The sequence below is a fragment of the Centroberyx affinis genome, unplaced genomic scaffold (genome assembly GCF_046629955.1).
Source record: "Centroberyx affinis isolate AG114_WGS23_722 - 3 ecotype Tasmania unplaced genomic scaffold, CSIRO-AGI_Caff_v1 ptg002030l_1, whole genome shotgun sequence".
Classification (NCBI taxonomy): Eukaryota; Metazoa; Chordata; class Actinopteri; order Beryciformes; family Berycidae; genus Centroberyx; species Centroberyx affinis.
This window is the reverse complement of record NW_027280367.1, coordinates 367,003-439,091: the sequence shown is the minus strand read 5'-3', so window position 1 is coordinate 439,091 and position 72,089 is coordinate 367,003. Positions and strand designations below refer to the sequence as shown.

Here is a 72,089-nt window from a genome sequence, read left to right as displayed (position 1 = left end):
AAAGAAAGAAAAAAAGAAAAGAGGGACAATGAGAGAAATAGATTGTACGTAATGCTTTTATGTGAATGAAACACACTTTTATTCTTCTATTCAAAAAATGCCTCCTGCTTAGAGCCATTCATACATGCTAAGGGCAACAGCAATGGTTTACAGCTGAGGAATTCAAGTAATAGTAATATGTATCAAGAGACCCAGGAGATTTCCCCCCCATTGCTTTATCTTCCTGTGTGTCCCAGGGTTTGGGATGACCACTCCTGCCACCATTGGAGGGAAAGTCTTCCTGATGTTCTACGGCCTCCTCGGCTGTGCCGCCACCATCCTCTTCTTCAACCTCTTCCTGGAGCGAGTCATCACCGTCATCGCCGTCGTCCTCAAGTCCTGCCATGAACGTCGCCAAAACAAGGCCGTACTTCCACAAAATGGCCGCCGTATCTCTGAGGGAAGTGGAGGAGGTGGAGCTGGGGGAGGTGCAGGAGGCAAAGGCGAGGGTCTCGCTGGCTGGAAACCCTCTGTCTACTGCGTCATGCTGATCCTCGGTGTGGCGGCCATCTTGGTGTCCTGCTGTGCCTCGGTCATGTACTCGGCAGCTGAGGGTTGGGGCTACCTGGATTCGCTCTACTTCTGCTTTGTGGCCTTCAGCACCATTGGCTTCGGAGATATGGTGAGCAGCCAGCGGGCTGCCTATGAGGGCCACGCCACGGCCGCCTATCGGCTGGGCAACTTCTTCTTCATCCTGACCGGCGTCTGTTGCATCTACTCCCTCTTCAATGTCATCTCCATCGTCATCAAGCAGGTTCTCAACTGGCTGCTGAGGAGACTGGAGGCCCCCTGCCGCTGTTGTTTCCCCGGAAGGGGGGGTCACCACCCGCACCGACACCCCCGACGGAACGTAGTAGCACCGGGCCACCTGCGTGCTCGCCGAGACCCCTCCATCGAGACGGACGCCGTCAACGAGAGTGAGACTGACACTGGGCGCAGGATGTCTGGGGAGATGATCTCCATGAGGGACTTCCTGGCAGCCAACAAGGTGAGTGCTATGGGCTGTCAGCCGAATTTCAATATTTGAATTTCAGTCGAATGTCAAAAAATCATAAATTTGAACCCCAACCTGCCCATCGAATATCAAAAAACACATTTTCATCTAATTATTCTCTGCCGCTCTCACGATTTCTTCTAGTAGCCGGTTAGTTTGTTTTTAGCACACACATGCTTGCTAGCAGCATGATGGCAGAAAACTCCTAACTACTTCTTCAAGCGATGCTTTGAAGATATGTGGATTCCCCTCAGTAAAAGGCAAGATTCAGCAGAACACCAAATTAAATCTAAAAAAAGGCTGCATGCTGTGAATCAACTCCGGGTAGAATCTCCATCAGTTTAGAGGGCATTGTCCGTTCACTGCATCCTGCTTTCATAAGTCAATATTATGTAAATTTTACCATCAATATTCTAATTTCAGTCGAAACTGACAGCCCTTCAGTGCTGCAGGGTGAGAGCACGATGTGGTCCACAGCTTGTGTGACATTCCATGTCTCTGTGCTGTAGTGTTATACCCCTTTCTCTGTAGTCCTTTCTACTTTTTCATTGGCTGTGTTTACAGGAAAAATCAAATGTGTGATTACACACAAACAATAATCAATTATTTCCCTGACTAAGAATAATTTGATTAAAATTGCTCATGAGTAGTGGAAAGAATATGTTCTGTCAATATTTCTGTTTTCATGTAATATCACATACTGCAATCATTGATTTAATATGTCATTCACCCTCTCTTGTATAAGCTACATGCCACAGCAGTCATCTTCCTCTGTATAAGCTGCAGTCAAATTGCCATGTGGAATATTGACTGATCCATTGCATCTATTCTGCACGTCTGTCAATGTTGAAACTCCTCAGAGTGTCAGAGTGACAGCTGGATTTGAATAAAGAGCTGTGAACATAACATAATATAACATTAATAATGGTACGCTAAACCTACCAATAATCATAATTGTATTTAGAATAGAGTCTTGGCGTGTGTCTAAATAATATGGAAAAATACACAAGGCAGATGGGCTGCCTGCCGTCCTTTAAATCTATTATCTAGTCAAAGTTTGTAGACTACCAAGTCTGATGTGATCAGTGATAGTTTAAATCAGAATCAGTGTGATGTATTCAAAGATGAGTAGGTGATGGAGGATAAACAAAAGCATCAAACATTTAGTCATACTTTTTATGATTAAATGTTTGATAAGGTTCGCTATATACATGTTATCTGTAAAAAAAAAGCTTGAACACCAATTGTTATGCCCCATCCTGGGGAAGCCAGGGCACCACATGAAAGGTGGAAGCCTCCCTTCAGCTCGCAAAACCAACCCGGGACACAGGACGGAAATACCAAAATATGAGTATTTATTTACAAAAGAATCAAAAGGAGAAACAATAAAAAAAAAAATAGGAAGCAAAGTCATTAGGTGCGAGCCACAGCCAAAATAATAAGCAAACTATCTTGGAGAAGAATCCATGTAAAAGAAAAGAAACCAAAATAGGTACATAAGTCTAGTTTACCTCCCTAACTAGAGAAAAAAACTGGAGAACAAGAGAAAGAGGATCCCAAACAGGAGAAAAAGAATCAGCACAAATGGCAGCTCGCACCTACAGCTTCCAAACAAAGACATATATCAACTTACATGTCCGAGTGGTCAATAAGTAACAACCTAAGAACGTAAAGAAATACTGATCCACAAGAGTGGAACAAACTATCTCTGAGTACTAGCAGGGACAAAACCAGTCAAATGGGTTGGGAGTTCTGCTCCGATCTGCAGGTCCACTGGCACCGCTTTTACATTCCAATCTGTCACTGTAGAGCCAATCACCTGCCGGCACACCTCCACCCGTCTCCCACGGCCCAGTGACCTGTCAATGACTGGCGTGCAACTCAGACACACGCGCACTAAACAGACGCTCAGGAAGAGAGAAAGAACGCAGAAGAAAATGTTTGATAAGGAACACATCAACAGGCAAGGAACTAGAACCAAGATAAACTTCAACATTCTGCAAGAAACAATGCAAGGGCTTCCTTCTCGATGGTGTTGTAGTTTAGCTTGTGTTTGTTAAACTTTGCAGAGAAGTAGCAGATATTAGGATCAATACCCCACTTGTCTTCTTGCAGCAACACCGCATCTACACCGCATGCATTTGCATCCACCTCCAACTTCAAAGGATGCGCAAAGTCTGGGGTAGCGAGGACAGGTGTGTGCCTTGGCAGAATCAAGTGGCCTGACAAGCAGGAGACTAAACAAAGTCCTTAGAAGGACTGACCAAGCTCGTGAGAGGAGCAGCTACATCAGCAAAGTTTTTACAAAACCCTCGATAATAACGCTCACCCGGAGAATATAGCGGAGTGCCCGTTTTGTCTGTGGGATGGGAAATCTACACATGGCCACGCCCCTAGCTGAAATCATTTACTAACGTGCCAGGACCAGAGGTAATTGTGTGGTGGAACAGAGCACAAGAACACGGATGGTTCCACCAGGCAATCTAAGCCCTGAATTTCTGAAACTTCTGACATAACCTGAGCAAAAACCTTGGACATAAAATTTGTACCTTGATCCCCCTTTGATCCCTTGATAGTTTTTGGTAAATCAGAGGTGGAAAAGAATTAGGTTAAAGCCTTCACAACAGTCCTGGCGTAAAGCGTGCATAATGGTATGGCTGTGGGGAACATGTAGCAGTGCACATGATTGTCAGGATGTACTGTTGACCAGGTTTAGATTTAGGTAATGGGCAGACACGATCTAGCAATATGTGCTCAAAGGGTTCCCCCGATGACAGGGCTAAGGTGCAATAGTGCAGGCGAAACAATCTGGTTGGGCTTAGCAACTACTTGGCAAGTATGACATTAACGACAGTACTTCATTGACATCAGCCTTTAAACTGGGCCAAATGAATTAAGGGAGGACACAGTGTTACGTTTTTTTAACACCTAAATGACCAGCAGGACTGTGATCGTAGCGAGACTCAGAACTTGGTAATGGTCTTTTGGTACCACCACTTGATGAAAAGAATTCCATTCACCAGAGTTAGGAGTCCACTTATGCATCAACACACCATTGTCAAAGAAAAAAACATTAGGTTGAGTACTATTTTTCTGTGCTACAGCAGATGACATACATACACATAACCAAGAAACAGTCGCTCTATGGCACACTGATAAATGTACATCAAACGACAAGTCTGCATTATCAGGCAACATCTCAACAGTTACAGTCCCAGATTTATGTACTGAGCCTAGCTGAGAATCTTAACAGTCCTCAGGCAAAATCCTAAAAGAGTCTGATGGATCTCCTATATGCCCAAATTTTCAGGCTTGCATACATGACAACTTGTGGGCATGGGCATGGCAGTTTTAGTGCCGTTTCTAAACTTTTGTCTGTAGGCCTCTGGCACAAGTTCATATGCACATGAAACAGTAGCTTAATTCTTAAGGCTCTGGTCAAAAACTTCAAGAAGCTTGAACAAGCTTTTCCCACAAGTCTACATTGCAGTAACCAGAGACCAGACTTCTTTGGGCCACTGCAGGATAGCAGTGATTCGTTCAAAAGCATTAAAATATGAATCTCTTTCAGACTCTTGAAAAGGTGGAAAAGGTGAGTGTCTGTGGGAGAGTACATGTCTGGTTCATGTTGTTAACAATTCTTCAATGTTTGTCTTGTTTGTTCACTTAAAAAGACACACCAAAAAAAAGCTAGAATGCCATCTGGTAGCTTTGCATCTCATCTGGTAAAGCAGGTGTGCCTACTGCCAATGCACTGTATAAATCCTTGTCTCTCATGGATTCACAGGATCAGGTAGCACTACCAAAAACAGACTACTTTAAATATTAAGTCGTCTACTGATTTCTTCATCTCTGCCCTCCTACAGGTGAATCTGGCCATAATGCAGAAGCAGCTATCGGAGATGGCCAACGGACACCCACGCCAATCCAGTTCCAGTTCACGCCAGAATGGTTTCTCTGGAGGGGTGGGCGCCCTTGGCATCATGAATAACCGGCTGGCAGAAACTAGCGTGGACAGATAGAGGAAACAGACTTAATCCATTTCAAAAGATGCAAAGGCCAAGAGGGAAAGACTAGTATGGACAAACAAAACCAAAAAGGTTATTATGGCTGAGAACTACCTTCCTTGGAAATGAGATCTCGGTGGTATATAAGACTGAATACATGACATAGCTTTTCCATCACCTGATATTGACAAGCAGGCTGACCCCCATGGACTATATGTTAGAATCAAACCATCGCAGCCTGCTTTCTTGAGAAGAACACAGATACATGAATGATGCATGATAGTCCACTGGAGTCCAACATCTGGATCAGGCCCAATGTGCCGGTATGTTCCCCATCTGATATTCAGTTTCCATGGTGACAGAAAAGCCTGTCTAAAGACCTTGTATCTAAGCTTTAAAGACCTGATGCAGCACATAGTACTTCACACCTGACCAAAACTTCAGCTCATCTAAGGTACTCTATAATTGTCCCTTGCTGCCTTCATACCTGTCACTAAAGAGGACATTAATAAGAAAAACAGCTTTAATAATAGGCTAACAGTCATCATGCAGTAGTCATTATATACAACAGATCATCATTTAGAAAATGAAACTGGCAATTCTCTAGCACAGATCAAGAGAAGTAGAATTCATGCATTGTTGAATGTTCACCTTCAAGTCAATACAGAATACATCAATTTACAAGCAGACTATCAACGATACTCTGTGATTCACACAGTGCAGGACTTAGCTGAATGTCAATGACAATTTCAGTCTGTGAGTATTGTCCTCTTTAAATGAATGAGTAGAGGCACACATCTATATTATATCCTGCATACTGAATTATTCACTCTCTATCTATGGCACTACTTTTATTCTTTATCACACCAGACAAAAACCCACAAAGAACCTCATTACAAACCAAACAGACCTATCTCTGGCTGAAGAGGTAGTACTCTGTTTCAGAACAGAAACCTATTATGTGAGACTGCTGTTTGCTATTTGGTTCGCTGCACATTATTCAAGCAACACAATGTAGCACGGATGCAACCAACAGTGGACATTTTCACACCCTGACCTTGTCTAGACTATCATTCCAGGCCTGTCTGCAGCTGATATTTATATTAATGCAGTGAAACAAGTTGCACTAGGCTATTTTATGGGATTTTAGCTCAATGTTTCAATGGCGGTGTTAGGCTTATGTTTTTGTTCTATTCTGGATCCATAGCAAGTGCAATACATGAAAATGACAATAGGCAGAGAGACAAGTCTGTGAAAAAAAAAGCATGCAGGCTTGGGGGTGGTGACTTGTGTGAAAGCTGCAAGCAGCACAGAGGGAGAAAGACTTGGGGATACTACATTATGCATGGTTGGAGATGATATAGACCTGTTCATGCTCTTTGTAGATGCGCCTGAGAAGATGCTGAAATTACAGGGTGAGACTCCTTCAGACCCCAGCTCTGATGTCACTAGCTAAGCTTCAGTGTATTTCACTTAAGTGTGTCTGGTTTCCAGAGAATAGAAGCAGAAAACCAACCTTCTTCCCTGTTATCTCAGTTACCCTAAAATGGTAGCAACAACCAGCAACGAAAAAATGTGCTACAATATTTTTGTATGATTTGCTATGATCATTTCCATTGGTTGTAGAATACTATATCTGTGAGTCATCTGAATGTTGCAATATCCTTTTCAGTTCACAATACAAACTGAGAACATGGTGGTGAGATCCAGATGGCTCACAATGTTAGCAAAACATATGCTGAACAAGGTATGTATTAGTTTGTAAAAAGAAAGAAACAAAATATGATTGCCGCAGCTTTAATTCATCCATTTCAAACAAACTCTATGTGACTGTATTTAAATATTCTACTGTTGAGAACCCGTTTCAACAATTTGTAGAGTAATGCAAACATTGTCCAAATAAATCAAACTCCACTTTGTCTTGTTGAGTTTGTGTGTTCACATAAGTATTAACATTTCCTGAATGCTATTAACCACCCACTATTAACCATAACTTGTGGTTATTTCCATGGTCTCATGCCACAACAATGATAAAAACAATCAAGCATAATTTGTATGACATATGGCCTTTTAAAATTTGAAATGTCACTACAGTGTCTACTTTTGGCCAAATTGCATGAAATTTGTTACACGTTTGAAATGCCTTCTCAGACAAGGCTGCCAAGTTTGATAATGATTTTGCAACTGCACTTTGATCTGCAAGCTGTTTTATGCACTCTAAGATTCTTAAGGGCTAGATCACACATCATGACTAAACTTTCAGTTTTGACTAGTACATGTCCTTAAGCCTTTAAACCAAATTTCATTCAATTGCAGTGACTGGATTAATATTTACTGTTACATTTTACATTCTCTATGGGTTGTTTTCAGAATGCCATTGCAGTATTTCTTGCTTAACCTCTCTTGAACATGTTTACCAAGATTTGTGTTGATTGTACGAATGGTCATTGAGTTATAGCCAGTTTTGTGTTAGGCCACATCCCATTGTCAAGTTCATTAGTTGATGGCGGCCATATTGTTTATCCGAATGGACCCGTTTATAGATCACTTGAGTACTTTGGTCTCTTCTGCATGTGTACCAACATTAGTGTTGATAGGTCTTTAATTGAAAAAGCCTAAGGAAAAAGCTGTTGCTAATGCTAATAAGCAAAAAATCCAATTGACTTTGGGCCATATTTGAAGAGCAAGGACAGCTGGAAATGTGTACCAAGATTCTTGTTAATCAGACTTACAATGTAGGAGTTATGGCCTTTCAAAATTTTAAATTCTGAACTTTAATTATAGTGCCCCCATCTGGCCGATAGGGGTAGTATTTGTTTGGGGGGGCACTTGCGCACAGTTTAAACCAAGGCTTGGATCTACTAACAGCATCACAATTCCAGGCACAATGCAAAAGCGATTGCGGGTGCAATTGGTCCCACCTGTGCAAGGTACACTACATTGCCAAAAGATTTTACACCTTTTATCGAACATCTCACTCCTAAATCACAGGCATTAATATGAAGTTGGTCCCCCTGTTGCTTCTATAACAGCCTCTATTCTTCTGGGAAGATGTTGGTGCATTGCTGCAGGGATTTGCTTCCATTCAGCCACAAGAGCATTAGTGAGGTTGGGCACTGATGTCGGGCGTTTAGGCCTGGCTCGCAGTTGGTGTTCCAATTCATCCCAAAGGTGTTCGATTTAGGTCAGCGCTCTGTGTAGGCCAGTCAAGTTCCACACCGATCGCGACAAACCATTTCTGTATGGACCTCACTTTGTGCACGGCAGCATCATCATGCTGAAACAGGAAAGGGCCTTCCCCAAACTGTTGCCACAAAGTTTGAAGCACATAATCATCTAGAATGACATTGTATGCTGTAAGATTACCCTTCACTGGAACTAAGGAGCCTAGCCCGAACCACGAAAACAGCCCCACACCATTATTCCTCCTCCACGTTCTCCTGGCATCTGCCAAACCCAGATTCGGCTGTTGAACTGCCAGATGGTGAAGCATGATTCATTACTCCAGAGAACGCGTTTCCACTGCTCCAGAGTTCAATGGTAGCTAGCTTTACACCACTCCAGCCAAGGTTTGGCATTGCAGATGGTGATCTTAGGCTTGTGTTTGAATGTTTGGCCATTGAAACCCATTTCATGAAGCTCCCAACGAACAGTTCTTGTGCTGATGTTGCTTCAAGAGGCAGTTTGGAACTCAGTAGTGAGTGTTGCAGCCGAGGACAGACGATTTGTACAAGCTACGCACTTCAGCACTCGCTGATGGTCCCATTCTGTGCGCTTGTGTGTCCTACCGCTTGCTACCTGAACTGTTCCTCCTCCTAGATGTTTCCACTTCACAATAACATTACTTACAGATGACGGGGCCAGCTCTAGCAGGGCAGCAATTTGACGAACTGACTTGTTGGAAAGGTGGCATCCTTTGACAGTGCAATGTTGAATGTCACGAGATCTTCAGCACGGCCCATTCTGCTGCCAATGCTTGTCTAGGGAGATTGCATGGCTGCGTGCTTGAGGAGATATAAAAAGGCAGTCTGGGATGACATAACAAATAAAATGAATGCAGTTGGGCACCAGAAGCATGATTTGGCGGAGGTAAAAAAAAAAGTGCTAGTATAATATGAGGAGGCAAACCAAAGCCAAGCTTGCCACAAATAAAGCCTCTGTGCGAGCTGCCGGTGGTGGCCTCTCTGAAGAAGTAACTCCCTCAGAGGAGCAAGTGCAGGAGACTCTGACTGAGACGCAGGTGACAGGTGTGGGTGGGATGGATACTTTGGACACTTGTGAAGGTATGGTTAAATATAGCTGGAGAAGTCGCACACACCTCTCCATTGTCATGACAATTATTAAGCACAAATATTTCAGCTGCATTGTTTTCATCAAGGCAATGTCACTGAGACATTGCTTAATTTATGTCAGAAAACTGAGAGAAATGCATGCAACTTTTCCTTTTTGTATATTTAGGTCTAGTGAGTAGACATAATGGCCCTCATTTACCAAACGAACGTACGACAGAAAACTGGGCGTACGGTCATTTCCACGCAAAGCTCGGCATTTATCAATTTGGACGTGAGCGGAGGCTACGATCAAATCTCACGTCAAGTCTCAACTTGTGTATGCAAATTTTGGAGTCAGCGTGGACTTGCGGTGCAGCAGAGTAAATCTGGCTGAGTCAGAGAACTGTTAGGATTAGACCATATAGTATTCTGACTGGCATCTAAGCATATGCAGCCACATATTCATCACTTAAAAATATGTAGCCTATGGCAAAATATTATATTTTGTAAAGGCCTACATCGACTATGTGTCATATAGCCCATCCCTAACAATAATAGGTATTTTCAAATTGTTTGCAATTAACGGGGTTAACAGTTTTCTGGTGTAAGATTAATTTCTCTTTCATTTTGAGATAGCCTACTTGTTTGAGGTCTGACCATTTTTTCTTCACCTAAATGTAAAGAATTGCGATACAAGCTATTATATTAGGCTACTATTATATATATATAGACTATACATATCACGGATGTATAAATTAAATATTCAAACCTCAGCTGGAATGTTGACGGCAACGCTGTTGACCGCAGCAGTGATTTCTTTCCATGCTGCATTTTTCCGACTTCCTTTGATGCCACTTTTCAGGCTGCCAAATAGAACTAATTGGTTCAATTGGACTTTAGATGTTAGAGTTTCTATTTCGAGGTCGGAGAAGTTTCTCTTCTTGGACGTATTACGCCTCTCCATGTCGTAAACTCTGGGGGCGAGGCCTCTAAACTGAGAATATTTAGGGGCGTGATATTTAAATGACGATTGTTTTCAGCCTCCACATTTATCAACGCCCGATCATTCTTACGCTGTGATTGGCGAGATACGAACGTTTCATGAATCACACGTGAACCCTGTTGTAAGATGATTTCTGCGCTCGGATCTGCGCTGGTTTCTACGTTAGATTGATAAATGAGGGCCAATGAGTGCACTTTCTGCTACTCTTGACAGTGAGGCTTAAATGGTGGATTTTTAAGTTAGCATACTCATTTAAACATAATTATAATAGAGATGCAATCTAGTGAGTGCATGTTATGTTCTGTAGATGACTGTGTCACCTTGATCTTGGAGCCAGTACCAGAGATGGATTCGGGGCCAGGGCCAACCTCGGTGGAGCCACCCTGTGTGCAAAGTAATTACACATGCTTTACCTAAGTCTGCTGCCAATATATATAACGACTTTCCTTTATTTTGCGCCTCAGCCTTGGAACACACACTAATGCATATGCAATTAGGCCAAAGTGCAAAAAACAGCATACCCAGATCAACCCACGATTTCAAGTCCAAACCCCCTGTGCACTGTCTTAACACATCAGATAAGGTTTTTGCATCCACAATTCATTGTTCAGTCCCTCTAGTGAATATATCTACCAAGTTTGGTGATGATGAAGGGTTGACAGGTTATGGCCAATTATGCATTAGGTCACACCCTTTGTGAAGTTCATTGGTTAACAGCGGCCATAAGTTTTATCTGAATGGATCCATTTATAGATCATTTGTGTATTTAGGTCCATCTGCATGCATGTACCAAATTAGGTGTTAATTGGTCAAAAACTGAAAAAGCCTTAGGGAAAAAACAGTTTTTCAAAAAATGCTCTCTTTTAAATCTATTATGCAGGGAAAGATTGCAGACTACCAACTTAAGTCTGATGTGGTCAGTGATAGTTTATATTAGAATCAGTGTGATGTATTCAAAAATGAGTAGGCATATTCACTGAGAGAGAGGATAAACAAAGGTTAAAAAGTATGATTAAAGGTTAAAAAGTATGATTAAATGTTTGATAACGTTATCTTGTCTATACAAGCATGGACTCTATTTATGCTCCCCTTTTTGTTGGCTGCATACATGTTATCTGTAAAATTAGCCTGAATACCAATGGTCTTACTCCATTGCTGTCACCCCTTCAACAGTCCTTCTAGCCACTGAGAGGTGTAATTGTCCATACATTTACATAACTGCTACCCTACTTTTCAAACAAGAGGAATGAGCTGTGGGCTGTTGAATGCCAAAATCATGCTCTCTCACCCAGGGATTTTTTTTTAACCCGACCACATACAAAACCTGAATTTTTCCACTTGATGATCATTCTAAATTAAAGAGCATGTTTTGCATGATGTCTTTGTCAGCCCAAGAATATTTTGACAGAGAAAATGGGATGATTCCACATTACAATGTTAAAAAAAACAAAAGAAATGAGTGTGTGTGGGAGAGTAGATGTCTGATTCCTATTTTTAACAATTCTTCAATGTTTGTCCCGTTTGTTCACTTAAACAGACACACAAAAAAGAAACAAAATGCCATCTGTTGTCTTTGTATCACATCTGGTAAATCGGGTGTGCCTACCACCAACGCACTGTATAAATCCTCATCTTGTGGATTCACAGGATCAGGTAGTACCAAAAGCAGACAGCAAATATTGAGTCGTCTACTGATTTCTTCATCTCTGCCCTCCTACAGGTGAATCTGGCCATTATGCAGAAGCAGCTTTTGGAGATGGCCAACAAACACCCACGGCAATCCAGTTCCAGTTCATGCCAGAATGGTTTCTCTGGAGGGGTGGGCGCCCTTGGCATCATGAATAACCGGCTGGCAGAAACTAGCGTGGACAGATAAGAGGAAACAGACTTGATCCAAGGATGCAAAGGCCAAGAGGGCAAGACTAGTATGGACAAACAAAACAATAAAGGTTATCAAGACTGAGGACTAGCTTCCTTGGAAACGAGATCTCGGTCGTACATAAGACTGAATATATGAATAGATAATATTGCTTTTCCATCACCTGATATTGACGGGCAGGCTGACCCCCATGAACTATATGTTAGAATGAAACCATCACAGCCTGCTTTCTTGAAAAGAACACAGATACATGAATGATGCATGATAGTCCGCTAGAGTCTAACATCTGGTTCAGGCCCAATGTGCTGGTATGTTCGCCATCTGATATTCAGTTTCCATGGTGACAGAAAAGCCTGTCTAAAGACCTTGTATCTAAGCTTTAAAGACCTGATGCAGCACATAGTACTTCACACCTGACCAAACCTTCAGCTCATCCAAGGTACATCTAAGGTACTTTCATACCTGTCGCTAAAAAGGACATTAATAATAAAAAATAGCTTTAATAATAAGCTGAGACGGGGTTTCTCAGTTTTGTGCTGAAAAGTAGTTATTATATAAAACAGATCATCATTTAGAAAATGAAACAATCAATTCTCTATAGCACAGATCAAGACTAGTATTTATGCATTGTTGAATGTTCAAGTCAATACAGAATACTATTTTTATTCTTTATCACACCAGACAAAAACCCACAAAGAACCTCATTACAAACCAAATAGATGTATCTCTGGTTGAAGAGGTAGTACTCTGTTTCACAGCAGAAACCTATTATGTGAGACTGCTGTTTGCTTCGATACACATTATTCAAGCAACACAATGTAGCACGGATGCAACCAACAGTGGACATTTTCACACCCTGACCTTGTCTAGACTATCATTCCAGGCCTGTTTGCAACTGATATTTATATTAATGCAGTGAAGCAAGTTGCACTAGGCTATTTCATGGGCTATGTCATAGGCTTCTGTTCTTTTACTATTCTGGATCCACAGCAAGTGCAGTACACGAAAATGACAATAGGCAGAGAGACAAGTCTGTGGAAAAAAAAGCATGCGGGCTTGTGGGGTGGTGACTTGTGTGAAAGCTGCAAGCAGCACAGAGGGAGAAAGACTTTGGGATACTACATTATGCATGGTTGGAGTTGATATAGACCTCTTCATGCTCTTTGTATACGTGTCTGAGAAGATGCTGAAATTACAGGGTGAGACTCCTTCAGGCCCCAGCTCTGACATCACTAGCTTGCTGCACTGTCTTGCTGCACTGTCTCGTAGCACCTTTGTCCTGTTGGACCAGAACTTAGCTCTATAGCACTTACTCTCGTTGTTCTCTCCTATCTAGAAACTTGCTTGTGTTGTATGCAAATCTCATGTGTATGTCGCTTTGGATAAAAGCGTCTGCCAAATGTGAAATTGTAAATTGTAAATTGTAGCTAAGCTTTAGTGTATTTCACTTAAGTGTGTCTGGTTTCCAGAGAATAGAAGTAGAAAACCAACCTTCTTCTCTGTTATCTCAGTTACCCTAAAATGATAATCTAAATAACCAGCAAAGAACATTTTGTATGATTTGCTATGATCATTTCCAATGGTGGTAGAATACTATATCTGTGAGTCATTTGAATGTTGCAATATCCTTTTCAGTTCACAATACAAACTGAGAACATGGTGGTGAGATCCAGATGGCTCACAATGTTAGCAAAACATATGCTGAGCAAAGTTTGTATTAGTTTGTAAAAAGAAAACAAACAAAATATGTTTGCTGCAGCTTTAATTCATCCATTTCAAACAAACTCTATGTGACTGTATTTAAATATTCTACTGTTGAGAACCCATTTCAACAACTTGTGAAGTACTGAGAACATTGTCCAAATAAATCAAAGTCTACTAGTGTTGTCCGACAATGACAATGACAGACCACTGATGACATATTCAGTAAGTGCATTCATAACAGTTGAAAATGAGACAAATAACACTGAAATGAATCCTTCAACACTATAATAGCAATTAAAACTGAACTTTAATCAAGCACTACCCGCCCTTAACAAATATATGTTGTTGCTATGGAGAAAATCACACCTTCAAACAGAAATATATGATGCACGGACTGCAAGAGAGTAGCTCGCCAATGCTCTCTCTTTTCACTGTAACACACAGATACACACACACACACACACACACACACACACACACGCCCACATAATAGCCTGATGGAGTAGCAGAGAATATGTGCCTACATAGATAATAATAGCTGTTAAAAGACGCTACCCAGCCACTGTGTATGTGTGTGTGTGTGTGTGTGTGTGTGTGTGTGTGTGTGTGTATGCGTGTCTTTGTGTGCATGTTGTGTGTACATGCATGTATGAATGCATGTGTGTGTGTTATTGGGAAGTCTCAGACACATGCAGCCATACAAAGACTCTTTGTTGAAGCTCCTCGCTGAGTCACGACAACTCCCAGAGAGTTACTGACACCGCTGCCACATCCGCCGCATTGGATACAATACCAAGTACACTCTGAGGGACCAGTGATGTGGGATTTGACAATGTGGGTACTTCTACACTGCTGAGGAGGTGGGCACAGTGTTAACTCACCATTCATGTGTCAGTGGCAATCAGGCTAATGGGTGGATATTACTATTATATCCACAAAAAGGTGTGAAAACTGTTTTATTAGCACACATATGACATACTAGTCCTGTTTGGTGGAAAATTAGCAGTGCTTTACATCTCCATCATCCCCCTTATTAAACTGAACAAATCAGCAAGTGAGTAGTACATTATAAGCTACAGAGACAGTAAGCAAACTGATATTGGCTTTGCATCCAGGTCAAAAGTCAGTGGCTGAAACAGCCTGAATGCATCAATGCCTCTGCACATATACAGACATATCTGACCAGGGGGATTAGCTACACAAACACTGCCAGGCCTGCCTAATTATTTAATTACCTTAATGCACTAATGTGGATGGGTGGAACGTGCTTATTTGACTAATCATTGAGTCATTATCATTGGGAGTGAGCAGGCTAAATAACGAGAAAGCCAAATTAATGTGACAACTTGAGGTGTTACCTTCATGATTTACAGTCGAACTCACCTTGTGTCTTGTTGACATTGTAGGAACTCAGTTGGCAGTTTGATTGTTGACATACTCAGTGAAAACACATTACCAATTCATTATCAGCCAAATTAAGACATTATTAGTTGATAAGACGTGAACCTGCATGGCCTGTAAGAGTGAATTCTAATTAATGACACTGCAGTTTCTTGGCTTTAACCATATACCGTTTTACTGGCGCAACTGTGAAAGTATCTTCACGTGTGATGTGTGTCCTACTGAGTTGCCGTACGCTCTGACGTCATTCCAGAGCGACAAGCAACAATGGTAAGTGAGCAAGCAATTTTCTGTTGGGCTCATATTTTCGTTTCACTAAAAACAATTCTTCGCCGAAAATACGTTGAATATTGTACTTAAAACTTTAAGTTTCATACTGTCACATTGTTTCAAGTGTTTGATATCTTGGATGCGAGTGAACGGCAGAAATAAAAGCATATTATAGCTTGCTAGGTGATCGCTAGCTAACGTTAGCTTTTTGCCCGGTTGGCAGCAATCAGTGTCCCATCTCGGTCACATAAGCCAAATCATTCATTCGTTGTTGTGACAACTTTCTCCCTCTTTTGTAAAATGTTTATACTTGGAAGCCGTTATCCATGTTGCCACTGAGAAAGTATGCCATAGCATTAATAAACGAGCTAACTGCCAGGCTATGACAGTTAGCGAGACGGCATGAGCTAAGTTGCTGTAACAGTTCTGTCATTGTAACGTTAGCCAGCGCTAACTGGCTAGGTATTTGGCATGGGGAATCAGTTTAGATACATGATGTACTAGTACTTAGGTCTTAGCCTACATATGTACATATGTGTCTCCTGAATGTCGATGTATGTTTTCTCAGGGTCAAAGCCAGAGTGGAGGCCACGGTCCAGGAGGAGGCAAGAAGGATGACAAGGTGAGAATGACACAGCTTCTGCTAGCAAACGTTAAAGCTATCTGGTCCTGTTTGTTTTGGTAGCCAAACCATGAACTTTTCAGTGGCCTGTGGACTGTATACATTTGTTTAATTATCACACTGAACATCACGACAGACAGAATTATATTTGCAATTATATTTGATATTTAGAGAAGTTTTAGTGGCTAAGTTGCTAGTTGGATGGGTTTCACATCTGAATTTGGGCAGCACACTGTGAAGAACACTGCAGTCACCACCTCGTATTTCATTGCTATAAAGTCAAAAGCATCTTCTCAGTAAATTATGGCACTACACACACAGACAGGGAGGTTTTCCAGCGCAATAAGTTGGCCTCCTTATCAATGCAAACACACATACATACACACTGTCTAAATACCTGTTCAGAGTAGCCTCACGGGTCGCTTGTAGGGTCACTCTATCTTTTTCAGATGGCCTTGTGTACATCCTATTTTTGTGCTGAAAAACTGCAGTTGTGTCCTCAGTGTCGGTTTCTAGTCCACTCTTTAGTTTTTGGCAGGTGTAGAAGGGGGAAGGGGTTCTGGGATGGCAGGCATTTGTCTTGAGTCTTGTAGAGGTGTCGTAGGCCTAATTCGACAAAAAATCTGTGATTGAAGGTGCCCACTTAATAACCCCAATGACACCTGTTCCCACCCTTCTGTCCTTCGAACATCCAAGCTAGGTTTCTACATAGGTGCTCACCCTAAATAGCATAAGGGATGGTTGCATCATATCCTGTGTATTGGTAAATGTAATAGTTTGATATTTACCACCAATAAAGTTAGATAGAGAATTGTTTCATTTTCAGGCAGTCTGATACCTAGCTCAATGGGAGAGACGAGGAGCATAGAATGATACACTCACCGAGCACTTTATTAGGAACACCTATGCACCTTCATATTCATGCAATTATCCAATCAGACAATCATGTGGCAGCAGTGCAATGCATAAGATCACGCAGATACAGGTCAGCAGCTTCAGTTAATGTTCACATCAAACATCAGAATGGGGAAAAAATGTGATCTCAGTGACTTTGACCGTGGCATGGCTGTTGGTGCCAGACGGGCTGCTTTGAATATTTCTGAAACTGCTGATCTCCTGGGATTTTCACGCACAGCAGTCTCTAGAGTTTACACAGAATGGTGTGAAAAACAAAACTTCCAGTGAGCGACAGTTCTGCGGACGCAAACGCCTTGTTGATGAGAGAGGTCAGAGGAGAATGGCCAGACTGGTTGGAGCTGACAGAAAGGCTCCAGTAACTCAGATAACCTCTTTAAAACTGTGGTGAGCAGAAAAGCATCTCAGAATGCACAACACATCGAACCTTGAGGCGGATGTCACTTTGGTAGCCGGTTTACATTGAGCTAAAAGCTGATACCTACCCAGTATTAGTAAGGTGTTCCTAATAAAGTGCTCGGTGAGTGTATGTTTGTAGATATGTAGGTCATAGCTTACCAGTATCACAACAACTCGAACCGTCTAGGCAATGGTCCATTTGTTTATTATAACTTGCTGAAGCATTCAAATGTCAATGGAACAATACGGCTTTAATGTTTTCGAACTGTTGTGCTTCAACAAAGCCTTTCCTTAACTTTGTGCTGTTTTTTTATCTTTGTCTTTATGCATTGTCTATTATCTTTTCCTTTTTGATCAGGCCTTTTTCTTTTGTGTGGCTTTTAATGATCTTTGCTGTTGGTTCATTCTTATCGGTTTTTATGCTCCTGTTTTTTTTTCTTTTACTCTGTAGCACTTTGAGATTTGCTTCTAACGAAAAGTGCATTACAAATTGAATGTATTATTATTATTATTATTATTATTATTATTATTATTAACTCCTTTTCTCTCACTCAACCAGCCACATATACAGTCTGTTAAATGCTTGCTCTTATGATTGGCTTCTGTTTAGGCCTCATTCAGAAGGGTTTTGTAAAGAGTAGATGCAAAATAAATGACGTTCAGGGGTTTGGATATTTCATATTTCCCTTTTAAGGTTATCAAAAAATAATGTGTGTGGGTCAGCTAAAAGGTAAAGACTGCACTTGATGCTTTTTTTTGCCTACTCTGACCCGTGTCATCCCATTATGCTCACGACAGGACAAGAAAAAGAAGTATGAGCCTCCAATCCCCACCAGAGTTGGCAAGAAGAAGAAGAAGACCAAGGGACCAGATGCTGCCAGCAAGCTCCCATTAGGTAAGGAACTGAAAAGGCAAAGAATTCTGGAGATGTATTCTCTCTCTTTCTCTCTCTCTCTCTTACATCTTTCTTTTCTACTGAAGTTTGTCTCAGGCTTTGACTTGTAATGTCACTCTGTTTCCATGACGGCGTACAGTAGCTTATTGGATGGCTCTGGCCAGAATAGATGCCTCCTTTTGTAAGATTGTACCAGGCAAATATGCACAAGGCATGGAACAGCAAATGATGTGAAGCTCACACTGCTTGCCATTTTCCCCTGCCATTCCTGCTAGAGAGACTGAGGTAGTCTCTCCCAACTACTCCTAACAATGTGTTATTCAAGGAAAAGAGAATGAATATATATACAGTATATATATATATATAACACAGTCTGAGAAAGCAAGCAAGAAAAGTTCTGATATATAGAATGGCTGTGATTGGATCCAATTTGTGTTTATCCAACATTCTTAATGACTGTGTTAACATGTGCTTACCTGTGTCTGTCTGGCTGTGTGTCTTTCAGTCACCCCTCACACCCAGTGCCGTCTGAAGCTGCTGAAGCAGGAGCGGATCAAGGACTACCTGCTGATGGAGGAGGAGTTCATCAGGAACCAGGAGCAGATGAAGCCCCTGGAGGAGAAACAGGAGGTCAGCTTCTGCAACCTCACTACCACACTAGCATTTTCTCTGCGCATCTGGGCAAAAGAGAGGCAAAATCCATTTTTAATAGTTAAAAAAAAAACAAGGAGGTCTTGACTTGTCCTGCAGGCATTGTCTCTGCTTTTCAGTCTGTCTAAGGGAACACTCAAACGTTTTTGGCCACCAAGCTCTTTGCTCACACAGTTCCCCCTGTGTGTCCAGTATTTTTTGTTGTTGGTTATGGACACATTTTCTGTGTCTAGCTGACATTTGGCAAGAAAACTTGCAGTACGCGCCAACGTTATGATGAGCAAACATCCTTGCTATTCATAGTATTCTGTAACATCACCACACGATCATCTTGGTAGGAAAATAACAGGTGATTGTAATAAATTAACAGGTGATTACAATCAAATGACAAACACAGCGAATGAGCTGTGTGTATTGTAAAGTTCCATATTGGTAGGAAATGCATGTGACATTATGGGAATACTATGAATATCACCATCATCGCAGGTCAGCTGTTGGCAAAGTTGTGCATGCGACATAATGCACCTATTCCTTCAAGCTGTTCATATCTTCCCGCATAATCTGTTTCCCCGTTTTCCAGGAGGAGAGGTCAAAGGTGGACGACCTGCGGGGGACCCCCATGTCAGTGGGCACCCTGGAGGAGATCATTGATGACAATCACGCCATCGTTTCCACCTCAGTGGGCTCAGAGCATTATGTCAGCATCCTGTCCTTCGTGGACAAGGACCTCCTGGAGCCAGGCTGCTCTGTCCTTCTCAACCACAAGGTAATGGTCAGGGATGCTGCTTATTTTAGATTTCTGGCTTGGCTAGGGATTACCTTTTTTTTTTCACTTTCATGTAACTACCATGGCTAAATAAAGTCTGATTTAAGCAACAAAGGAAATGAACACAGCCATAAAACTGTTAAATGGTGTGTTTCTCACTGAACTACTTATTATGGAAAAGATTTGGTTTGCATGCTGAAACCACCATGTGTCTCAATAGTAGCCAAATACTATCATACAATGCTGTCAGACACATCAACTGAAATTTTCAGAAACTTCACGCGCCAAATTGTCGCAAATTGTCATTGTGATTGTCTATGTGTAACCCGTAGGTGCATGCTGTGATCGGGGTGCTGATGGACGACACTGATCCCCTGGTGACGGTGATGAAGGTGGAGAAGGCCCCACAAGAAACTTATGCTGACATCGGAGGACTGGACAGCCAGATCCAGGAGATCAAGGTACAACACACATACATATACAAACACACACTGGTCTCTGGTCTGAAAATTTGAGACTGGTCCAAGCCAGTGCTTTACAGTTTTTCCAAACCCAAACCAAGCACAAGGGTTAAATAGCTTTTGAGAACCCAAAGCTGAGTAGAGCACAACATTTCAAACCTAACGGCTGAAATACATTGGACACGGACGCGACGCGTCACGTAGGCGGGGCGGAGCGGGGGTTTTTATCTGCCACGCAGACTCCGTCTTTGTAGCGTGTGGTTGCGTGCCACATAGATGATTGGATTCACTGTTTTTTGAGTTCTGCCAAGTGATAGCCTAATGCAGTTGGTTATGCAGGGTTTGGAAGTGTAGGCGATATTAACTGGTACTGAATTAATTAACTAGATCGTTTTAACTACAGGATCATGGATACACATTGATTTGATTGATTTATTTTAATGTGCAATGTAAAAAGACCCACAAGGTTGCTCTGCTGCGTCACATTGCCTCTGGTACAATGAGGTATTTATTTTAATCATTTTTAAACAGATTGTACTCGTTTTTTTACACAGTTCTATGGAGTTTTTACCTGTTTGAGGGCCGCGTAGCCGTGCATAGAGGGGAAAAAATAGACCAGACGCGCAAAAATAGAGATGAGCCACGCGATGCCCGCGCGGCTTCCATGGTCCGTGTAGCAGCTTCAGTTGATTATCATGGACGCGCTCTGTTGCGGGCATTCTGCGGCACGTGTCGTGCCGCGTCCGTGTCCCATGTATTTCGGCCGTAAGCCACACTAAAAACCCAAGCAGTTACGTGAGAAATTCACTTAATTGTCTGACCCAAACCCGTATGGTCCAATGAGGATCGATTTTGTTCAACATACTGAGCGTTGGAGGATAATAGTGTTAAGAGTCTGATAATTTGTAGACTTTTAATTTATAGTGAAAATAAACTATTCCTCATTTTGATGGGACCCGTGGGAACCCCATCCAGAACCCCTGGCAATCCCCAGACTGTTGTCCATTATGTGTTGAGCTCGTGAAGCAAGTTATTAGTAGTGCAGGATTGAGAGATAGCATTGTTTGGATATCAACTGCGTCCACCTTGTTATTGACAGATTTTTTGAAAACATTAGATGGAAAACGATATCTGGCCATTATCCCCATGCTAAATATCAACCATTAACCTACTGATTATTGCATGTGATTGTATTGGTTCACAGTTTAGTTCACAGTGTTTTCCTGAGACACTGAGGCTGACTGCTGTTTTCTGTTGTTTTTCATAGGAGTCAGTGGAGTTGCCCCTCACACATCCAGAGTATTATGAGGAGATGGGCATAAAGCCCCCCAAAGGCGTCATCCTATATGGACCACCTGGCACAGGTGAGTGCTTTCACTAAACATGTTACCAACAGTTTTCAAACTTTCAAAAGGCATTAGTCTAACCTTCCAAAACTGAGACAGTTTCGCGGGGCTACTATGTAACCTACAGTATTTTTATTCACCCTACCTCATGTTGTAGGGACTCTGGAATGTAACAAAATTTGGATTGCGCAAGCCGTTTCGTGGAGGCTGAAGCAATGAATAAATTCTTACTTTCAATTTTCAATGATCAGTCATCAAAAATTGATTAGCATTCATAGACAATCAATCATCCAAGATTACATGTACATGATGGTAATCCACCCACTAGTGCTTAGGAAACGCAAATATCCTATTTTATGAATATGTAGTATTGGAATTATACATAGCCTAACCTTTAATTTTCCAGTTCTGTCACATTAGTATCAAATCTTTTTCAACTGAAACCTAGAAAAAGGTGTAATCATGCGGGTTTGACAGCATTGGCAAATTCCATTTGGCCATTAGGGACCTTTTTAAAGGGCACTACAACAGGGAAGGTGAGAAATTATCACCAGCCTACTGCAGCCTCTAGGTACTGTCGTAGATAAGAGCGCTCTGTAGTTTCAGAGTCAGTGTGTTCAGAGACAGTTGTAATCATTAAAAACACTAATAGCACTCCATCCTGAGCACTTCTTTTATGAAATGTGCCAAGTTGGAATGTACGGCATATTATACTGTTGGTAGTTTCATCCAAGCAATCTAATCGGTCATTGGACATGTTCCATCTGGGCTGATCATTTCCATATCGGTTGCTATGCCAACTCTTAGTGTAACCATCGAGCTAATTGGGGATCTTCTGTTTCTTCTGTTTTTACCATGGTGCTCTGGTCCTCAAAAGGTAAATTCAGGTTACTCGGTCAGGACTGAGACACTTCTCTGCACCTAGCAACCCCTGAGAAAATCATTTTCTACAAATCATGCCTGTTCTTTATTGAACAGGATCTAATTAATAAAAGGAAGTAAATGTTCACTTATTAGGAAATCTCTTTGTGTAACCTTTTTGTGTATTTACAAAGTACTGAAACTACACATCATAATCGCTATAAACCTATAAAAACAGAGCTGTGTTCAAACCCATATGTAAAGGTAAGGGACATTGGTGGGCTAATCCAACTGGATTTTAATTGTCATGTGTGCGTGTGTCTTAAATAACAAAATATGTGACAGAGGTCAAGATAAAGATATCATATTTATTATTAGAAATATTACATATCACAATAAAGAATGCCTTCTAGGGTATTACTCCTATAAAATTGATCCCTATGTATTATTGGCCACTGCTGCCATGAGAATATGAGTGTGATCTTCATCGATCTTGAATTACACATAACAGCAATGCAGTAAATATTGCAGAAAATGCAGATTGTCTCATTTCTTTTGTTGCCTGTTAAGAATAGTTTTGTTGTGGAAATAAGCACTTTTTTTTTTAGTCATCAGTGTGAGTGTATGGTAGCAATAAGGTGAGAGATGTGAGAAGAGGGTGTGATGTGTGACCTGTTAACTAACTGCTTGTAAGTGTGGATGGGCAGTGTTTGATATTTCGCCTGCAGGGTTCCTAAAAACTTGCAAATTTAAAGACTAGATTTCCAGCCATGGAAAATACATGAAAATAAAAACTGATATATGCAATAAATTAGATAAAATGTCACGGGACACTGGATAAGCCTGGGAAAATCAGGCTTCTCTCATTTCTCCCCAAAGCCACAAGAAATGACATTTTGCTCATAATCTCTTCCCTGTACCCTGTTTTACTGATGACCTCTCCAAATTGATCTGTGGTCATGAATTCATTTAAATATCTCAAAGATTGTAACTGTTCCGTGCCACATGCTGGTTTTCAATCCTAGCGGTTAAGTTAATTGCATTGAGCTAGCGTCCCAGGTCTAAATCAGTTCCTGTCAGACAGCTAGAATGAAAACCAGCAGTACTCGGGGGTCCTGAGGACTGGAGTTGGAAACCACTGAATCAACCTTTGTTTGTTTTTTTCCATTGTTTTGCCAATGGATATATATTCTCATGCCAAAGACATACATCAATTAATGCATTATGTCCTGGAAATGTCACAGAAAAAGATTTCCTGAAATGAGTGATAACCTTGGCTTGCATTATCTGCGCTCCAGGTAAGACCCTGCTAGCCAAGGCGGTAGCCAATCAGACATCGGCCACTTTCCTGCGCGTGGTGGGCTCGGAGCTGATCCAGAAGTACCTTGGAGACGGGCCCAAGCTGGTCCGAGAGCTCTTCAGGGTGGCAGAGGAGCATGCCCCCTCCATCGTCTTCATCGACGAGATTGATGCCATCGGGACTAAGAGGTAGAAGGGCGTCGGTGTGTGACAGTGTGAGACTGAGGGCATGTGACAGACTGAGAGCACTGGAACAGAGTGATAATGTATCACCATGTGGTGTTGAGGAGTCACAAGTAGAGGTTTTGGTGTGATCGCACAATTTTTTTGGACATGCTTTCATATGTATAATTTGCCTTCATGTATAATGGTTTACTGCATACTGTAACAGTTCAGCAGATGAGGTTGATTTATTGCTGCAGGGTTACTCCTCATCCAATTAAAAGTGATTCTGTTGTGAAAATTTAACATATCTGATGCAAACGTAGCTAATCTCAGTGCATGTTCATTAATCAAATTTCAGCATTCACATTATCCAGAACTTTCTGCTTATCCCTCCTGACCTATTTCAGTTAAGTCAAGATGATGCAATAGCCTAATGCAGTTGCTGTAGCAATAGCCTTTTCCCTTTTTCCCTCTCTTCCATGGCAAGACAGGTGGGAGTTGCCAGGGCCAGAGGCAACTGAAAGTGTGTAGAAGCCAAAATCAAAAGCTCAATTTGTCAGTTTCTCATCCCTGTAGGTAACAAGATACAAATAAACAGTGATGTTGTTAGGCAGGATATTGGCTGACTTAAATGAATGAGCTTGTAGATGACTTAGGCGGGATATTGACTGGCTTAAATAATGAATGAGCTTGTGGACTTCTGCAGGCCTTTTTACATCAGCCATATGGACACGGCAGAAAAATAACATTTAGTAATAGACCGCCTGTGTGATGGACCAGGTTGAGAATGTGGAGACCAGGTTGAGAATGTGGAAACCAGGTTAATGTTTCTTTCCTGTCTGTGTCCTCTAGGTACGACTCCAACTCAGGCGGGGAGAGGGAGATCCAGAGGACCATGCTGGAGCTGCTCAACCAGCTGGACGGCTTTGACTCGCGGGGAGACGTCAAGGTTATCATGGCCACCAATCGGATAGAAACCCTGGATCCAGCCCTCATCAGACCTGGTCAGTAGCTGACCACTCTCTCTATTTAGTGGTATCTCTGTCTCGATCTGTCTGGGTGTCTATCTAGGTATCTACCTATCTAGGTATCTCTCTGATTTACATTAGTGAAATGGCTTTTCATATTTTGGCTTTCACATCATTTCACACACAGAGATCATGTCAAAGATTTTTTTGTTTTGCTTTGAAGATTGATTGTGCCTGTTTTCCTAAAATCTCTCTCTTTGGTTAGAGCTCTCTTCAAAGCCAGATGTAACAGAACAAATAAATATTGTGAATTTGCCTTTTTCTCTCTCTGCCTCTCGAAAATGTTTGAGACCTTGTTTTGCTCTCTGACATCCTTTACTTTCCCAAGAAAGAAAATAAAATGGACTTGTATGTTTTAAGTGGTTATTAGTGTACTAGAAATGAATATACTATACGCACTTCTCAGTGCAACTTTATTAACCTGTCTTGCTCTCATACTTATATTGCAGAATTGTATTAAGATGCTATTAAGTTTTTGCTTAAAGTTAATTTTAACACATGCCTATTATTATTATTTTTATTATTATAATTATCATTTTTTTAAACGGTGTCTCTCATTTGTTCATTTGGTTTCCCTCTATCATGTGTTTCGTCCTGTCCTACTCCTCAGGGAGAATCGACCGTAAGATCGAGTTCCCCCTGCCGGATGAGAAGACCAAGAGGAGGATCTTCCAGATCCACACCAGCCGTATGACAGTAGCAGATGATGTCACCCTTGATGATCTCATCCTGGCCAAGGACGACCTATCAGGAGCAGACATTAAGGTATGGGCGAAACCTTCGAGTCACAGCTGAAAACTGGTTCTCCCTCTGGTCACAGTGGCTGGTGGATTCCAAAATTAACTAGCCACTTTCACTGTTTGACCAGCCATGTTGTTCTTTAGAATGGACAGGAACCTACAAATGATAGATGATCACTTTCCTAAGAGGCTGGTAGAGAACAATCATTTACCATCCATAGCCAAAATTTACCAGCATTGTGTGTGTTTTTTTGTGGGTTTTTTTCTTAAGCTAGGAGATTGTTCCTTTTCTTTGTGCCCTTTGTTTACCACACCTGTCTAGATGTAATGGTATTTGCAGGAGTATACTCTCTGGACATAAAAGTGGGTTAAGGTACATGTAAGGGGGTTTGCGCAATTGAACTGCATCCTGGTGATCGAGATGCATTCTGTCTGTGCTCTTAATTTGCTCCAGCCTAGCTCTGTGACTGCACCCATTTATTGATTAGGTTCAAAAGGTGTTGGCAAAGAGCCAATCCACGCTGTGGCTGAACAGAAGGGGGTGAACTTCTATTTCATTACAACATTAAGCTGTCTGGAGGAGAAACACCAGGGCAAGGTTTCTAAAGTATTCCAGTGTTAAGGTTTGTTTAACTGTAGAAAGTGTTCTGTTTAATTGTAAGCCAGTGGACAGCAACAGTCACAGCCTTAAAATGCCTCTGGGAAATCTGGTCCAGAGGGTTTGCATTTAGATCTTTACCTCTCACCAGCACAACTCTGCTGCCCTCTTGTGGGATCTTCCAGACTGACACTTTGAGCAGATTACTAGCAAGTGGTTGGTTCTTAAACTTCATACATCTATGGTCTTGTCCAGCTTTAATTTGTTGACCTCATGAATTTGAGTGGTGCCTGTGGCAAATAATTATTAATTGTAAATTACATTAGCTGGTAAAAAAATTGAAACGTACGATGGCGCTATTGTCTTTTTTTTTTTTTTTTTTAAATAATAACTTTCTGTGAACTAAAGATGTAAAATATACTCTAAATCCATCATTTTCAAATTAATTGATAGCAATTGCAGGAAGTACTGAGAGGTTGCTAACTATCTATCGGCATATTTCATTAGTTTCCTTCACTGCTGATGTTTATGCGTGATTTACCAGATGGGATTTTACAGTGACCTGAAAACTTGAACCAAATGTAAACACAAAGCGAAACATTGGGACTGCTCCTGTTTTTTGTCTATTAGAATGTGTGATCACAACCAGTTTCACAGCATTAATGGCAGAATGTTTTTCACTTCAAGGTATGCATCTACTTTTAGATCAAACCTGAACAATATTTTTTTCTCCATCTCCTCTCCTCTCCCCCTGTCCTGCAGGCCATCTGCACAGAAGCAGGCCTCATGGCTTTGCGAGAGCGCCGTATGAAGGTCACCAACGAGGACTTCAAGAAGTCCAAGGAAAACGTCCTGTACAAGAAGCAGGAGGGCACACCGGAGGGGCTTTACCTCTAACCTTTAAACTTTTACCTTTCTCTCACCCCGCCCACCCCTATCTGCCATCGCCGTGTGAAAGAGAGGAGGCAGCAGTTGTATTGTCTGTCTTCCCAGAGAGAGTTTTGATATATTTTGTGCATGTTATGTCTGGCTTACCCCACTCTCTTGTTATCATTATGTGATATGACAATAAATAAAACAACAAAAAAAAACAACACTTTGACTGTAAAGAATCTGGTCATAGTTTATTAGTCATCGCTTTCATCCATTTTGTTTACTGAAGCAATTTGGCTTGCAGAACCCTCTCAAATCTTGTTTGTATAGAGGCGGCATCTGTTGACGTCTGCTCCTTATTAGATTACTGTATATTGAGTTCATCTCTGTACTTTAATAACTTGAGATAATTAATCACATGAATTATTCAATTAGTTCAATCTCTCTGTTGTCGCCCTTGGTGTCGCAAACAGAATTAATTGTGGCATAAGTCAATATGCAAAGTCATGTGGTTTTCCTTACCTCTGTATTACTCATCCTTTATTACTCACTCACTCACTCACTCACTCACACACACACACACACACACAGTATGAAGTACCTGTTATTTCTTATTGCAGAAATATGCGAGAGCCCAGAAACAAGATAAAGGAAAAGGCCTGGGGGAACTGCCTGTCCTGATGCTGAAATTAATTCCTCCCTCCCTTTAAAAAGAAATGTTCTCCTCTAATTACTAGAATATTCCATATGACTCCCACACACTTGACAACGGCGCAGATGCACATAATTAAATCTTGGGGTTACAGAATGAGAAAAACTCCCGTACTGTAGCATTTACCCGGACATCGCTTCCAGGAGCTGCATAATGTCAGTGCACTTCTCGCATTAGTGTTCAGTGTGTAAGGGGGGAACTTACTAGGGAATACATGGTCTTAAAGTGAATTTTAGTGCCTGTTTGGGTTTCTGTAAGGGGAAAGCACATTATAATACATCTATGGCTGGGGGAGCTGGTGACTTGATTTCGGCGTATTCAAGAACGGCCCTTAGTTATTCCAGTGTGGTGAGCTTAATCCAGCTAAGCCGCCCTCGCTGTTGGTCTGCAGTTTGACATGTAGAGAACAGCAACATTGATTTAATTCCTCTTGATGTGGAGCCATGTGTAACTCAGTGCTCAGCAGAAAGTGGCCCCATGCAGCAAGCATCTAGCCACTTACAGGATCCTGTTTGGGCTCGAGTGAGAATGCTGCTGCTGCTGCTGCCGCTGCTGCAGCCCCCCTCCTCGGAAACTCTCTCCCCTTATTAAATCAGTCACGCATTTCAACTGCAACTCGCACATCGCAGCACATTCAGGAAATGGTAATAAAAAATAAAAAAACCATTTAAATCAAGCGTGCCGTGTTGGGCCAGGGAGACTGGGTGGGTGACAAGGAGAGGGGTGTGTGTTATAATGAGGCATTTGCCCTGTCAGCTCCAGGCAACTCTTGGTCGGGTATTTCTAAGCCGCCCCCGCAAGCACAGAGATACTGATGGGGGATGATAAGGCAGGGCTGACCATGTTGTTGGCATTCTCTGAAATGTCACATTCACATTACTATTCATTCATGTTGATGTGTACAGATTGTGCTTTACTAAATGGTGCTCTGCTTAAATGTGAATAAAGTTATTATCTTATTATCAAGATCATAAATTATCTAACATATCTAGATTTGTGTGCAAGGGCTTTCTAAAGAAATCCAAAAGGAAACCTAACTAGGTAAAATACTGTTTTGATGGCAATCTTATTATAGCATTAGCTAGTAAAAGCCAGTCCTCAATCTAAACATAAACAAAGCCTGAAATATGTGACAGGCATACAGAATTTTAAAATATGAGGGTATGAAGAGTCTTGTTTTCATTTGCATCGGTTGTAAATAGTGGTAAAATTGACAGATTTTAAGAGACAGATGAGCCACAATACACACAAAAAATGTATTTGCCACGCAGAACCTAGTATCCAATAATCTTTCTGTATACAAACTGATATGCTCAGGATCTTGTATGGGGGCTTTTTTAATAGCCACGTTTCAAAACAAGAGTTGTGCAGCCTGCCTCAGCATGACTGATCCCTATCGACTGCTCTTCTTCTATTCAGCCTCATTTATCCTTTAAAGGGGCAGCAACGGCCTTAAGGTTAGAAAAGTAGGCTTGTGACCAAAGCGTTGCAAGTTCAAATCCCCAGGTGCGCTGGAAAAGGCAGGCAGGGAGAAATGAACTAGAGATGCCCTGACCTCCTTCACTGGAGCTGCTCAGACTGAATAAACTGGGCAGCTCGAATGTGTGTAAGGCTGTGACTGGCCATGGCTGGAAAGAGGGCACTATCTTGACTTCCCTGGATAAATAAAGATTAAAAATGTACGCGTGTGTGTGAGAGAGAGAGAGAGATAAGCTGAGCACTAAGGAAAACCATATGTAACTTTGTACTTCAGCTGATAGTCATTTCCATCTGTGAAACAAAAAAAAACTGTGATTGAGACAAATTCAATAATGCATGTGATTACGTATGATGAATTATTTAATATGTTAAAATGAGTTAGTCTGAGTAACTTGACCTGGTGGGAAGACATCAAGCACACAGCCTGACCTCTAAGTGAACTGCAGATTTGCTGCATTGTGCTAAAACTCGGCCTTTCCACAACTGATTTGGCCACATATGTATTAGGTATCTTCATATAGATTCTTGAAGAGTTAAACAACATGAAAATTTCGATTTTTGAAACTTTCACAGGCCATCACCACTTCAAATACAAGTTTGTTTTACTTCAACTTTTACAAACAACGACAATGCAAACAAACCTTTTACAGCCTTAAATAAGTAGCCTACAGGTAAAACTCAAGCTTTGTGTGCATTGTCAAATCTTGCATCAAAAGGCTCAATGAGTCAGTTTAGAAGTGAAAAGTTGTCTTCTGGCCACTAATTTCTATAGACTTCACTTTTTTCTTTTTTCTTTAATACTTCAATCAGTATTCTGCCTGACTGATATGAGTAGTTGTTCAATTCCACACTTTGCCCACTGGGTGGTGCTTTTGTCAGACGCACCTCACTCACTCTCACACGGGCTTGAGGACTTGTGTGTAGATAGCAGACTGTTTATTATAATTATGACAACACTGTGATACTATCTGCTTTACCAAATTTTTGCGTCGTCATCCCATCTACCGAATTTCATTATTGAGTTGTATTCTCGAGGCGCAGCTTTGTCAGCCTGAGCCGTGTGTGTGTGTGACCTGAGAGTGAAAGCCATGAATAAGCTCTTTTATCCTTTACTACCCCAGCTGTGTGCAACCTAAATAAGCACGACAACCCTACCATGCTTCATTCTTAAACTTCACGTAGGCCTAACTAGAAGACTTTCTGGTAGCCAATGGCAAGTCTCGCACTTCCCATATCGAGCCTATCAAACAACTACCCTGCACTAATAAAACCTGTCACATTTTCCATCCCCCTCAGCCAACCAAATTTGAAACTATGAGATAATTAACGAGGCAGTAGAGAAACCACGGTTAAAGATGCGCTGGTTTTTAAGTTTCTTGTATTTATATTTATTATATTTCCATCAAGTGCCACTGCCTGGTGCAATGCAGGTCCCACGTAGCCAATCGCTGCTGCCGACACTTGGAGTATAATATTGCGGGTCTGCAGCGGCCAATCAGAAACGCCATCACATACCGGCGCAGCAAATTCTCCAGTGTCAACCAGGCAGCTTCCTACACTATTAGTATCCTTCCGCGGCGGTAAACTAGTGCGCTGTGTTGGGAGAATCCAACTGTATTCTGAATTTACAAAAAAGGCTAGATGTTGTAGATGGCAGTTTCGTATGAATATTTTCCATACAACACTAACGAATAAATGTTTTTATATGAAAACCAGCATTAGAACCATGAAGTGAAGTTGTGAGGTCTCTCAAGTATCTGTTCCCATTTAAAGGTGCAGTCTGCAATTTTTTGTTCAAGTCTATGAATTTGAAACAGGCGATGTGGTTTTCAAAATTGTTTCATATGGCAATCGATAGAAAATTACTAAATAATAGATTATTGTCCTAGGAATATAGGCCTTTATTGAATAATCTGGACTGATAGTTGTAGTTTTAGCCTTAACTGTGGTTTGGAGCTATGAATATAATGTTTATTTCTCTATGCTGTTGTTTGTTTGTGGTCTTTTGTATGTGTCACAACTTATATAAAACCATGTGCAACATAATTTTGCCTAATGTACACCCTCTTACAATTCAGTATCTTTTGGCTGTTGCTTCTTCTTGCCATGATAAGGATGAGAGGGCCAGGATAAGGATGATAGCCTTCTTACTGATCATAGTAACAGATGGTGATGTTGGTCATGATCAGGTAGTGGTAGATGGGTAGGAAGTTAGCAGACCAGCCTGCACCATATTCAAGTCTTACTAGGTGAGTGACAATTACCAAAACCTGGAAAAAGAAGTTAGTGTACTCTGTCAATCTATGTATCTACCTATCCTCTTCTAGACTACCTGTGATGATGATGAGGACAGTGATGGTTCAGCCCAACTACAAGCATTTTTTTTAGCCTATGTGAGGTTAATTAGGGAGTTTTTGAAACCATTTTGCTTAACTAACTATTTGGGCTCAAGTTGAATTTGGCCCCTCAGTGCTACCTATGATAACTTGGGCTAAATGCTCCCAAAGGCCTATCAAACAAACTCCACACTAAACAGGCCTTACTTGCAAGTCATGGTAGCCTGCAGTTTACTGTACACAAAACAGACCTGCAGTGTTGTACTAGTAAATAAAACGGTGTGGAAACTATGACCTCCAGTCATCATCATAGGGCAAACATGCACCATAAACCAAATCACTTACACTTTCAGAAGCATTAATTTATGCATTTTTCCTTAAAATACTTTATCTATACATAACTTCCATCAGTTTGGTACTGCTTTTGATGATGTATAGCTCAGTGAGTTGAGCATGACACTAACACAGGGTTAGGGGTTTGATTCCCCATGGAAAATGTATGTACTGTAAGGTGATTTGGATAAATATGTCCACTGAAATGTTATTTGTTATGAACACTCTCAATGTAAATCATAGTAGACGTATGTCAGTCTAAAGATGTGGGTAAACTGAGATTTTGGTGGGTTTACTGCACACTACATCCCTACTCCTATAGTAAAAGTTAGAGTTTCAGGATGCTCAACATGCACTGCAGGCGTTTTAGCCAGCGTGATTGGCATGTCTCCGGCTGGAGGCCTGCGCTGCTGCAACAGCGCTGAATTGAAATAAGGAAGTGAGTGATCAGTGCTAGTGTGGCGGAGGGATACACAAGGCAATCCCCATTCTGGCCACGGCCAATATACACACTCCTAACCCGCTAGTGGAACTCCATCTAAGGAACGACCACACTCCTAGTCTGCCTCCATAGACCAACAAGCACACAATCCATCCGACATGGTATGTATCCTCATTCATTCTGAATAGTTAGGAAAATGCATTTTAATTGTAGAAGAGATGTGACGGTAGAAGTGTAAGCCTGGTCTAGTTTACTGCCTTTCTTTCCCTGTATTTGCGACTCATTCATTGATTCCTCTTATAGGCTATTCTTTTACGCAGAGGAGACAGAAAACGCCCGCAAAGCTCATATTTTTATGGTTATTTAGTTACCGCATGGGATAAAGTGAAGCCCTAATATGGATGATCTTTTATTTGGCTTAGTGGATTTATTTCTGGGACGATGCCCCTCTTCAAAATGGGACAGTATTTCCCTATAACTGCGCAATTCTTACGGCATTATTGGCTATATGGCTATATCGGGTCATGTTGCTGGCCCATAGCTGCATGGTGCAGATCGAATTAATTCTTGGACTAGATTTAATGGTATCGGGATAACTAGCAAGCTATTCTGGGTTATTACAGCATAATTCTGCAGCCATAAGTGCATTAGGCTACATTTTACAATCCGCCTTAGGAGCGCAGGCGTGTTGGGAAGCCTACCTATTAGAAAGATCGGACGAGAGCCCCATGCTGACATTTTTTTATGACAGCCCGAGCATGTTATAATCCATCTGTTTGAAAGATATCCATGCTTTATTCTCTGTCTGCTGCTGTTCAGCCGTGTGTCTGAACGGGCACTTGGGGCGAGTGCATGAAGGGCGCTTCTCTCGTTTTGAGGAAACGAGCTGGCTCCATTAGGTTTCCCTTTTTCTAGGTTGCACCATCTTGCTGCCTGTCGAGCCGAGCTGTGCCGTGATGGGGAATTGCAACATTGTGTCTCGTCAGTTTTGCGCAACGGAAATCGCCCATATTCTGTAATTGCAAAGGTTCCACATACTGTATCGCCCGGCCTGTACGGGCTGCTTAAAAAAAAAAAAAAAAAAAAAAAGATATCAGACGCAGTTCCGCCTTTACTGCAGGCACTGAAGGTTTATCTTCATGTTATGCTGGCTGATTTGGTTGCCTCTTTGCAAATTTTCGATGGTATGCAAATTCTGTGCCAGAGAGAGTTGTCCAAGAAGCTCTTTATGGCTCTGGCTACCACAAAACATCAACAGCTGTAAAGTTTGGTCGACTTTTTCCAAACGCCAAATATATGTGGATATGAATATTACAGGACCCTCATGCTGCACTCCAGCCCATATATTTTTTGTAAGGCTACACATTACTCTGTAGTGGCTAAAATGCCAGTAAACCATTAAGTATGGATTCCATAGGCCTCAGAGACTTGTGAAATAAAACCAAGCTGAATTACCGTACTCTTCTAACCAATTTCACCAGATGTTTGAGACACACACACCCCCCCCCCCCCACACACACACACACACACACACACGCACACACAGTTCTGTGCTGACATCTGCATCCAGCTAATGAAACAGAGTCTTTCCACTAGCTACGTCACATAAGGAGAAGTTACCCAATGGAAATGATCTGGAAGTGGAAAAGAGGCCTTCAAGCTAATCCATTGATTATCAACCTTGATGGATCATTAATGGCCCAAGGGAGTCAAGAAGCCATAGACCTCTTTTTCCCCCCTCTGCTGTGATCAAATATCCCATATATGGTATCGAGCTGCGATGCAGTTTCACGTTGCAACGCCACGCAGTAATTGGAGTGTAAAGCGGAATTGTTATGGAGTTAGCCTGCGTATCAGCATCTCTGAAAAGTTTAATCCACAGGCGTAAGCCCCTTGTCCGCATCAATACACCCATTGAAGTGGAAACAGCCTCCCCCATTGAGGTGGAAGTATCGAATAAGTAGTCGGACCATGCTAAGGCCCTATCCTATTCCTGTTACGCTCTTGTTTGCTGATGCATGTTTAGTAACTTGGAGGACATCTGATCCACTGCAATGAATAATTGATATGCTTGGTGGCCACCCCTAGCCATGTCCCATGTTCCCAGTGTGTAGGAGAGGTAAAGTGCTCCCTATGGTGTGGAGGAGTGCACCCAGCCGCCTTCCACCACCAGGCCATATGGTGGACTGGCCTTGCGCGCAGGGTGCAGTGAGACTGGTGTTGTTTACACCCATCTAGTCTCCCTCCTCCCCTCCAGTCACAGCCCGGCCCAAAGCCCCCTCTGTCTTTTGTCCGGGCTCAAAGAGAAGAGGCGTTCAGCACTCTGTTGAGCTCAATGCCCCTATAGAAAGGGAGTGTGTGCCTGTGTTTGTCACACTGACTCTTTGTGCGTGTCTGTGTGTCACTGTGAATGTGTGTGTATGTGGGAGTGTGTGTGTCACACCCATCTGTCAGAGTGACAGCTGGCTTTGCACCTTTTGCGCTGGTGAATATGGAGAAGCTACTTCAGTAATTGTTTCTACACCTCAGAATAACGGACCGGCAAGTCACAGGCACATAAAGCAACGGCTTGGAGTTGTTAAAGGACAAGATATCGGTTGGCACCATTTTGCATCCCCAACCAAATTAAACTGGGTGCTTGCTGGGAAGGAAGCAGTATGTTTGTAGAAGGGCGCTATGACGTCAAGTAAGAGCAAAAGATACAGCTCAGTGGCCCAGTGAACTGCTGCCTTCCTCAGCCCCGCTTGGAGCTCTGCTGGGGCCGGCTGCCGGGCAACAGTGGGAGTGGTTGACCCACTCGTGCCAGCGAGCCACTGCCAGGATCCCCCCACCTATTCCTCTACAAGCTGTCGTTAAGGCTGGAAGCCTGGCAACGTACAGCCCTCTCCATAGGACAGCGTGGACCGTGAATCAGAGGGAGTTTCCTCTGAGCAGTGTGTCAGGGGAAGAGAGAGAGAGAGAGAGAGAAATAGAAAGACACACAGAGGGGAAAGGCCTCGATGAGTAGGAGCTGGTACAGGCTGAGTTCCAAGAGCCAGGGGAAGAAGGAGGGAAAGGGAGAGGAGGAAGGGATGGGCCGGTAGTGGGCCTGGTGGCGCAGCAGCACTGTGAGGCCCAGCAGCCTGGGTCGTAGCCAGGGGAGGATCCATAGCACTGAGTCACCAAACCCCACACCCAGTCCTCTTAGAGAGACAGCAGGAGACAGCAAGGCAAAGGAGGAGAGACACAGCGAGAGATGCACACCAAGACAGAGAGGGAGACCAAGAGAGAGATAGAAGGGAAAGGGGGGGAAGGGCGGGAGACGTAGAGATAGAGATATGATAGGGAAAGAGAGAGAAATGAAAGGAGGGGGAAAAGCATGAGGAAGATGAGAGGGGCACAGGAAGATGGACAAGGGAAAGGCGCTGTAAGAGCAAGGAGGAGAGAGAGAATATTGGTCCGAAGAGGGGGCATGTTAGCAATGTCGATCCCCCCCTCCATCCCCACCCTTCAACGACAGCAGAGTCGTTTTGCCTCTTGACATTTCACAAATCTCACCGATGGAAATAGAGACAGGAATGGGGGCAGGGAGAGAGAAGAAAAGCAAAGGCCATTGTGTGCGGGACAGGTTATTGAATCATGTCAGCTAATCGTATGAGGGCCGCTGAGGTTATCCATGAACCCTCGCTGGCCGGATCGATCCCTCCCGTGGCTACAACTCAAGCCAAGAGCAGCAGCCTATTGTTTTGTAAAGGCCCAAGTTAAAGGGCATCTACCTGTGTGTCATGCGGTGATCTGATAAATTCTATCCGGTCTAACTGAATCTAGTCATTACGCAACAAATTCAATTTTCTGTCTTACTGTCTTGATATATAGAATAGAAAACCCTCTCCCCCGCACAGAGACTTGGCAAGGCTCAGGTCCCTACAGCCATGTGATATAAGTATGGCTTTGTTATTTGGCGTGTGCTTGGCTGTGTCCAAAGCCAGATTGCTTGTGCAAACACATAAACACACCGATGGGCTGTAGGAATTTGCTTTCAGGCAGAACTGGCTCCTCTGACTAATTCACAGGAAACATGGGGATGGAAAGAATTGGTGTTGAGGAAGAATACCATTAATAGGGACTGTGTGTGTGTGTGTGTGCGCGTGCATGCGTGCGTGTGTGTGTACACATGCATATGAGATGCACAAGAGTACATGTGCGCTTGTGTGTTTGCGTAGATGTGTGTGCACATGAGTGTAAAGATTCAAATACATCTGTGTAAGTGTGTGTGTGGGTGTCTGTTCATCGTGTTCGTCTGTGTGTGTTCCTGTTTTGCTGCCAAGCAGAATGACGTCAGTGGTCTGTTAACAATAATAATAATAAGCTTCTCTTTTCGGGGGAAGGGAGGGCACCTGTGGGAGGTGCCATGTGTACCACAAGCCTCGCATTCACACTTTACTGCTGAGGATGTTTGTTTGAAATCAGTGGCTCCTTCTCAAAGCGCGATCCGTCTATGTTAAATGCCTGGCAGTGGATGCACACTTCCAAGCCATTTAAAGCCTGTGTGAGTCACTCGCAGCCATTAGAGAGCCTAGCTAGTGGAGGGAACAGGCTGGGAGGGGAACCAAACCGCGCCAACCCAGCAGGCCCTTCTCCCTGCTGGTAGGCAGCAATAGGACCATGGAAAACACTCCCATGCTGATATGTCCTGAAACAACCCCGCCTAAACATTCTCTGCTGGCCTGGAGACAATCCTTTATCCTTTTTATCACATTGTCTCATTGCCCTGCAGTCCCTCTTTATTAATGGACCACTTGTGAAGATAGCAATATATTCAGTCATTCTACTCTTTGCACATATTGTGAGTCAGTCTCTAGAAGCCACTCCTCAGCTGAATGACTGGAAGTATTAGCACGTTGTAAAGACAGTTTCTTGCAGTCTAACAAACAAATACAATCTTTTAAAAGTTCAGCATCGGTATCAATTTCATGGCAATCAAAGTGGGAAAGGAATCAAAATGGCTTCCAATGGGCATTCACGTCTTCAACTATTCTAATGGCATTTCTAGGGACAAAATCAATTGTGCATAGTCTAATTCTGCTTAGAAAAGAAGGAAATCTGTCATTCCAAATATTGAAAAAAAGGATTTAATTTGAGGTATCATCATTGAAAAAATCTTGATACCCATTGGAAAGCCAAGAGTAGATTCCAGCCGAGGCCTCTGGTGAAGTCTCAGCACTGAGGTCGACCGACCCCTGAACACTGCTCTCAGTGTTGAGATGTTTGGTTGGTGGGTGGGGATGATGTGGGCTGTAATGACGAAACAGTTTGGTATTTGGAATAATTGCGTGTTGAGTAACTTGTTTGTTTGTTTCCCCCCCTCCCCCCTTTTTTTCCAACCACAGGCTGACCAACTAACAGAGGAGCAGATTGCAGGTAGGAACAAGAGAATTTTTGCTCCTTCCCTCCCCTCACAACCCACAGTTTACTGACTTTTGGTGGATCAATAACAACCTCATTCGTGTGTTATTCAGTAAAGTCTCTCCATCACATGAGAGAGATTACAGAGGCACCTCTCATTAGCTGTTCTGTTCGCTTCTACGTCAACTGACAGAGAACATCATGAAAGGGAATATCGGAGAGTTTGGAGGCCGTCTTCCCTCGGTAGTTCATTAGTTTTTCAGACTGCACAGTGAAGATGCACAGGAAATGAGGAGAAAGAAATATTTACAGCATAGCATGAGTCAGGACTCAAACCCATGCAGCCACAGCGCATAGACATTTTTCCAGGCGAGCATGCTAGTCCGCCTTGTGATATTCTTGATAAATAAAGTGATGTGGGCTTTGTACTAAATCTGGAGGCTGTTCTGTTTCTTCTTAGTCAAACCCCCTCTGCAGCTAATTAATTTGTGCTAAGGCTCCAAGGCTAATGCTCACTATTGCCTACACTTCAGATATCGTACCCTGGATGGGCTTCTAGGGCCCTTTCTTTAGAAGCCCGTCGGTACCAAGAGACAGCTCATACACACATTGAAGTACTTGGAGTGAAATCTGTTAGCTTTTTTCAACTTCCAATCTTCTGCTTTGCTCTCTTTTGTCACAGTATGAGATACGATTCCTCTATAGCTTTATAGCTTCCTCTATAGCTTTTAGAGCTCAGCACATTTACAACTGCAGTTTAGTTCACACTCGTGAGCCAATTTATAGACAACCATCCACTTAGTCACCACAGCCACTGTAACCACATCCCTAAAAGGATTGATTAGCCTTTATGACCTGACCATCGGGTCCTAACCTAACCCATTTTGGTAACAGTGATGGTAATCTAACCTCTACCCCTACCCCACCCCTGCAGAGTTCAAGGAGGCTTTCTCCTTATTCGACAAGGATGGCGACGGCACCATCACCACCAAAGAGCTGGGCACCGTCATGAGGTCGCTGGGCCAGAACCCCACAGAGGCCGAGCTGCAGGACATGATCAATGAGGTGGATGCTGACGGTCAGTATACACACGCTCGATTGGCCCACGATATAAAAGCAGAAGCGACACAGCCACTTCTGATTGGTGCAAAATGAGGAAGCTGTAAGACATTTCATTTCTGATTTATCAGAAATATATAATTGCTGTGTCAAAGAGGTTACATCAGGTTGGTGCCAAATAAGGAAACAGAGCTAGACAATCCCTCTTGATTGGTCCCAGATGAGGAAGTTGAGATAGGATCAAAATCGGAATCAGAAGTACCTTTATTCTCCAAATACATTGCTAATATCAATGGGTGTTATTATACTTTTCACACAACACAGATTTCCCATTGCACATGGTACACGGATAGAACCTCAAATACAGTGTTAATAGGACAATTAAGGACATAACCACTCAGTCATTCCAAATTTGTGCCCAATCCTAAGGGAAAAGATGAAGACTCGACTGAGTCATCATGAGGTGCTAGAAATGTCCTTATGTTACACAGGCAGTAAGGATTTTCAGCTATCTGGTGAATCTTATTCACTCTAAGCATGCAAAATATGTCACTCGACTTGTCTTGAAAGTCGAGTGACATATATATCTGTTTAAACTCAACAGAGTGGAAGGTAAGCAGTTAAATTGTCCTTGTAACTGCTTACCAACCTACTTAGTTGTCATTTTAAATCTATAGTTAGCAAGAGGGAAGTATTTAACATTGTGTCAACAAGGGGGATGTCATCCCTTTGCCATCAGCCATCAAATTGACCCTTCACTGTTTACTCTTCCTTTTTCTTTCAACTGAATGAACTACAACTGATACTCCTAACTGGAGGACAGTAACAACTATACACTTGTCACCCATTTCCCTTTCCAGTGGCATAATTTCTATCGCATTAATTTCCTCTAACTAGTACAAGCACAAGATGACAAGGACAAGAATTTGGGAGATCAGTTTAGGTCTTGAACCATATTTTCAGGTTCACATTTTTCTGCAGGATTTCAATCATAAAACCTCTGTTACAAATGCGCAAGCAGTTACACTGAGCGTCCATCACCGCCCCATCTCGAAACACATTTCAGTGGTGTTGTTGCCTACCTCCCTCCCTTTGTGCCAACTGTCCGCCAACTGTCCAAGCCAACTGTCCAGCCAGCTACTTTTTCAGATGACGTGTCCCTGTTCTGTGTCAGCAGTTTAGTCACTGTGCGTTTCACTCCATCATAGTTGACAATGTCAGAGATATATATGAGCAGGAGGTGCTGCCAGTGCTGGTGAGTAGAGTGGGCTAAGTGTCAAAAGGCTGTCACAGTGTTGGCACCAGTGCTGAGAGGCCATCAAGGGCCATTATTCAGACAGACAGGCAGGTTCTACTTCTACTCACCCTGTCCCCCTATTTACTCAGTCTCTTCCCTCCACTGTGCTATGACCAAGAGAGAGAGACAGATATGTAGAGAGACAGATAGAGAGAGGAGCCCAAGGAGTTGGCTCGTAGCTCACTACCTGGCCGTCCTTGGGCTTTGGGGTTGGGGAGGTTAGCTGTCAGTGGGCCTCTACCCCAGTGGTGCGCTGTCAGCTTATAGGATTTCGTAAATGGGGCCACATTGATCAGGAGAAATCAATCGCACCGCAGCTTGGCAGCCCCTTTATTGAAATGTCCTCCCACTACCACCCTCCGCTCCCCTCCCTCCCCCCCCACACACACACACAAATACACACACACACACACATACAAACACCTCCCCCCACTTCCCTGTTACACCCAAGTGCAAGCACACACACTCAAACGTACACAAACAAACACACATGCACGCACGCACACACCATCGCTAACATCCCCTTGTTCTGCCTCTGCCTCCCTTGGCTGATGCAATCTAGGTCAGACAGCAATGAAGCTAGTAATGGAAAATAAAAGTGGTTACATAAGGCCTCTCTGCGCTTTGCACATCCAGTACCCACATAGGCAGCCATGGGTTGTCAGCTTGCCCATTGAAAATCAGCTTTATTTACCAAACAAGGACGCTGTGGCAATGAATGACAATGAATGAAAAATGGGATGGTTGGCTTTAGCCAGATAAAGAGAGCTGTTTAAAGGAATGGCCTCTTGGCTATGTGATTAAAGCCAAGGCACAACTTATCAACAGCATGGATGATGGTATGAAATTATCTAATAATGGGTCGATTCAAATCATAGACAAAATTGCTGCTGTTTATCTTACAATTCCACAGACTGGGATACTAGCAAGCCACAACTGCTTAAAATTATACAAGGCTGCCATTGTCCCACTTTGCAGGCTTACTGACCCAGGTAAAAATATATTTGAATATGGTTTCAAGTTAAGATGTGCTTCAATTAAAACACCAGATGCATAAACATATAAAAAATAACTTGCTCAACAAGTTAAATGATTTAATTATGGATTCAATATTTATTTTGCCCAGGTCCGGACCAACATACTACCTTGAGCCCAACCACAGCATTCGTCATCATTACACAAGCCTGCCATTCTAACCTCAGGCACGCAAGGTTGCTTTATAACGCAGGCAAAGGATGACCACACACACAAGTGCACCGAGATGCCTCAGTCTTCTATAGTTTGCGTCAGCACCTCTTATGTGTAATCGCACCATCTCCCACTCGGTTCACTCCTTATATTCTCTCCTCTCCACATCTCTCTCATCTCCATCTCTCTCTACCACCCACTCACTCCCTCCCTCCCCTTTCTCTCTCTTTCCATCCCACCATTTTCTCTCCCTTCCCGCCTCCCTTCCACCCTGTCTTCATCCCTCTTTACTTCTGGCCCTCCCCTCCTCCCTCCCTCTCTCCCTCCTCCACAGCAGCAGCTGGCCTAAGGTTCAGTTGAGCACAGCAGATATCACTCAAGGGCCCCCTTCCTTCCCTAGTCATTGTTCCTCCGGTGATGGTTTCCCAGTGGTAGTGCTGCCCTTCTTGAAGACTGGGACTTCCCCTCCACCCTTCCTCCCAACCCCCAGTGGCAGCATGTGTTCCCTCGGCGCTGCTGGCTGTCTCTCTGTGTTAGATAACAGGTCCTTAGATCGTTACCCCGGGCCATTAGATCACCATCTGCCCCATCACATTACCGCTAGACTGCTCGTTCACACACTCTCTCTCTCTTCATTCTCCCATGCTCTTGTTCCCTCTCTCTCTCTCTCTCTCTCTCTCTCTCTCATCCCACCGAGGCTTGCTCTTTCTTTGGTTAATCCGAGTGTAGCAACCCCCCACCCCCCCACCCCTCTTTCCCACCCCGAAGGCTAATCCTGCTGGGTGCTTTGCCCTCAATGTCCCTGACCTTCCCTTCAATCCTGACGCAAATTTCTCTTTTTTTTTTCAGCTGTTAATTGTAATACAGATTCCCCCCCTCCCTCCTCCCACACACACACACACACGCCTACCCACCTCTTACAACGCAGCGGTGATTAATTCCTTTATCACTACAATCCCACCCACTCACAACGTCTCCAGGTCTACATGAAAGCAAGGCTTACCACCATCATTGAGCTCACCACCACCACCACCACCATCCCTCCCTTCCTCCCTCCTGCGGGTGAGATCACAGATCCTTCCCCCCCCTGTCAAGAGGGCCTGATCCCCGGGTAATCCTGCCTTGACAACAGCAACATGGATATTGATCCCGCCACACGCACACACACGCCACCGACACAGCGGCTGCCATTTACCACCACCACCAGTATCACCACCTCCGATTCATCTATCCGACTTCTCCTGCGTTCGGCCCACCCACACACACACACACACACACACACACACACACACACACACAGACGTGCGAACGCAGTGAAGGGAAAGAGGGATGAAGAGAGGGGGACTTTGAGGATGGAGAGAAGAGGTAGAGATGGATGAAAGGAGGGTAGGAGGGAGCATCTGGATTCTTGCAACCTCCCCTCCTTCTCCCCCTTCCCCCTCAGGCAGGGTTTGTGACAGGGGGAGCAGGAGAGACGAGCCTCTGATTTATGGAGGCTCGCAGAAGGCCAGGCTGTATGTCTGCATTATGGATGACTGGCCATGGGTCCTCCCTGCAATCCTGCTGCGCTGTGTATAACATACGCAGACTCTTCCTCCCAGGGCTTCCCTGAGGAAGAAGGGGAAACACACACTCGTACACATACATCCCCTTCCTCCACCCCCCCCCCTCTCCTGCGGTAGCTGTGTTTACACCAGGAAGGAAGGTGTATACAGAAATGATTGGAGGGGTGTTTCCCTCTCTGTCTCAAGTTGCACTGTCATTGCCAGGAATGACTCTCAAGCGGCTGGAAAAATGATGTCCCATAGTATAATGTAAACGGTAGAATTAGGTTTCACACATTAGGGGGGAAAAAAACACCTGAACATAAGGACCGGTGGACCGAATGAATATTTCAGTCAGGTGCTTTTCATCAACTAAATGCTCAGTTATTTATATCTGTATCTCAGCTTTTAACTTAATTGCAATTTCAGCTGATTAAATGTGCCTATGTGATCTCCCATTCTAGGAAATGGAACCATTGACTTCCCTGAATTCCTGACCATGATGGCCAGAAAAATGAAGGACACAGACAGTGAGGAGGAGATCCGCGAGGCTTTCCGGGTATTTGACAAGGTAAACCGGGTTAACACTTTTTAATGCTAATTACAGGAAGTTCACACAGTACGATGGCCATCAGAGGAAATCGCAGGAATTTCATGTTTGGCAAGTCTGTTCTATGCAATGTCAAAATTCTAACTTTTTATATCCATTCTTAAAACCCCAGAAAGACTAGCTTGCTGCTATGGTATCAGCTAATGGGGGATGCTTTAAATAAACCTTATGACCCTCAGGAAATTTCACACTTGCCAGGCCAGTTCAGTACTAAATAAAGTCACCCTGACGTAAGAAACATCGTCATCACTTATACCCTAGTGTTCCTGACTTCCCATTCGCTTGGTGCCTGTTGCTACGTCGGCTCATTAATCGATCCGGTGGGAGTTTTTTTTGCCTCACCGCTCATCAACCTATGGGATTTTTGCATTTCTCACATTTGACGGTGTGTTGTGTGCGTTTCCAGGACGGAAATGGCTACATCAGCGCCGCAGAGCTCCGTCACGTCATGACGAACCTGGGGGAGAAGCTAACAGACGAGGAAGTGGACGAGATGATCAGAGAAGCAGACATTGACGGAGATGGACAGGTCAACTACGAAGGTAAAAAAAAAACAACAACCAGGGGAGCTAAAAGATGGGTGTTTGTAGGAGATATTTCTTTGAATATGAGCCTAAAGAAAGGAAACTAATACCAAATTTTGATGATGCACATAGAGTTTTAGTGTCTAGTCCATGGTCTGATCCTTTATTAAAGAGGGGGACCAGGACACTTCATTTTCCAAGCTGTGTATTTCTCTGAGGGCGACAGCAAGCCGCGGAGTGCAGGACAAGCCAGCCACACGTAATATTAGATATTAGATAGGGGCTATAGATGGAGCCTACTGAAATAGAGATGGGAGAAAGCCATCCTTCTGAATTATCATCACTGCGCCAGGAGCCTTTTCACTCTTTCTTTCTTGCTGCCTCTCTCTCTCTCTCTCTTTCTCCCTCTATCTTTTTTCCTTCCCCCTACTGTCGGTCCCTCGGCGCATTACACGAGAGACTGCGCTCATTTTCTAGAAGGCTGTTGATATATTATGAACAGTCCATAAGTCTTGGCTGAAAAGTGCCCTACTTTTACACTCCCATTGTGCTATGAACAGAATATGTACTCTATGGACGATGAAAGCCCTCCCTGTTAGTTATTTATTTATTTATTTATTTAGTGCGTGTGTGTGTATCATCATCATTGCTCCACAACTGTAACCACAACGCAACAGCTTTTTAATCAAATGGGCTTAATGAGATGAACATGGAAGACGTTTGGAAAAGGGACACTAATTAGGATGTGTGTTCTGAACCTGCTCAAGTTGATTAAAAAATTAATAAAGCATTTAACAATTTAGCAGGTGACTGCCCCTCCTGGCCAGAGTCTCTGCCCTAACCCTGATGTCCTGTTGTCTTTTTTGTCCCGTCTCTCTCTCCATCTCTCTCTCTTTCTGTCCCTCTCTGCAGAGTTTGTACAGATGATGACTGCAAAGTGAAGCTTGCCCGCCCCGTCCTGTCCCCTCTTAGAAGAAAAAAAAAAAAAAATCAAAATGTTTTACTTACCTCTTGGAAAAAAAAATGTTCATTTATTCATACTGTTTCTGTATAGAAAATAATTGAATGTTGAAATAAAATATCCTTCTGTCCACACAGGAAAAATATAAAAATATACAAAAAATATCTGCATGAAAATGATGGTTAGTGATCCTGTCCCCTCCCCCCGGAGATCAGTTTAGCATCAGTACTTAACAAGAAAAAAAAAATAACAACAACCCTGTAACTACTACCTTCAAACTAAAGCAAAAGCATTTGGCGAACTCCTTCCAGTTCCATTTGCTAGTGGTAAATGTCTGGGCTGGCCATCTCTTCTCTTCTTTCTCTCTGTTTTCTGTTCTTCATGCATGCAGCTTGAGACCGGAGCACTAACCCCCCGCCCCCATCCTCCCTCCGGGCTACCAGAGCGTGCTGATTCCACTATAAGCTGTCCTCTTGTTGGTTTGGTACAGTTTTTTTGTATTTGGAGAGGAACCCTGTACTGTTAAGATGAGAGAATATACCAGGTTCTAACTCAAGCGTAAAGTGGAATGGGACTTAATTGTATGCTAGATAAAAAGAGAAAAAAAAACAATGTACAAAAAAAAATACATTTTCAAATGTTTGGCATGTTCTTTTGTTTTTGTTATGTTATTTGGACGGCCATCTTACTAGTTGTGCGTCCTGCCCTTTCAAAGGGGGGGGACATAAGAGTCTTACGGTGAGCTTTTTCTTTTTCTTTTTCTTTTCTTTTTTTGCTGAGATGGAGTGTCTGTCCTCTTTCTTGCAAGAGAGAATCACTGGCCTTCACTTTTTCTTTTTCTTCTTCTGTTTCTCGACTCAGACACGAGCATAGTGAGGGGTGTACTGTGTCCGCAGCGCATGCTGTTCAGAGTGTCAGCACACCAGTCTTTGCGACTGTTCATCTGAGTTCAGTTTACATTCATTCCAAGTTGTACATGCTAGTCTTTATTTTTTTTTTTTCAAATAAAAAAGACCATGAACTTTATCGTGTCTCATGTCATGTCGTTATTCTGAGTAATTCAAGTCTGATGCCCGATTGTCTAAGATGATCTACAAAGATAGCATCACAGCCTGTAAGATATGGGTCCAATGGCGTATTGTTTACCAAACAGACAAATGCGTCAACAATAAAGCTTCATCATAAGCAACATTCTTTCAATCTGTTATTCAGCGTACTTGATGCTGAGCAGAGCTAGCTGCAGAGACAGATAGGGCCTATATATAATACTATGTGTTCCATTACATGGCAGGGAGGCTGCGGAGAGAGAGAGTAGCTCACAGGGGAGGGAGAGGCAGCAGAGCAGTGTTTGCTCTCGCTCAGCCGTGGATATACATACACATCTATGACGCCTCTCCTCTCTCTCAAGACCCAGCTGGTTGCTAAGCAACAGGAGCATGCTGTAACTGGGGTGTCGGGGGTTTTTGAAAAGGCAAGTGGGAGTTTGAATAAACCCTCCTGCTGCTGCCTATGACTCCATGTTGGCTTGTCCTAGTAAGGCAAACCAGGCCACAACTGGCGTGTTAACTTTCCAAAAGCACACGCGCACACACACACACACACACACACAGTACAGGACAGACGAGCAGGTCACAGCCATGCCTCCAACATGATGCTGCCTAAAAGTCCAAAAAGTCAAGTAACTGCCACATTGTTTGACCATATTTGGGCTGTGATTTGACCATGTTTGGAAAGGAGTAAAGATAGGCTGAGACGGGCCTCCACCCACCACACACACACACACACACACACACACACACACACCAGGCTAGTCTAAGCATGAAGCTAACCAAAGGTAAGCATTTTCCTTCATCACACCCCTACACATACACGTGCAGATAGTCTTAACATAGAAACATCTTTTGTTTTACATCTAGATGGGGGATTCTACTTTCTGTCGAGGAGAAAGTGCATAAAAAATTCGTTGCATTCCTGAAACACTCATTATCTCTGTAGATCTGTTTTGAATTATATGTCATTTAGCTTCGGTAGAACGAGCCTGGACAACATTAAACTGATAAACCGAGGTTAAGTGAAGGGTGGGCAACAACGACCAGGGTGGGAAATTACTACCACTACTACTACTGGTAGTTACTGGCAAGTTTGCTGTTAATTGTCATGAAATACTTGGGCATTCCAGATATCAATTTGGCTTGTCAAATAGTAAAAGTTAGTTTTCCACCCTAATGAGGATGCTGTCTGAGCTCCTCTCACCACATCAGATCACTGTGGCACTACCCACCCCACGACTGCAGCATAAACACACACACACACACACACACACACACATACATTATGCAAGGCTGAACACATGCAAAGTGCACATGCCTAGACTCTGACATACACATATCAACCCATACAAACACACACACGTGCACACACGGTGGACAGGTGGGCCACTGAGCAGAGGACAAACCCACTGGGACCTGACGCTGGTAGCTCCGTGCCACCACCCAACACATCAACCAGCCAATGAGGCAAAACTAAACACGCCCTGTCCACCAATCCCTGGACAGAGAGAGAGAGAGGGGGGGGGGGGGGGGGTGTAGTTACAGGGGTGAGGATAGGGCGCGGAGTCTGTGGGTTCCCTGCAAAAGGCCTCCCCTCCTCTCGGGGGAGGAAGGGACACCTGAGCACCCTGGGGGTTAAATTAAGCACATCAATATTTCACGTGTAAATGAAGCAGCACACTGCGGAGGCAGTAAGGCGAGAAGGATTGACCGGGCAGAGAGACCGGGCCCTATCACGTATCAGCGCCCCTGGAAAGAACAGGCACACTGATGAGACGCCCCGTGAAATACAGCAGGAGTGTGTGTGTGTGTGTGTGTGTGTGTGTGCATGCGTCTAGTACAAGAGTTTGTGTGTTTATGTGTGCATGTGCTTGTATGGGTCAATGTGAGTATGTCTATCAGAGGGTAGGTGTGTGCATCCTGCATGTATTCAACCTTGCCTAACATTGTGTGTGTGCGTGTGTGTGTGTGTGTGTATGTGTGTGTGCACGCACGCTCTGTGCATGTGTGTGGTGACACGGAGCCCTGTTTGTTGGTGTAGTTGTATTAGCAGGTTAGGGAAGTAGACTTGATGAGGTGAGCTGAGCCAGGAACAACATCAATATGGGGACGCTTCTAGCACTTTCTACCAAGCATGCGCACACACACACACACACACACACACACACACACACACACACACACAGTAGTAGCCATTGTAGAAGTCCATTAGCACAAGCCTATTCTTTGTGTAACAAGCACTGTAGTACAGAAAAGGGAGGTGGGACTTTTATGAAGGCTTCATCTTTGTGTACGCACATACATGTACACACACACAAACAAATACACATCAACATTCAAACATGCACTTCAGCACACACATACACACTACTCTACTTGGAGAGCTCTCTGTATTCCTTTGTCTCTTGTGTATAATGACTGCCTGGGCCTCACCTGGGGGGAACACAACAACTTTTTTCTTTCTTCATTACTGTATTTGATCTTATTCTTTAAAAGCCTCCCTTCCCCAGTCTTTATTTCCCTGTATTATTCATGCCGAAGAAGCAAAGACATCTACAGTAATTAGGTCGTATGGATTTAGCCATAATGTTTTTGCAGCCTCGCTGCTTATTATGGGCCTTGGAGGGTCATTCTCACCGTGTTGCGCTAATGATGACTGTAGAGGTGGTGGAGGGAGTGCTGCAGGAGGCTCGGCTGTTCTTGCTCCTAGCACTCTGCATCGAGTCTCCCCATCGTATCCCATCCCATCCCAACACAACCCAGCTAGCTCCCCTCTAAATCAGCCCCGCGCCTTTTCAATTACTGGGAGCAGCATGGGTCTCTCACTAACTCTCTTTCTCTCAACCTCTAATAGCCCCATCTCTCTTTTTTTTTTATCTCCCTCTCTCTCTGTCATTCTCTCCATCTTGTTTTCTCTCTCTTCTCTCTCTCTCTCTGTCTCTCTCTCTCTCTTTCCCCCTCATTACCTTGCTCTCTCTCCTCTGCCTGCCCCGTTTGTCTTACGGTGCATTTTCATTTTTATGGACTCCCATCACTCTTCTGTTTTTTATTTGATTTTTTTACCCAACTCCCTTTATGGTGCGTCAGTGTCACCGTCACCGTCTTTGGGCTTTTCCTCATCGGTGCCAGCCCCCCCACCCCCACCCCCCCTTCTATTTACCTAGAAGAATAGGCTCATCCATCTTTGATTGTTGTGAAATATTACGGCGGTGTCACGACAACCAAGCCTCCCCGAACCTCATGCAATATTCAGAGGCGATGATATAAGATTCCTGCTAATGAAAAAAACAGCAGGCAATACAAACAGCCCTTTAATAACAGCCTGGCAGAACAGCCTGCTCCCTATTGAGCTCTGGGACTGCACTCTGTCAACTGCTTGTGACCAGGGGCTGTAAGACCCATACATCAACACTGGGACCCTGGGGTGCAGGCACCAGCAGCACCCATGGTTCTCCGCCTGTGCCAGCACCTGGCTGCACCGTGAGACCCGCCAGTCTGCGCCGTGGGGCCCACCTGCACCACGGGGGTTATCTACATCACAGAGACCATTATGAGCATCGTAGGGACAATCTGTAGCACGGAGTTCACGTCCAGCTATGCTAAACCTCCCTTTGAAATGCATATATTGTATCGGGTATAGTAGGGATGGGAGACATTGTCAACATGATGCTGAGAGGGACAGTAAAGCTGTGCATATAGGGAGTTCTTTACACCTCCCCCGCTTGTGCTCTGGATACCCCTTGCCTTGCAATACACACACACATACACACACATATATGCAAACACGCACACATCTGAATGCAGAACAAATGCATACACATGCAGAAAACAAATACACCCACTCACTTGCATACAAACACACACACACACACACACATAACACACATGGGGAGGGGGGTGACTTAGTGGCAGTGGATTGCGTCAGCGTCAGCAGCTCTTCCAGGGGGATAAACCCCCGGGCTGAGAGAGAGAGAGAGAGAGAGAGAGAGAGAAAGAGGCAGAGAGAGAGAGAGAGAGGGGGGGAGGGAGAGAGAGAGAGAGAAATAGTGAAATACATCAATGCAGAGAGAGCGATACAGAAAGAGACAAGAAGGAGACGCAGAGAGAAGAACAAGAAGGAAGGAGGCAGCAAAGGGGGAGGGAGGACAAATGAGGCAGAGGGAGTGGAAGGAAGGAGGAGGGAGTAAAGAGGAGGAGGAGGAGAGAGAAAGTGCTGAGCTGGGATCCTCCTGCTAGGGATTTCCTCCCTCTGATGTATTTCCCCCTTTTTTTTTTTTTTTTTTTACCGCAACGTAATCTTTCCTGGTCGTCCGTGTACATTCCCTGCCAATACCCCAATGCTGCACACCGCCGCCATCACATCAAACACTGCTGCTTTAGACCTACTGAGCCTCGTCCTGCCCTGCCCTGTCCTGCCCTGACCGCATTTAAACTCACGGCCAACCGCTGCAGACTGGCACCAACCTGAGCACCGGAGAGAGGGATGAGGGGGAAAGAGAGGGAGATAAGGGCAAGAGAGGAGGGGGGGAGGGAGGGGGGGGAGGGAAAGGGGCCAGTCTTGCAGAGGCAATGCAGAGGCAATAGAATGCAAATGCAACATAATGCAGTGGTGTTGGTGAAGTGGAGGCATTGCAGATGGGACAGGGCAAGGACGTCCAAGAGAATACAGTTACGCCAAAGCCCCCACTGGGCCCTGAGTGATGGTGTTTGAAATGCACCCTAGACCTTGATGGACGTATGAATTATGTGTCGGAACGCAATGGAAATGCGTAAGAGTAGCCGCAGATGAAACTGAGAATGCCAAGAGCTTGATGTGTGGCACAGCATCTAATCTAGCTTCTGCCCCCTCCCTCCTGTACGCACCGGCACACATGCACACGCACGCACACACGCAGACACATGTACACATCATAGGTACACACTCATGGACACACAAACTCGTACACGCATGCCCACACTAATGTACAGACACACGCAGACACACACGTACCCCACTGTTCAATTATTCACAGTCAATATACGCAACGTCTGAACAAAACACAAACACAACAGCTCAGATGTACCTCGACACAAAAGAAGTCATTACTATGGATAGGCCGGGGCTTGAGTAATGTGGACACAGCAGCCCACATTGACGTAGTGCAGAATAATACAATTTTCAAAAGTAATCTTGTTTCAAGTCTTGTTAGACTGCGTACAGTCAGAGACTCACAACACCACTCCCTCTCCCCTCTGCTGCGAACAAGTCTGGAGAATGTTCCCTTAAATGTTAACGTCCTCCTTTTCTGATTTAATAATTCAATAAAGCTAAACTTAAAATGGTCTGTGCTCTCTCTGGGCTGCCAGGAACAATTCAATTAGCCAGACAACGTGTTGTGACAGCCGGATTTATGCTTAGCTCCCTTATTTGTACGTCTTGTTTGTGTAACCCCCCAGCCCCAACCACCTCTCTGTCTTTTTCTCTCTCCCTCTATCTCTCTCTCTGTCTGTTCTTCCTGCATTGACAGTATATTTGAGTGCCAAGCAAGCTGAGGCAACTAGCCGACTCAGAGTTTTTTTTGTCCTGCTGTGACGAGCCGGCGGTCACATTTTGTGCTGTGGAAAAAAAACCTGCTGTCAAGTGGTGGTTGGGAGAGGCAGAAAGAGCTACGGGGCTATGTGATGGGAATGGAGAGGTTCTCCGCACTTGTATAATATTCTATGTGAAAGGTGCTGACAGGCGACAGTGTTAGAAGGGCAGCACATTCATTCCCAGGATGGGTCAGTCAGCCAACCATCAGGGAAGGCTAATCCCGAACTGTGTTGAATGACAGAGGGCCGACTGTCAGCAAGTGACAAAGCCTTGCTCTCTCTCCGCACCACACTGAGGCTCCATCACACAGCAGCCCCGCCCTGTGTGGACATGTGTCACATATGAAGCCCCAGGCGTGAAGCAGCAGCACGAATTGAGCACAGGCAGGTTTGAGTATAGCCAAGACCTTACATGACCTTGTATGATAACCAATACTTGAGTTCCGAACCATGGTTCAAGTTGCAAATTGTCAATAGTACATATTATTTGTTGTATAGTTCATTATGCTAAGGATAAGGTAAATAGAGATAGGAAGAGAGGAAACAAGCCCAAATGGCCTGAAGATGTTGCTGCAATTCATTTGTATTTACTTGCATTTTCAGTCTGAATGTGACCCAATGTAAAACTTCACCATATATTGAGCGGCAAGAAGCGTCAGGTCAAAAAAAAGATTCTGATGCCACGCCTTCCTCCGTGAGTATATACACTGCCAGTCAAAAGTTTGGACACACCTGATTGAATGTACTATGTTTTTCATTATCTTTTTGTTCTAAAGGCCATTTTGTTCTAAGGTCTTATGCTTAAATGCTTGAAATTAATTTTTTAGACAAATATAAATATGTTGATGCCTATGTATGAATTTCTTTCCAAAGCCTTTGCCTTTCCATCAAGGCAAAAGGTGGCTACTCGGCTAGTTTTGATGTCTTTACTATTATTCTAAAATGTGAAAAATAGTAAAAATAAAGAAAAATCGTGTGTCCAAACTTTTCACTGGTGGTGTACAAAATAGATACAGTATATGTGAAAAACACTCAAAAGCTTGATTTCATTATCAAAATCAACTTAAAGGTGTCTCAAAAACAAATCGATCCAAGTCCGCAAATGTGATACGTGGGCCAAGCAAACCCAACAAACCCCATAAATAGCCTTGTATGGCACAACATTGTGGCCTTGGTTGTATGAAATACACGTGTGTCCGTACATGTGTGTGTGTGTGTGTGTGTGTGCGACCACAGAGACGAGGCTGATAAGCAGCAGTGTCCTCTCCGCTGCGTCCGCCCACACAGAGGCCTAGTCACCAGGTGGGCGGCTGGCAGTCCACTCTCATTGGCCAGCTGAGGCCGCCCAGCCACTGGAAACACAGATAAGATGGTTTTCCCAGCCAAAAGAAAATGATTTCCATCTCCTCATCTCCCCACACACACATCCCCGGCGCAGCGATGAGTAGGGGCTGATTCAGAACAAGAGAGAGAGAGAGAGAGAGAGAGAGCACATTACCTTGATATAAATAGTTATGCCATCATCCGCCTTTGATGAGTCTTTGCTGAGAATTTAAAGTGATGGTTAAGAATTTTAAGAAATGTATGTGATTCACCGTGAGCTGCGAGGCCTGTCAGCCCTTGACTCAGGCTTTGATTGTTTAGGCAAATGGAAGCAGAAGCTGTTAGCAGCTGTTAGTCAGTGGGGTTAGAGCAGATTCTCTGAAAGAAATCACATGAAGCACCATCAAAACAGTTTTCTAAAAGAGCCTTTGGTTGAACAGAAGCTGATTCTTAGAAACTGAACAACTCCTTTGAACACTTAGAGCATTAGTGATTCATTGCAAATGAGAGAGCACTCTTTCTCTATACTCGTATTCATAGAACTGCACATCCTCTAAATGGCTCTATACTATACAAAAATTACTGGATAAATCCTCAAATGCACTGTGAGAGCAGCCTACTGTCATTCCATGTGTCAAAAAGAGTGAAAGAATATATTCCATCCAATGACATAATCATAATCAAAAGGAGTAGTGGGTTGACTTTCCAGGTCAATGGTTCTCAATGTGGGGTCCGGGGACCACCAGGGGTCCTTGAGTGGGTTCCAGGGGGTCCCCAGTAAATTGATGAATTGTTAAACTTTTACAAGACGTTAACACAATTAGAGAATGTAGAAAAATGACAATTTTGATCATAATTTCACTGGCATCTCTCTACCTACAATGCAGATAGTCATAGAATTCTGGATAAAATCATATCTAACAATAAAAAATATTTGGGTTTGGGTCTTAAAAAATCTCATTAAATGGGGGTCTGTGGCCCTAATGTGTATCGTCCTCGATATGAACAAGGTTGAGAATTACTGCCATAGGTGACACCACACTCTGGATTGTGGATCAGGAATTTCACATTGGCCAAACAGTCATGGTGAAAACATCACTGTCCTACACTGCCTTGTGCTGAGCAGTCAGGAGGAGGCGACGACTGTTGATTTATGACTTCTTCTTCCCCTTCCTCTCTCTCCCTTTTCCTCTCTAATTACTGCCTGGCAAACTAATGAGGAGGATTCTCTCGTTAAATACAAACAGCAGCCTGGCCCTTAATTAGCAGCCTCTCTGGCTTGTTTTTTGAAAACACTGTGGCAGAGAGCAGAGCATCTAATAAAGGCCCAATCCTAGCTGACATTCAGACAAATAAAGGCCGCGCCAACGAATATGTAAATGGTGGGAGAAATCATCAAAGTGTGTGTGAGTGTGCATGTGCGTGTGTGAGACCTCCTCTTGCTCAATACTACATCACCACCGGCTGGAAAGGGAGAAGAACATTCTGTGAGGAAAGGAGGAACAACTTGCTTTGAAGGGAGAGAAACACGGGGAAAGAAGAGCTTCGGTGGAGAGAGGACTAAAGGAGCTGGTAACCAAGAAATAGAAAATGTGGAGAATGTTGAAAGAAAATGAGAAGGATGGGTCAGGTTGCTGCAGTGCTGCGTTGACCAGGATACAAGCAACCACCAAGAAAATCCTCTAGGTCACTGGAGCGCCTGGATCAAGGAAGAAAGAAGAAAGAAAGAAGGCGAAGACCATGATAACAAAAAAAATAGAAGTATCCTCGACAGCAAAGCAAACTAGGACCAGGATATTCAAACAAAAGTTCATATGTCATCTGCATATTTCAGTTGGAGACATCCCACCACATGTCCCACAATTCCTTGCTGGTGAGAGGCAGAGGTGAGCAAGAAAACATCCTTTATGTGTGGATTGTATATGGATTGTGTCATTGCGGCAGCGAGCTACATAGAGAGTTTTATATATTTAACAAGTGGCGGTAAGAAAGTTGCATATCGAGGATGTCTCCAACATGCAGCGTCTCTCCAATTTCTGTTTACATTTTGCAAAACTGATGCATCAACCTTTCCTGTGTGTTCTTTTTGCTACTCCCAGCTGAACGATTTTCATTCAAACAACAAAGCGGTGAAAAGAGAAACAAAGCGTGACACACTTGAATTAATGCTGTAGGCTGCTGGTTCCAGGTCACCACAGCGAGCTGTTTACATCCACAAACTTCATTAAAACCGGGATGTTTAAGTCAATGCAGCGAAAGCAGAAGGTGAGGAACAGAAGAGGAAGAAGAGGGTGCAAGTGGCAGAGACTCATCAAGAATTCATTAAATAATGGATTCTTATTGGATATATTCTCAGATTTTTGAGTTTTACTTGGGGATGGAAAATAAACTTTTCTAATTTTTTAACCCATGCCAACTGATATGCAATACTCTGACAGAGTTTTCTGTAGTAGTAAAGAAGCAATTGCACATCACTATGCCATTGTGTGTCTTGCACTTTGTTTTGCTTCCTTGTGTTTCATTTTGTTTGCACACTACATTGCATCATGTTGTTTTGTGATTGACTGTTAGATCTAGGTAGGCTCGCTCTCTGTGAAGTCCTTTGAGACATGCTTGTGATGAAGGGCTACATAAATGAACCTGACTTGACTTGACACACACACACACACACACACACACACACACACACACACACACACACACACACACACACACACACACACACACACACGACAGGCCATGGAAAAGCATCAAAGCATGCTGTATTTAAGTGCCCAAGGGAAACTAGAGAATAATGGAGCTGCTGTATTTAGTGTGTCAAGAGCCCAATCTAAGTGGACACAAGGCTGGCCCAGTGAAGCCAGTCGAGAGCTAATGGAAGGTCAAAGGCTAAGCATATATAATAACAGATGCATGGATTGTCGAACTCAAAATATATTTTTATTCTACATTCCTCTGGGTTATGGAGTGTTGCTTTGTGTTCCTGAGAGTACACCTCTCACTTTTCTCTCACTTCAACCAACCCGCAACCCTGCTCCCTCCCCGCACAGCTTGGCTGTTTGCTAAATGCCACTGAGCTGAGCGCAGAGCCTGGCGGATGGGGGGCGAATGAAAGAAATGCACTTCATCCACAGTTACCAAGGAGACCTGACTGGGACTTTAAAGCAAAGATGAAAACCTGAGACGCCTGCAGCGGCGCGCTGAAACTCGCCACCGCCGGCCGAGGCGTCTTCAGTTTCCGCCACAGCACCTCTTGTCAGATCTCCCCGATGAGGCCCAATGACAACGGCTCGGCGGCTCCACCCGCTGAATGACAAACGGCCGCGGGTCGATCGGTCGGGCCGGGGCGGCGGGCGGCGGCCTGCTGAAATCACAAAGGTAATAACTGAGGAAGCTGAATGGACTGCTAATGAGACACTGGATCCTAAATGATAACAGAGTGTTTATGAGAGGTTACCTGAGATGGCTGATTAATAATAGACAGGATATAGCCTGGTGAGTGCGGCCGGACCGGCGGTCAGAGCTCAGCTCCGGGCTGGAGCAGTGACAGGCCAACGTTTAGAGGCCCCCACTTAGCCTCAGGAGAGGGGCAACAAGTGAGAGGGGCAAACAAAGGCCACTGGGCACCGGGCCCTGGCCAGCAAGAGGCACCAGGCATGACCAGGGTCACTGACACAGAGCGGTGATGAGGTGGATAATGAGACCCAACAGTATACTGAGCCACAGACAGCATCATATCACAGCTGTCGGCAAATAAACAGTAATTTAGGCTATATTTCTTTATATTAAGGACTTCTGTTCTATTCTCAGCTATATAATAGGTAAATAATCACATTTGTAGTTCCAAATATATGTCCAACGCACTCCAACCAAGCTTTTAAAAAAGGAGGATTTGGTGTTTGACAGTAGAGGACAGTAGGTAAACATATTTGATCACATTTACACACATTTGTAATTATTCCAGTCCCAGGAGACTGCAGTGTGGCATCACCACTGATACCAACTATTTAGAGAGGTGATCTTTATCATAGAGGTGTTAAAATAGTGAAATTTATCCTTGGACACTGTGTTTGGCTGCCAAGGTTTGAATGGGGATGGTGATTTTGAAGTTGATATTGAGCTGATATATAATTGTGGTATAGTGATGAGTTTTTGCCTAGGTGTTAAGTTGGGTGGTTATGGGTAGCTAGAATTTTCGATTGATGCTACTGTTGGCCCTAGCTTGATGAAACATTGATGATGGCAGGTGTACTTAATAACCCCACCAGCAAATCCGGCACTCAACCCAGCTACAGAAGTGCTCACCAATATTATTATGCCATAATAAGACATAGTTACATCAGATGGTGTGCAGTTATAATCGCCTCAAAAGCAGAGCAAATCCATTTCTATAAAAAGCCTATTGGAATGATTTGGACTTGAAAATGATTGGATGATGGTGAATTCCATTAGTGGCTCCTCGCTCTCTCTTTCTCTCTCTCTCGCTGCATCTCCCTGTTTATACAGTCTCTCTCCCTCTCCCTCACTCTCTAAACCCAAGCCCATTAAAGGTGAGTCCATTTCACAATAAAAGCCCTATTTACAACCTTCCTCAGCCCCCTGCATTAGCTCACTGACAGATAAAGGGAACAGAGCGTTCTTCGGTCTATTCATTTCCGCTTTAAACATGCATGTGGATGGATGGATGGGTCGGGTGGAAGGGGCCATCCCGGCTCTCAGGGCGCTCTGTCTTTATGTATGTTCCAGTGCGCAGTCTGCAGGGCTTAACACGCACCCCGGGGCGTCGCTGAAGCTCAATGAAGCCAGCGCATAAAGACAGAGCAAGCGCGCAATGCAGAAAGTCCTTTTTTTCTCCCTCCCTCCCTCTCTCTCTCTCTCTCTCTCTCTTCTGCTTCCCCTTCTTCTGAGCATTACATAAGAATGGAAGATGCAGGCAGGAGGGCCGGTGCTGTTGCAGCCGGAGGTGAAAGTAGGCCTGCTAAGCCAAAGGGGTGTTAGGTGTGTGTGTTAGTGTGTGTATGCATGTGTGTGTGTGTGTGTGTGTGTGTGTGAGGGCCCGAGAACAGCCCAGCAGCGACAGGCAGGGCTGAGGCAAATGGAGCCACTGCTGGACAGGAATTTCTATTTACTTATTCATAAATAGAGTGCTTGAGGGCTGGTATTCAACACATTCCCATGAAGCGTGTTTGTCATGTTGGTGGAGCTGTGTATTTGTGTGTGTGTGTGTGTGTGTGTGTATGTGTCTGTATGTATGTATGTAGGCTACACATTTTTGAATGGGAAACAGGTATGATCTAGATCACACAATTAACAATGAACCCCGATGTCCATGTCTTCCCAATGTCTTCCTAATGTGTATAAACCTTAGTATTATTATTATCGGCATTATTTTCTTTCTTTATTTTTTCTTATATCTTTTGAATTAATAGTTTAATTAATAGATTGATTAAGCTGTCATGTTTGTAGCTTGACTGACTTTAAAGTTTAAAAAGAAAAAAAAAGAAATATATATATGTTTCCTTTCCCCTATCAGCCTATATGATAAAGACAGGACAGAGACCTAGACAGAGACGAGGAACACAGACAGATATGCAAACTGTATGCAGGACGTGACCTCTGCTCCTCTCAGAATGGGAGCTTCCCATCACTTCAGCACATTCTTGAATGACATCACTTCCCGCCGCTGTCCCAGACACCAAAAGCTGAACCTGTAATGAAACATTGATTCACCTCAGCAGGGCACAGAAAGCCTCTGGGCTGGGCCGCACCCCCCCCAGGCCCCCAGCAGCCTCTCTGGAACAACGCAAGGCTTTTACCAAAGACAAGAGGGCCTCATGAATATTCATGTTGCCAACCCTGCTGGAGACGCTGCAGAATTCGCTGAGATCAGCGCTGAGAAATCCCCATTGTGTGAAAACACACAAGTACACTCGTGCTGTACAGTATGCAGGCGCGGTGCTCTCTCTCTGACAACCCACCCGCCCACACACATCCAAATGTCGAAACACACACACGGACAAACACACATACACTCAAACCCACCCACATGCTTTCACGTTCACACAGTCTGGCTGGTGAATGTTATGGACCACATCTTCACTTTCCCTTCATGGGGTCCACTGGTGTACACAACCTGATCACTCACGTCCATCCTAAACATCCTAATCTAACATCTATCTATCTGTCTATCTATCTATCTATCTAACATCATCCGAGCCATTGTACGTCAGCTATCATTGGCAGTGTGCGTCTCCGGTTGATGTTTATTGTGACATTAGTTCTATTTCTAGTTTCTAGTTCTATCTATTTGTGATGAATCAATTTGTTTCCACATTCGGACAGCTCTTCCTCTTGTTCTTTTACATTAACATTATCAGGCTATCAACCACATATAATAGAATTGTAATGATGGTGACCTGTGCACAACTTAATAAATTGATTTGAGAAGGCATAGCAGCACTTTTGTAATTTGGCGTACACTGTGTTCTCACTTGGGCTTGTGAGTCAGTGCTTCTCATCATGTCCTCAAACGGCTTCAAACCACGTGTGCAACACCTGCCTCTCAGCTCTGCAGCAATGGGACAGTGAGTAACTACAGTGCGACGTAGTAGCTTGCAGCTATAGCAGCTTAGACAGTATAGCAGCAGACTCTTGATCATAAATCAAGATGACAACCAATCTGATGTCAGCTTTGGAGTGTTGTGACGAGGCCAAGCCCATGGGTGCAGGCATTGACAAGCACCCTCAGAGTGCTGCTGTACCCCGTGATCCTCTGGCGGCACTGCTCAGCTCACAGCTTCAATGTTCATTTGATATGGCATTATCAGTGAAATGTGGGTGATGTGGAGTGCAGAATACACAGCAGCATATTTGGAATTTAATGCATTGTGTTTAGACTTCTTTTACACCAGACTAATTGGTGCGTCTTAAAGGTCCTCACGATCTCAGCTAGCATAGCTCAGATGACAGAACATATTAATTGGATATGGAAGATTTAAAATAATAAGCTGTGACATTTTCATTTACATTTTGCTACTCTTTATCACTGATTGATATAATAGCGATTCAAACTATATCCAATTCATGAAAGCTTTTACATTTGCTGTTCTAAACACCCGGTGTCTGGTAGGTTTTTCCGGGACCAGTAACAACAGTTTGTTTGGAATAAATAAAATCAGAACTGGGTAGTTAGCATGAGCAGCGATAGCCACCATGGCTGAACTAACAGAGAAAAGAGTGCCAACTACAGAAACTCAAACTCCATCAACAGAAAATCCAAGGAGATGTCACAGTACTGATGACACTGTTTGATTGACAGGTGATCTAAGTGCAGTGCAGAAAGACCACAGCAATGACTGCATAGCACCAAAGATGTTGCCAAAATAAAAAAAACAAAAACAAACAAGGAACTTGCACATTACCACTTTGACTATGATAGTGGAAATGCTATCTTAAGGATGAGTTTCATTAACATAGAAGAAACCAGAAATAATACATGAAAAGATTGGTCATCAGTGCACTAAAATGAGGCCAATTGGGGACAACGCCAATGAAATACAGACAAACGTGGTGGATTATGATGTGGGCAGTGCGATCCTGAGCCAGTGCACTCCTTCGCCTTGACTCTGGTCTGCATATCTGTAGACAATGAATGCAATTTACTGCAGCACATTCCAATGGCGTTATGACAAATGCTAGCTGTCTGGATATATTTCCGCTGAAGGCTTTTTGATTAAACCTAGTCCTAGTCTGAATCATTTCTCTCAGGGGAGAACTGCATTGTAATGAGCATTTTAGTCTTGGGCCGGCTTTACTCCAGGTCTGTGAAACCCCAAGAGTTCTGCTGGCACTCCAGAGGAGGAAAAATATGAAATGCTGTGGACTAACAACAACAGCTACGATGCATAATGCACATGCATGCACAAATATTTTATGATGCTACTGGCTGAATATAATGTTATCTACTTTTTTACATTTAGTTTTACAATATTAGGCATTTAGGAAGTTGTAATATTATGGGCTGCTAAACACCTCAATGAAAACCAAGGTGGACAAGCACTTTCTTTTCAGTAGCACTGTTTCCTTTCAATTTACACACAGATCTCTCAAAAAAACAAAAAAACAAGCAAGGGGTCACACACATTTGTCATACTGTCACTGCTCTGTATCATAAATTCCAGTGGTAGCGCTTTGTCAAATTTGGAACAAGACTTGGATATTTCAAATTGTTAAAATCTCGACATCAAAACTCTCTGCACTTTTAAAATTGTTTCTTCCTTCTCTCCCGTCATTCCAGGCACTCTCTAGGGTGAAGTATCTAATAAAGAAAAATACTTTTAATAACCTTCAGGAATAAACAATAAAAACTCTATGAGCAACTGTTCTTTATCATAACTGTCCTTTGCCAAGTCATAAAACCTAAGTCAGGAAGGGAAAAATAAGTGTCTTGTAAGTTCTGGCTTTGGCTGTAGCAACTTGTCAGATAAAACACTAAAACCTCTGTAATTGCCAACCTCACAGATATCACAGTTCAGCTGAATGTTGCTCCTCTTGGGAAGGGAAATGTGCATCATCACTAGCACTGGTAAGGGATTTAGAGCCCAACCACTTAACGCTTAATTTATAAACTAAAAATATGGAGAGGGATTGGGATTGAGGAGCAAGAGAGAGCAAGAAAGAATGTGTGTGTGTGTGTGTGTGTGTGTGAGAGAGAGACAGAGAGAGAGAGAGAGAGAGAGAGAAAACATACAGTATGGAGAAAGTGATGTAACATTAAAGAGGCAGTTTGAGAAGAAAGAGAGAGCGAGAGAGAGAGAGAGAGAGAGAGAGAGAGAGAGAGAGAGAGAGAGAGAGAGACTAAGCCTTTTACCACGCTTTGCATTGCAGTGTCATCCCCTGACAGTCGGGTCTAAGATTCCCGCCTGCTTCCCTCCCTGCACTCAGCGCCACAGCACTTCCCCCTCTTAAACTCTCCCTCCAGTTTAAGGGAATTAAGGACGCTTCAATTCCTCTCAATGGAGCCGGCATGAGCCTCAAACATCAGTCTCTCTTTTTTTCTAGAATATTCCTGGAAAGAAGCAGTTAAGCATATGTCCGAATATCTGATTTATAATGTTCTGGTGTGACACAGTAATAAAAAATACTAATAAACTTTATTTATGTAGCACTTATTTAAAAGCAGAGTAACAAAGTGCTTTACAAGAAGGAATATAAAACACGAATGATGAAATACATAATGAGGAGATAAAAGTAAGAAGCACGAACAAGAGAAAACACATTTAAAGAAGAATAAATAAAATAAAAGCAGATAAAAGAAAGCATAAGAAACAACACAAGATTAAAAGTGGCCAGGATCAAAAGCAATTGCATAAAAGCAAGTCTGTCAAAGAGTGTTTTAATACTGGCTTATCGCCCAAGTTCCTAAGGCTCTTTACAGTTTAGGAGCATTGATGGCAAAGGCACAATCACGTTTATTCTTGATTTTAGACTTGTGTTATTTTATGTGAATATGCATGAGTGGGTACAGAGCGTCCACACTTCTCAAAGACACACAGCACACGGCACAACTTCACATCAAGTGGACACAGAATGAAAAACACCTGGAGGTATCTCAGATTCAGTGACTGTATTTATGAATGAGAGAGAGAGAGAGAGAGAGAGAAAGGAGTGCATTAAGCGAAATCATCCTGACCCGTTAAAGTAAAGTGTTGGGTAAAAGCAGCCCAAGGCAGCAATCTTTTCTGGATATGGTTCTTTGGAAATGCTGGTTACGTTTTCTTCCCCCCTTCTCTCTCTCTCTTTCTCACATCCCAGTGACCTCTGCTGCCTATCAAAAGCCCTGTGTGTGTGTGAGTGAGTGTGTGTGTGTGTGTGTGTGTGTGTGTGTCCCTCACAGAGTCAAGTATGCCACTGTGACATGTGGGAGTCTGATTATCTGTACCCAGGATGTCTGGCTCTCTAGGTTTGAAGTGCCAAGCTAATTAGCTTTTGCGGCCGTGTCTGTGTGTGTGTGCATGCACATACACATATCCTTATACATACAAAAAAAAGTGTGTTTACATGTGTTCACAAGCATGTGTGTTTGTGTGAATGCTTATTTGTGTCTGTGAGCATGTGTGGGTGTGTGCATGTGCGCGTGCACGTGTGTCCACACACACTCAAGAGGCCAAGCAGGTCACCGAACAGTAAAGCACCTAGGCCCGATAAGCACAGAACAATCTCATTAAGGCTGGCCTATCTCCAGCCTCCCCATTCCCTTTTTTCTGTATCCAAACACTGGAAAAAAACAACAAGCGTTGGAACTTGTCAAAGGGCGCCACCGAAGGTTTTTTTTCATGCCTGAAAATGAGCGGGGAATTCCTCTGAGGAGATATTTTCACAAACCCAGAAGATGAAACAGAGAGAAACAGAGTACCTGTCGGCACGATGTGCTCTGTCAGCATCCTGTCAACAGCGCACAGCCAATTAGGACTGCAGCCAAATGGCTGGGTGAGCTTTCCGTTTCTCACTTCACTGATTCTGCGTCCAGCACACACTCACACACACACACACACACACACACACACACACACACACACACACACACACACACACTTACACACCCAGATATGCACTGAGTTATACACACACACAGTAAACAAGCCCGACACGTTCAAATATCGAAACACGCACATATGTGCATGCGTTCACACACACACACACACACACACAAACGCACACGCACGCACACACACACACACACACACACACACACATACAGTAAACAAGCACAACCTGCATCCCAAAAAGAGAGGAAGCCCATATCTAAATTCTGATGCAGGACAATTGCCCTGACCAGCAAAGCCTCTGTAGTCTCTTATCCAGTGGCTGATGCCAGTTGGCCATTTGACTACATTTCCATATTGAGACTGGTCTGGGCGTGTGCAGCTAAGCCTGCTAGGGTGGTGAGGGGTGTGTGTGTGTGTGTGTGCATGTCTTTGGGAGGGATGATGGTCAACTTGATACCTTCTCTGTAAAACCATAGCTACAGTGTTGCCACTGGTCTGGTAGCCCAACACATACACACACACACACACATGCAGTCATCCTTACTTAGGCACACTCACAGGCAATGCCCCTGTCTGCCACTACTATGCTACAGTGGCTCCCAGTGCTGCTTTCCATATCAGACCTGACATAATGAGGAGATACGGTATGGTGTCCGAGGACAATGGGTGTGGAGGTGGAGGGTGATACCGCCACCTCGTCTGGTCAGCTAAACACACCCGACACAGACTGTCCCGCAGGCCAGTCTGAGCTCGTCACGTTCAAACTAAGCTAAATCAAAAATGGTTACATCTTCAGAAACCAATGCTCACAATGCCTTTTCTCTCCATTTAAAGTTAGGGATAAGGCCTGCAGTGAGGTTAAGGTCCAGTTTAAGGTAAGGGCAAAGTTTTTAATCAAAGTGGTAGGCAAGGGGCAAAGGTCAGTGTTGCAGAGTTCCAGTCTTGGGCAAAAAGTAACGATAAACATTGTTTATACATGTATGTCTTCAGTGTCAGCTATCAAACAGGATGGTGATACTGATACATCTAGAACTGTAATCTGTTATTTTTCTTCACCAGGCATTTGACAATCTTCTCATTGGCTTGTTAGCTTGTAGCACTTATTGCACTGGTTTTAATGAGGAATAGTAACAATGCTGTGACATGACTTATGACATCAGAAGGAGAGCTGTACTGTATATTCCTCCCAATATCATCACAGTTGCCTGGTGAATAAAATCGAACAGACAAACTGAAACATTAAGGACTCCCTTTAGGCCTCTCAGACTGTGAGAGGTCTCCACCATGCTTTTAGTGAGTTACTCCATAGATTTTCAAGAACTCCACTGAGGAATGCCAAAAAGATTAACATGATGCATGGTGAACAACACTCATCTTTGTCCATATTGCTGGTGCTACCTGATCTCACTGTGGTTTGCATTACATCATTTTTAATGACTTATAATTAGGTAAATAAATATTTAAATAGGTAAATAAATATTTTATCTCCTACCTCTCATGATTGGAGAAATTGATCAAATAAATACTTAAAGGACTACACCGACTTTTGAAATTGTCTCGTCAACTTACCTTTTACGTGTTACAATAGGAATAGCACTAAAATCATCTTGTGTCTCAGGTAGGTCTCATACAGTAGGTTAAGTGCCTGTAGGCAGCTAGCATTGTCTAATGTAAGAAGATAGACCTGTTAGTAATCCAGAGTTGTTGTTTTGCTTTTTCTCTGCCAATCCTCCAAGTTGGCAGGTAGCCTCTTGACCCACGGGCCAATTTCTCAGCATAGTCCTTTAAGATGTACAACTAAGGGAAGACTTTGACCTTTTGAACTTAAGCTGGACATTTTTTTTTCACCGGACACTTTGTCACATTGTTGGAGAAAAGTTACTCCATTTGTCCTCGAGTTTCCCTAAAAATGAACAGCTTATTAGCATTACTAGTGTTCTTTTTTTGAAACCAAAGATCACTGCTGGCTGCAAGCAGGAAAACCGGGCACATGGAACAAATGTGAGGAAAATGCATAAACTTTTATCGTACAATGTGGTGAACAGAATTGGCCAACTAAATTTCAAATTTTCAAGGTATTCCATTAGGTGTGGTTGTCTTTCCACTGCCCTGTCCCACTTGGAATTGCTCTGAAACCATGTCAGGCCGAGGGTTAAAGAAACTCTTTACTAATGCAAGTTGTACCCAACAGTTCCAGGAGGTTTTGTATTTTATGAGTAGAGTCTGGATTAACATGCCAACTCTGGTATTAAAATAAGTATATAAAATGTTACTGACACATTATCTAAACCTCAACGTTTCCACAATTATTGCAGTAAATTCAGTTTGTTTTCAGTGTGGAGGGAAAATGAAGCCTGTCTCCAGTGAAGCAGCAACTCAGTGCAAGAAGAGTCTAGACAGTATAGGATGAAGACACGGCTATACCCTGAATGCTAATGGCGAATTCTAGGGCACTGCCACAGTGCGATGGACACACCTAGAGAGGCGATACCAGGCTAATCTGGAGCACAGGTTGCCTCACTCTGCCACTAGGCCAAAAATAAATGACCCTACAGGCTGCAGCATTGTCCAAGAGAATCCTCCTCGCTCTCGGTTTGTTGGTCTGTGTCTCTACGTTTCCCTCTCTCTCTCTCTCTCTCTCTCTCTCTCCCCATCTATCCCGATGATGAGCAGCTTGCCTCGTGCTTTTGATGTTAACTTATGGATGTATGCATTTAGCATTCTCTTACACAATCAGCATCAAACGTATACGCCCACGCATCGGCCGGCACAAAGCACACACATGCATGCACAAAGAGATACACATACACAATCTCCCTCTCTCTCGCATACACACTGACACGCACACATACATTGCACAGAGGGGCAGGGATATAAGTAATTTAGAACAGTGTGACACTTTCACGGTCTAATTAGCCCCAGTGTTGCAGTAAACACGTCCCAATGACCCTCCAGTTCTGGTTACTCATAAAGTATAGATGGGGCTGAAGATGGCCCGGCCTCTCTCATCCGTCAGGACCTGACTCGTCACAGCAGCAGCTCCCCAGAACCATCCAGAACCCCAGGACAAGCTTCCAGATCCAACCAGCAGTGCAGTACGTCCTCTTCATCATCACAGATAAAATCAGAGACAAGAGGGCAAACAGGGGAAACCTTTTCCCTTTCTTGTGTTTGCGTGTTTGTGTGTGTTATGGAGGGGTAGCGAGCTATGGGAGAGAGTACGTCTCTTTCTGACCATATTCATACGTACACAAGTGTGCGTGTATGCGCATTCATGCGAATACGTGAAGAACAGACAGATTCAAAGACAGCTCAAGAGAGATGCTGCATGGTGTGTAGAGAGACAGACAACCCTGTTGCCTGCTGCTGCTGCCTTTGACGCGGTGATGGGGATTTTCCTCTTTCTCTCTCTCACTCTCTCCCTCTCTCTGTTGCGGTAGCAGACGTGGCCAGCGAGCTGTGATCAAACTGTGCCTTCATCCCTCCTCTCTCTCTCATCAGCTGGAAGGCTTCAGCAGCAGGGTGCCCCAGATACACAGACCACCTCCCTCCTCCCATCTAGCGCAGCGCTGCGGCCAGTCCACAGTGGAGCACTACTGACACCTGCTGGCCGGAAAACTGGTACTGCAACGTGTAGCTGCAAAGAGGCAGTGTTTGGTGGTTTGGAATTGAGGACTTTCAAATACTTCCTTTTCAAACACTTATGGTATCAGCCTCCTACAGCCATCTAGTACTCCAAATGAATTCAAACAAATTTAATGTATTTAAAAATACCATTTGACCCAGAGCTGGCTTTGGAGTTATACCTAAGGGAGAATTTTCCCCAATGGGCCAATGAATTCCTTTGAATTTGTGGACATACAGCCACATCTGATCAATATCACCCAATGGCTGAAAGAGTTAAAAATGTATTAGATCAATCAATGTCTACTTCTGGTTGCAGTGGTTCTGGATAAGGCACCCGCACAGGCCCCAGGTCAGTTGAATGAACAGTGATGGGGCAAGACAGCGGTAAATCAGTGTAGATCCTGAATCGATCCCAGTATGTGGTGTTAATCTAGTAAGTGGCCCGCTGGCAGAAATAAGTGACTGAAAGGTTGAACAGCACAGCAGACTAAAGAGCCATTATCAAATAGGACCAGCTCAGCATTTTTCTTCCAAATAAGCCACTTTTCGCCACGGACCGGTGCAGCCAGGGTTCAGTGAACCTCGGGGTGACTTTGGGTTCAGCATTGTCAGGGAGTTCTGCCTTTATACAGCGGAGCATTATAGAAGATTGTATCTGGGTTTTTTTTTTTGCAAACCGGCCCAAATCCAATGGGAGAGTTAAGTTCTACTCAAAGCTCTGATACTTCTTATGAAAAGCTCAAGTCTCCTTTAAGTCCAAGGAGAGAAAAATCAGCTTGATGATACCCCCAGCTTGGTTGATACTGTAATCACCTAAATGCATAGACATATCCAATTTGCTATATATGCAGGCAGATGGCAGTTTCTGAAAGTACAACAGCAAAAACAGCAGGCATATGACCTCCACTCTGCATATGTAGCATACTGTATATTACTATATACATACTGTGTATTTCAATGTGTGGGTTAAACAAGGCTCTTTTCAAATGATACAAATGAAATATTTTATTAGATGTGCATGCATTGGCACAATGTCACATGTATTTCTCTTTACCTCTCACACAATGTGGAAAAAGAACCATAATGCATAAAAATGTTGTTTTTTTTTATGCTAGGTAAGTCAACACAGAATACAAATTAAAAAAAAAAGATACTTGCAAGAAACTATTAAAAATTCTACTTTACAGTTGATGTCAACGCCACATTAGGCTTCACAGACACTTTAATATCTTTAAGTTCATGACATAATGTCCCAAGTACCTCTCATTACAATACTGTTGGCAGGTAATACATTGAAACAAATATGCAATGTTGAAAATATGAAGCACCGAAAATACAACATAAAGCAACGTCCACTTCATCAAACCAAACGTATTTACACATACAAACATTTCTCTCAACCTGCTTCACAACCAATAATAGTTTAAGGTTCCATAGGACAGATTGTACACAAAAGAAATCCCCTCAACATTGCTTTCTCATTGTACTGTTACACACAAATGTTGAAGAACATTTATAAAGACAGCTAGGAAGAAGACAAAGGGGAATAGGGAAAGACAAGAGTTGGCTATCGAGGTAAGGAACAAAGCCAAAGACAGAGGACAAAGAACAAGAGATACTTTTGATTTTCCAGCATCAGATGTAACATTTCCACTGCAGGACTTGACAACCAATCCTTTCAGGTATTTTATTCATAGCAGACACAAAATAAGAACAGAGAGGACGAAGAAAAGGAGAAAAATGGCACTATGAGAGCTGCAAAATTGAGCCTGGCCTGACCCGAATCCCCCACACACCAAAAAAAAACAATGACCGTCCAAACCCGTGGAGTATAGCCTGAAATTGTAAATGATCCTCTTATAAACTACAAACAACATTAATTTGAGATTAATATTTTGGAGCAGGAGCCCGACACAAACCCAAGCAATTAAATGAGAAATTCAGCCCGACCTAAACCCATCGGGGTCCTGCCATAAATGTGAAGCTCTAGGCACTATCAGACACATGGCAACGTGACAGGAGACAGAAGGAAGAGGGCTACAGGGCCGAGATCACAGTGAAGTAAACACCAAACACACCATCATCTTTATCAGCATTATTGTTATCAGCTCAGCTCTGTTCTAAACAAAGGGTAAACCCCACTACTGTATGCTTGTAATACAGTAGGCTTCTTCGATTTTATTTCTTTTTTTTGCTGAGTGCACTGGGCTGGACTGGGTTCTGAAACATTAGATCATTAAATCATTTAGTCCAAGTGGGGTCCAACGAACCCCTTGAGGAATAGTTTTAATCATATTATTTTCACAATAAATTCATTCACTCGAAGTTGATTGATCATTGCTTTATACCCTCCATTTACAGTATTGACAGTTGTGCAATTATGTACTAAATCATATCAAACATTTTCTTAGACTGGGCTCCCTGGGGATCTTAATGCAAATTTATTTGGCATCTTGGAGAGTGGAAATCAAGTCTACCTGGTGCGTCTGGAGGGGCGAATCAAACGCACTGCTGACGGCATCTTCACCTGGATCATACGTGCTTAATACAGTAGGTTTTCCCACTCACTCACTCACTCATTGACCCGCTTTGACTTGCTTTCATTCCTCTTACTGCTAGCACAGTACAGAGTAAGGCTTCACTGCATTGATAGTTCAGGACTTCTTCAGCCTAGGCATCGTCTTGTCTCAGAAAGGCACGCGACTCAGCTCCGCGGTTCACAGTTCACAACTGCTCCGTTTTTTTCCCCCTTTTGTTTTTAGCAGCACTTTGCATTGATCTCCGTTCCAGAGAAAATGACACTTTGTGACCTCGTCGAGAATATCAACATACGTACATATTTACAGAGAAGATCGTCTCCTTAGACAGCATCGAAGGGTCAGTTGATATTTGTCAGTTGATAGATAAAGTTCGTTTTTTGTTACTCATACGAAGAGGGTGTGAGGTGAGGTATATGTATGTGTGCGTGTCAATTTTATAGTGAAAATCCTTTTGGGGTGTGTGTGTGTGTGTGTTTCTGTATACATGGCAAGCTTATAGCAAGATTCCATAGGGGCGAGGGAGAGAAAGAGAAAGATGGTGGATGGGGTAGTGTGTGTGTGTGTGTGTGTGTGTGTGTGTGTGTTTAGGAGTGCTTAATAGTGTATTTGCCTTTCTGCAGCTGGGAGATGTAGAGCTTGGACTTGGTGCCATCCAGTCGTTTGAACCACACCTCGTCATGGTTGATGGTGGTGATGATGGCACTGCAACACACACACACACACACACACACACACACACACACAAGCACAGAACAATGTTAGAACAACGCAAAACTACAATCATCAAACAATATCCATTGTCCATCCTCTATTGATACACACACACACACACACACACACAGAGCAGAGTGTGGAATAACAATCATTAAAACCAATACTCTTATTGTCTCTCTTTTTTCTATCAACACACACACTTCTAGATCCATCCATGACAAAGCATTTCAGTTTAAAAACACCACATGCCCACCACCTCTCACTCATGCAGACACAATGTGTCATAAAAGCCATTCTTTAACACAATACAACAAATTTACAGATGCGAACACACACATCATTTAGTGTCAAAGCTTGGCTGATGTCATTAGCGGTAATTCAAAAACATCTCTCACTCACACACATGGCAAACTGTTCTTCACTCAACACCGCAACACATCCAACACCCCCCACCTCCTACACACACACACAAACAGACACACCTAGTAGGGTACTCGTCCTTCCTGTTGATACAGATGGCCTGTCCTCTGCAGTACCACTGGTTGTCATAGAAGAGTCGGCCCTCCTCGGAGCGCGCCACATGGTGATGCCTGTCAGGCTTAACGGCAGGGGCTGGAGGGACCAAAAAAAAAGACACATATAAATAAAGGGGGTGAGGAAGAGGAAGGGAGATGGAGGAAGGAAGGTGAGAGTGAGACAGAGCAAAGTCAGAGGAAAAATAAATACAGAGAGAGAAAGAACAAAACAAAGTAAAGAGGAAGAGGGAAAAGGGAGGGAGAAAGATTAGTAGGGAAAAAGGGAGTAAAGCAAGCATGCATGCAAAACACACAGACAGACTGTGCTGCTGGATGGGGAGAAAGCAAATTTCCAACATTAGCCTCTAAATAGCAGTGTGCAACAACTGATTCAACAATGAACTTTTGTACTTTGTACTTAAGTCTTTGAATCAACTCTTCCAGGCTAACTGCGGGTCGATATCTGCTCTGAGCCAGATATTGACTGTAATAGAGGAGGAGAAACTCTTACCATCGACCTTCACCCTGTGCGGCCCTAGTGATGCCATCGCCTGTGAGAGGGGATACAGACGCAACTCAAAAGGTCAAACTACAACTTCAAGACAATCGATCAATATAGATACAAGCACCCATTCACTAGTTTCTCCGTTTTCAGACTGATACCTTTCTTATTGCAGTCCAGTCTTCAAGAATATCCAGGTCTTGCAGCATGTAAACAATATAGGGACGTGATAGAGAGGTTAAGGAAAAAGCACCCTGAGGCAGCAGAAAACATCTGTCTAAACAGTCCGTCCTTGAAGTGTTACACCAAAAGTAGTGGGGATGAGAGATGGGAGGGACGAGACAAGGACAGGAGAAGGAAAAGGATATCAGAAACGACAACAGGCTTCTTCTTCTTGACAGGGCAGAATGGATCTTTTTTCTTATTTTTCCGTGAGTGCAATCCATCATTCCACAACTCTGTGAAGCAGAAAGAACAGATTGGAGAAACACTGGCTTCCATGTCACCTCTGTTTGTAGTGTATTTCATATTGGTACAAGGACATCCGCAATGGGCAGTTTAGATCTTTTATTATATATCTAGGGTATGTCGGTACCTGAGGTAATGTCAATACTGTGCCTGTCTTCCTCCAGTCTTCTTATCTT

General features: G+C 43.4%; 4 protein-coding genes across 4 annotated transcripts in view; 3 read left to right on the top strand and 1 right to left on the bottom strand.

Annotated features, from left to right (window-relative positions):
- The window catches only part of kcnk13b (potassium channel, subfamily K, member 13b), a 7,424-nt gene extending 2,369 nt beyond the window's left edge, over positions 1–5,055 (top strand). The window contains exons 2-3 of the mRNA XM_071531089.1: positions 237–1,027; positions 4,900–5,055. Coding sequence (XP_071387190.1) covers positions 237–1,027; positions 4,900–5,055 — 947 coding nt within the window. The remainder of the gene's footprint in view (positions 1–236; positions 1,028–4,899) is intronic.
- Positions 5,056–15,546: 10,491 nt separating this feature from the next.
- LOC139654056 (26S proteasome regulatory subunit 4) lies at positions 15,547–28,706 on the top strand. The gene is made up of 11 exons (XM_071531076.1): positions 15,547–15,568; positions 16,137–16,190; positions 18,303–18,399; positions 18,905–19,029; positions 19,631–19,816; positions 20,149–20,277; positions 21,545–21,641; positions 23,783–23,972; positions 24,801–24,952; positions 25,587–25,741; positions 27,077–28,706. The coding sequence occupies exons 1-11, from the start codon at positions 15,566–15,568 to the stop codon at positions 27,209–27,211; spliced, it is 1,323 nt and encodes a 440-aa protein (XP_071387177.1). The 5' UTR covers positions 15,547–15,565; the 3' UTR covers positions 27,212–28,706.
- Positions 28,707–32,524: 3,818 nt separating this feature from the next.
- On the top strand, positions 32,525–46,083 carry calm1b (calmodulin 1b). Its single transcript, XM_071531075.1, has 6 exons — positions 32,525–32,650; positions 37,859–37,889; positions 38,809–38,952; positions 43,427–43,533; positions 43,979–44,114; positions 45,009–46,083. The coding sequence occupies exons 1-6, from the start codon at positions 32,648–32,650 to the stop codon at positions 45,035–45,037; spliced, it is 450 nt and encodes a 149-aa protein (XP_071387176.1). The 5' UTR covers positions 32,525–32,647; the 3' UTR covers positions 45,038–46,083.
- A 22,132-nt stretch (positions 46,084–68,215) lies between these two features.
- The window catches only part of brms1lb (BRMS1 like transcriptional repressor b), a 6,801-nt gene continuing 2,927 nt past the window's right edge, over positions 68,216–72,089 (bottom strand). Inside the window, exons 5-10 of the mRNA XM_071531077.1 lie at positions 72,041–72,089; positions 71,814–71,903; positions 71,607–71,671; positions 71,455–71,494; positions 70,911–71,040; positions 68,216–70,416 (exon numbers count right to left, since the gene is read on the bottom strand). The exon at positions 72,041–72,089 is cut by the window's right edge and continues 48 nt beyond it. Coding sequence (XP_071387178.1) covers positions 70,299–70,416; positions 70,911–71,040; positions 71,455–71,494; positions 71,607–71,671; positions 71,814–71,903; positions 72,041–72,089 — 492 coding nt within the window. The 3' untranslated portion in view covers positions 68,216–70,298. The remainder of the gene's footprint in view (positions 70,417–70,910; positions 71,041–71,454; positions 71,495–71,606; positions 71,672–71,813; positions 71,904–72,040) is intronic.

Coding starts and splice junctions, on each gene's coding strand:
- LOC139654056 (XM_071531076.1), top strand. Junction 16,191..18,302: donor GAGGCAAGAAGGATGACAAG/GTGAGAATGACA, acceptor TGCTCACGACAG/GACAAGAAAAAGAAGTATGA. Junction 25,742..27,076: donor TATCAGGAGCAGACATTAAG/GTATGGGCGAAA, acceptor CCTGTCCTGCAG/GCCATCTGCACAGAAGCAGG.
- calm1b (XM_071531075.1), top strand. Junction 37,890..38,808: donor AACAGAGGAGCAGATTGCAG/GTAGGAACAAGA, acceptor CCACCCCTGCAG/AGTTCAAGGAGGCTTTCTCC. Junction 44,115..45,008: donor TGGACAGGTCAACTACGAAG/GTAAAAAAAAAA, acceptor CCCTCTCTGCAG/AGTTTGTACAGATGATGACT.